General features: G+C 36.0%; 3 protein-coding genes across 8 annotated transcripts in view; 1 reads left to right on the forward strand and 2 right to left on the reverse strand.

Moving 5' to 3' along the window:
* The window catches only part of LOC120067271 (glyoxysomal fatty acid beta-oxidation multifunctional protein MFP-a), a 5,470-nt gene extending 3,145 nt beyond the window's left edge, over window positions 1-2,325 (reverse strand). Inside the window, exons 1-9 of one of the 2 annotated variants that reach the window (XM_039018803.1) lie at window positions 2,149-2,325; window positions 1,981-2,052; window positions 1,746-1,811; window positions 1,537-1,593; window positions 1,363-1,430; window positions 1,197-1,278; window positions 868-923; window positions 458-760; window positions 264-350 (exon numbers count right to left, since the gene is read on the reverse strand). In XM_039018803.1, coding sequence (XP_038874731.1) covers window positions 264-350; window positions 458-760; window positions 868-923; window positions 1,197-1,278; window positions 1,363-1,430; window positions 1,537-1,593; window positions 1,746-1,811; window positions 1,981-2,052; window positions 2,149-2,251 — 894 coding nt within the window. In that variant the 5' untranslated portion in view covers window positions 2,252-2,325. Of the gene's footprint in view, window positions 1-263; window positions 351-457; window positions 761-867; window positions 924-1,196; window positions 1,279-1,362; window positions 1,431-1,536; window positions 1,594-1,745; window positions 1,812-1,980 lie in introns of both variants that reach the window. The other variant, XM_039018802.1, reaches the window with a different exon arrangement.
* Window positions 2,326-18,918: 16,593 nt separating this feature from the next.
* On the forward strand, window positions 18,919-25,579 carry LOC120067358 (kinesin-like protein KIN-13A). 3 transcript variants are annotated; one of them, XM_039018931.1, is made up of 14 exons: window positions 18,919-19,152; window positions 19,243-19,319; window positions 19,456-19,700; window positions 20,166-20,387; window positions 20,889-21,080; window positions 21,209-21,313; window positions 21,428-21,505; window positions 21,605-21,686; window positions 21,840-22,002; window positions 22,659-22,988; window positions 23,353-23,571; window positions 23,657-24,260; window positions 24,427-24,492; window positions 25,226-25,579. In XM_039018931.1, the coding sequence occupies exons 3-14, from the start codon at window positions 19,509-19,511 to the stop codon at window positions 25,406-25,408; spliced, it is 2,436 nt and encodes an 811-aa protein (XP_038874859.1). In that variant the 5' UTR covers window positions 18,919-19,152; window positions 19,243-19,319; window positions 19,456-19,508; the 3' UTR covers window positions 25,409-25,579. The 3 variants fall into 3 exon arrangements, with proteins under 3 accessions (XP_038874859.1, XP_038874860.1, XP_038874861.1); XM_039018932.1 differs by having other exon boundaries at window positions 19,469-19,700; XM_039018933.1 differs by lacking the exons at window positions 18,919-19,152; window positions 19,243-19,319; window positions 19,456-19,700 and having other exon boundaries at window positions 20,167-20,387; window positions 20,873-21,080.
* Window positions 25,580-26,877: 1,298 nt separating this feature from the next.
* LOC120067359 (ubiquitin-like-specific protease ESD4) lies at window positions 26,878-33,719 on the reverse strand. 3 transcript variants are annotated; one of them, XM_039018934.1, is made up of 9 exons: window positions 32,396-33,717; window positions 32,223-32,299; window positions 32,046-32,139; window positions 31,841-31,939; window positions 30,783-30,872; window positions 30,559-30,678; window positions 27,812-27,915; window positions 27,615-27,687; window positions 26,878-27,391 (listed from the first exon to the last, which is right to left on the reverse strand). In XM_039018934.1, exons 1-9 carry the CDS (start codon window positions 33,179-33,181, stop codon window positions 27,329-27,331), a joined length of 1,506 nt encoding a protein of 501 aa, XP_038874862.1. In that variant the 5' UTR covers window positions 33,182-33,717; the 3' UTR covers window positions 26,878-27,328. The 3 variants fall into 3 exon arrangements, with proteins under 3 accessions (XP_038874862.1, XP_038874863.1, XP_038874864.1); XM_039018935.1 differs by lacking the exon at window positions 27,615-27,687 and having other exon boundaries at window positions 32,396-33,719; XM_039018936.1 differs by lacking the exons at window positions 26,878-27,391; window positions 27,615-27,687; window positions 27,812-27,915 and adding an exon at window positions 27,922-30,473 and having other exon boundaries at window positions 32,396-33,719.
* Window positions 33,720-72,089: the final 38,370 nt, after the last annotated feature.

Raw genomic sequence — 72,089 nt, forward strand, 5'->3', positions numbered from 1 at the left:
CAGTTGTCAAGACCCTTTGTATAGTATTGTGGTCAAATATATTGAGCTATTGAATTGCTCAAGTTTACTATCAAGCCCCCATAAAAAGCTAGACATGACGAAAAATATTTATATAATAAAAACAAATTAATACAACCATGAACATCCAAAGATCAAGAGGACAAGAGAATATCTTCTCAAGTAGCTAGCAGAAAACTCATTATTGTACAACCACTTCTATAAAACCAACACAACATTCATGTCTCGATCCTTCATCATCTGACCTTAGTTGTTGAACGCTGGGCAAAGAAGATATGAATTAAGCTTTTGCAAGTATCAGAATGTAGGAGTCCCTGAAATTCTTCAGCCTCCTGCAATATCCAGAACAAGATATATATTGAGAGTGAAGTGACTACAACTTAAAGGTGAAAGGGGATAAAATGGGGGGAAAGAAAACTATCGAGAAGATAAAAAGGACCTTCCAAAGTCCAGCACGGGGGCCAGAGACGACACCCATTTCAACGGCATCAATGCAGGCAAATGGATGCTCGAGATTCAGGGACTGTTTTTTTGCCTGAGCTCTAGCAAACTTAAATATTTTCCTAGCCTCAACAAGGGACTCTAACTTGTCGGTCCTGTGAAGACTGAGAACCCATGGTCGTCTCCGCTCTAGGATTTCGAGAGCCCATCTACGTGCTGTGTCGATCAACTCTTCAGGAGGGACAATGGCATCCACAAGCCCCAAAGAATGAGCTTCTTGTCCTTTAATTGGCTTTGATGTCTGTTTACACGTGTAACAGACAACAAGAATCAGAGAAGTTAATATATTTATAAGTAGGATGTGTATTTTACATCATGTTCCATTTATATAAATCCATCTAAGCTTACCAACATCATTTCAAGGGCCTTTGAGAGACCAACAAGACGTGGAAGCCGTTGTGTTCCTGAGTAGTTAAGAGTCTAGAGATCAATATAGGCAAAATAAAACACCCCAACCATTTTAGGAATGTATAGATTTTATTGTCTTCATGTTTTACAGACAGGATAATCCAAACAACAGAAACAGTTAAGATGTGCCCATTTCTTCTTCATATGAACTAACACAATCACTCGAATCAACACGATTATTCGTTTATTTTCATAAGACGAATAGCTAGGAGGATGCAGAACATTTGAAGTCTTAAAAGAACCAACCACACGTAAAACTAGAACCGTACCTCCAAAACCAGGAATTATTCCAAGCTGAAGCTCGGGCAACCCTAATTGAGCGGTAGGAGTTGATATTCGAGCATGACAGGCCTGAGAAATATTGAATGCAAAGAAGAGATTGTAACAGGATTCATCCTGATAAAAGCCAATCTATATGAAATAGTTGACACATACCATTGCAACCTCTAACCCTCCACCCAGAGCAAGTCCATCTATCGCTGCAACCGCAGGTTTCCAGGCAGCTGACAGATGAGATTAAGGAATTAACACCCAGTATGCCATCACAGAATCGAACCTCTGACAAGTAATATAACTAAACTATAATAAATAATAATAGTAATTCATTACCTTCAAAAACATCAGTGATCATTTCAATTGATATGTTCCTAACATTTGGTTGCTCCCCTGAGACACATTTTACATGAGATCAATAATGCGTCCTTATTCATTAGAAAATTTTCATATTTACCAGTGAAGTATATGAATTTTCCATTTTCTTAGAGATTGTTTCTTGTAACATCCTTCTACAGATATAATGAGCAGTTAATCAGACCTACCCTTTCCTCCTTGGAGCGAACCAAAAGCAGTTATATCAAAGCCACCAGAAAACTTTCCCTTTGCACCTACACTCCAAATAACACAAAAAATCAATTCCTTTCTTCCATTTTCCATCTCCCTCTCTGGATCCGAATCCAGATAAAATGCATCATCTCAAAAAGTCAATGGTTCGATCCCACCGTAGACAGAATTCGTGAAACCCATAAACAAAATTCATTTGACATATTTACTAACCTGTAATAACAATTGCCTTCACATCATCTCTTCTCAAGGCTTGTTCATAACTATCTCTTAGGCTGAATAACACTGTATTTGTGTGTAAACATGCAGAAAACTTAGTAAAAACTCTGAAACTGAACCTCTCAGTAGAAATGGAGATTTGATAGAAGAATGAAACTTTACCATCAAAAGACAAGGAGTTAACTGGAGGGTTCATGATGGTGATTATAGCTACTCCATCAGCTCCCACCTCCATTACTGTTCTTCCTTTTGCATTGCTTCCCATTTTACCTCTCTCTCTGTTTCTTTTGTTTTGTTTTGTTTTGTTTCTCTAAGATGAAACAATGGGAGGAGAAATTTTTGTAGGAGGAAATGGAGAGAAATGGAGGAAGAGGTTCATAGATGCGTCCATTTCAATTGTGAAGGGTGTTGTGACGTCCTTACAAGCATGGCACGTAGGACTTTGGATTTCGGCACAGTTTTCAATGAAGAGATAAATATGTTTCAAGATTATCGTTATGTGTCACTTTGATATAAAACGTCCCAACCCATACTTTGCACACCACAGTCAAAACGGGTATTTTTCAAGTGGTTTGATAAGGTTTTTATTTATAGAATTATGAGAAATATTTCAAGTGGTTGGCCTTGTAATAGGGTTTATCTATCCAACAACTCCGTCTTTCCATCTTTATCTATGTTAAACATTTATCAAATAACTTTATTTTATAATTCCATCTCAAATACAAACTTCATAATTCAACTCAACATTCCAAACATTCCTTAAATTTTAGGTTAAATTATTATTTTGGTTTCTATCTTTTTAAGTTAGTTTAATTTTAGTATTTGTATTTTTAATTATCCAATTTTAATTGTATTTTTAATTGTCCAATTTTAGTTTTCATATTTTCAAAAAATCTTAAGTTTAATTCCTCAAAGTTAATTTTATTGAATTTGGTTAAACAATAATAATAACTTTCGTGTGAAGAAATATAATATGTAATATGTTTTCAAAATTTATAGTGAAGATGTTAATAAATAACAAAAAAGAAATGTTTTAGAAAATCAACAATAAACTTGCATTAGAGACTAAATTTAAGATTATTGAATGTACAAAAACTAAATTGGACAATTAAAAATGCATGAGCGCATTCAGATCTTTTCAATTTCATCGTGATCAAAATACACCATATATATTCGAACATACAGTTATGTAAACAAATGGTAATTAACGGCATGCTTCGAACAATAAAATACAATGGAAGAGTTCTCATACCAGTTGAAGACGCTCTTCAAGTTTTGGAACTCAAATGCAGTGGAAGACCTTTACGCGATCTACTATCGCCCAGCAAATACGTCATCTGCAACAGCACCACGAACTATCACGAACGAGTAAATGCAGTGGGGACGACACCACCAAAATGGAGCCCTTGGTATTCTCGGAGTGAGAACCCAAAGTGTGGTCTTTGGTGAGTTTCATAGAGGTTGGAGAAAGTACTGATCGTGTAGACGATAAGTAAGTGGGAGAGAAAAGAAAGTTATCGTATAGCTAAATGCTTATCGTTTAGAAGAAGCTACACGATCATGTAGGTTTTACTAAACGATCGTTTAGGAAAAGGTAGATGATCGTTTTGAAAACACCACACACTATACGATCGTTCAGGAAAGCTATCCGATCGTTTAGGAACTAGCGGGCAATTGTTTAGGCGCGAGGTGTGCGATCGTTTAGGCACTGAGCGACTATCGTATAGGTTCTCGACTTATGCGATCGTTTACGTTTCCACACTGACGCCAAGAATTTTCGAACCTTTGGAACTTCTTCAAACTTTGCAAAATGAAACAAATTTTCATTTTATTCTTCGGTTTTTCCCACTAACGCACGTCCAAGAGAAATTTTAGGCCAATTATCATATAATTAACCAATTAAATAATTAATAAATATAATCATATTATATTTTACCGTATAATTTGATATCACATATCTATTATAGTAATTTCTCCTCTATTTGATATAAATCATATTTATATTTTATTTCCTCTACAATAATATATCTCATACATTTAGTCACTTATATCATATATAATTAATCAGACCAATTATATCATATATAATTGAATTTCCTCTTTTCAATTTGAACATTTCAAATTAACTCAAACACTGATTCTCGACTTTATCCAAGCTACCCAAGGGACCCAATGGACCTGTGGCTCGAAGCTCCAACGGTCCGTGAATAGTTGACTAAACTCTTTAGCCACCAGATCCACTATCCGTTAACTGTCAGGCATTCCACTAAAGACCAACAGCTGAACTCTTCTTACCACAAATATATTTCTGTGTCCATCGGATATAACCAATCATGAGTACGATGTCTTTCATAGATGCTTGTAAGTACAGCTGGGCCAAATTACCGTTTTGCCTCTGTAGTTACATCTCACTCCTAAGTACCACTAATTTCTCTAATGAACAATACAACATAGTCCAACTATGCGTGAACACCTCTCGGGCCAAGAGAAGGTGTGTGGCGCCACATCGTTCAAGCTCTGGAATCAGCCCTTAAGGGAGCTATCTATTTACTTGCCCCTGCCTCGGGGAAGAAGTGAATTTCATCTTGTGTAGCTGAGTTCCCAGCTCCCAAATTAGATGAATTCTCAAAATGGTAGGTTTGAATCGGCGACCTGGCCACTCGTACCCATACAAATCAAAGGATCGCCTTCAATAACAGAAGTTCCCATCTCACTCAAGATTAAGGTCATGTTACCTATGGTTATCCTAGTGAAATGAAGTCTCTATCATGAACGATGTTATATAACGAGACGTTAACACTTCGTGGTCAAGTCTTATACAAACTCTTTGTATAGGATGCCTCCGCTCGCATGTCCCTACACGAACGATCAGGATCAGACCATTTGTGACAAGTTACAATACTTTGACTATTCCACAAAGCGAGTCGCATCCGTAGCGTTGTCAGGATAAAGTTTCCCTCCTATATCCATATACTACAGACCATTTTAGTTATCACTCAAGACATGATTCACTTGTATGTCACTACATACATGCTTAAGTTACATACTGATAACCAAGGATTTTATGTTTATTGGTTTATGGTAAAGCAAATAAAACATACAAGTGAGCAAAAACCAAGATGTGAAGTAAATATCATATATTATACAACAAAATTGTTCGTACAAACTGTTTACAAACTATAGGACACGAGACTTTAGGGCATCAACCCCAACACCATTGTCGTCCCTATTTACAAGTAACCAACTCAACATTTTAGGCTTTGGAACAAGTTCCCACATGTTATTCTTGCTAAGAGCCAAGATTTCCTCCTTCATTGCTTATTCTCATTCAAGAATACTTTTATCTTCATTATAAGACCCGGGATCATCTTCACAAATATCACCCATTAAAAAATAATATACAAATGAATAATTATTTAACTGTACCTCATAATCAAATGAATAACTAAGTTGTGTTCTTGGTCTAGAAGACCTACGAGCAATAATTTTGGTATCTTCATTTGCCTCAACATTTTCTCCAAGATTAACATTAATACCATTCTCATTTGATACATCATTAGTAACGATAGGTGACACATCAACAATTTCTTCTTTCTTTGAATTTGCATCCATTTGATATGGCGAAACTTCATCAAACACCACATCTCGAGAAACAAAAACTTATCTCATCTATGGATCCATACATCTCCATCCTTTCCTTTGAGTATCATATCCAACAAAAATACAACGTTTTGCCTTTGGGTTTAATTTATTACATTTACTCTTTGAAACATGGAACATAATAAATTAACCTAAAAACTCGAAGATAACTCACATTAGGTTTATGATGATATAATGCCTCAAAAGAAGATAGATCCAACACCACCTATGGAGGTAAGTGATTTATGACGTGATAAGCTGATTGAATAGCTTCTGCCCATAGCTTCCTTGGAAGATTCTTTGCATGTAGCCAAGACAAGCACATGGAGATAAGATGTGCTAACGTTCAACAACTACATTATGTTGTGGAATGTCAGGACATGTTATTTGGCGTTGAATCTCATGCTCTTTGCAGTAATTCTGAAACTAATTAGACATATATTCTCTCTCATTATCTGTGCAAAGACACTTTATAGGCAACATAAATTTTTTCTCCACTTGCTCTATGAACTGGATAAACTTGGAAAAAGTCTCACTTTTAGCTTTCAAAAAATACACCCAAATGAAACGAGAAAAACCATCCACAATAACCATAATATAACGACAACCAGAATAGTTGGGTGTTTTAATTGGTCCCATCAAATCTGAATGAACTAACTGCAATGTACCAGTAGATCTGTTATTTGAATTTGGGAAAGGAAGATGATGTGGCTTACTAAATTGACAACTAGGGCAAACCATATCATAGCGTATTTCTTCAAAGAGAGGAACACCATCAAGAAATTTCTTCATAGAAACTCTTTCCAACAACTAGTAACCAACATGGCCTAGTCGAGCATGCCAAAATGTTGCACCATCATTCAACTTGTCTTTTCTTCATACACATCACTTGAGACAAAACATAGAGAGAATTTTTCCTCTTTCTAGTGAACAAAATACCACCTTCAAATTTCTTAACATCATAAATAATTTTCACATCATTTGGTCCAAAAAGAACATACCTCCCAAAGTCGAAAATTTGAGAGACTGAAACTATATTCTTCTTTAAACTTGGAACATGATAAATATTTGTAAGAGAAATACCACTGTTCTCAACATTAACATGCCCTTCTTCAATAACAACATGTAAGGAATTGCCAATTGTCACATTTACTCTCCCTCCTTGATGATCACATATATCAGAGATAAGAGAAACATTTCCAATTACATTGTGAAAGCAATCGGAATCAACAATTTAATCTATATTGTCATCTATAGGAATATTAACATGCAAATTAATGGGTTGATCGATAGATTCAATTGATAAGCATTGTTCCCATTTAATTTGCTCAGATTTATTACTTTCATGTACAACATTTGCTTCTACTTCTTTGAGATCCACACGTCAATTTGGTCTAATATTATTTGATTTTTCACAATGATGACATACCACCTTCACATGACAATTATGTTTTATGTGTCTTGGCTTGTTGCACCTAAAACATTCCTTCAATTTTTCTTTGAATTGCCCTTGAATCTTGGAATCATTGTTGTCACATGAAGAACATTTGGAATAATCGACTCGTCCCTTGTCTTTTTCATGAAGAATAGCTTCCACCTTAGGATGAGATTGCTTGTTGTTGTCAAGCATTTGTTTCATCAATGCTTCTTGATTTGGGAGCAAATTCTCCAACTCAATGATAGAAGGTTGATTTACCCAACCTTGTATCAAAGAAATGAATGGCATAAACTCCTCTCGCAGTCTACAAATAAGATAATGATGTAAACAAGCATCGCTAATAGGCTCCTCTTTGTTCAATTCTGAAATTTCAATACGCAAAGTCTTAATTTTCAGAAAATATTCTAAAACTAAAAAACTACCTTGAGTTGTTCCATGAAATTCGTTCTCCAAATACTACAATCTCGTTGTGTTCTTCTGAGTGAACAACCTTTTAAGTGTGTCCCACACTTTCTTTAGAGAATTCTCATCACGAACATACTCTATATACTATTTGCTGATAAAAGTCCACAAAGAAAATAAGGCTTTGCCACACTTGACCTTCCACTTCCTTCGTGCCTTAGCATTCTCCAGAGTATCTTCCAAAATTGAATCATCATCGAAAATAAGGTCCCACAAATCTTGTCCTTGAAGAAAAGCTTTCATACATAGCCTCTAAAAACTATAATTATCACCAATAAGCTTGTCTACACAAATGTTGTTTCCACGATTCATCTTCACCGAGTATTTAAACTCAAACACAAAACAAAGAACCTGAACGCTTTGATACCATGCAACGAAAAATAATAAAAACAAAGAGAACGAAAGTTGGAAACAAGAGAGAAAAATTGCATGAAAGATCAAGTGATTTATTGGGTTCTGCATTCATTTAAGTGGAAACAAGACAAGTATATGTAGTAAAAATAAGAAACTACCTACTAATGCATTATCGATAAATTTCTACCACTAACCTAAAAAAGCTCTCTTAATCAATCAACTAATCCGTTATGCACTATCCTCCAATTTAGGAGGCACTACCCTAAATAAACACCATTAACTTCAATTAAAGAAAAAACTCATTTAAGTAATAATTTGCCAAATATGTTTGCACTAATTTATCCTAGTTTTGAAACCATTTATTTTATATTTTATGTTACATAGAAAAACATGAATATTATACACTTTTTTAGACTTAAAAAACAAATTTATTTTATATTTTTCAAATTTGTTTCTATTTTTTAATATTCATTTGGTGAACATCATGGTTACCTATATTTTATGATTAAGTTATATTTGATTTAAATATAATTATTGACTTTGTTTAAACGCATGGGGTATTTTGGTCATTTAATTTAGTAAAAGTTCCTTTCCCGTTTGTATTTATCTATCTTTACAAACATAAAGCCGTTTAAGTTTTATTTTTAAAAAAAGAAAACTGCCATTTAAATTTAGTGGTTACCAGACAAATAGCCAAAACAAGATGACCTTTTATAAAATTTGTCAAACAAGTTTTTTTTTTTTTTTGTCAAAATGACCAAATTACTAGTTATGATACTATTTAAAATTTAATAATAATGGACAAAAATACTCCTACAACCAAATCCTTATGAAAATTGTATATTTCAAAATTGGTCATTTATCCAAACGGAGTCTCCTTCGAGCCATTCTGTACAATTTCCCTTAAACATTCCCATCCCATGGCCTATGTATTTGGGCCAATTAAGCCAGCTCGATCCACTCACATTGGGCTTTGATTTGGGCCTGCAATCTTCCTCATTCATCGTCATTCATTACATAGGCTCGGCCCATTTTGATCCAATCAAAATCTCCTTTATATTCCCTTAATTGAACCCATTTTCTTCAGCATCCCATTTAAAAATTTGACCATAAATAACAATGTCTATGATTTAAATAATATAAACTATACTATTTCAATTTGGATTTTCTCTAATAATCAAAATTTGCAATGTCACCATCATGAAAAACAATACACCTATCAATCAACCAATGGAGTAAGACTCAGCTCCCAAAGACTTTTAGAGGCACATAAATAGAATTAGAAAAGGAAAGATAACAAATTCTGGAAATTCAAATTGTTTTTTTTTTTAATTTGTTTTTAAAGGGATCCCCCACACCCTCACATGCTTTAAGGTAAAGCAAGGCTATTGTGTTTAAAAAGAAGTGCATTTGAAGCTATGAAAGGGAGGGGGTGTTTGTAAATATCAGAAAGAAAAGGGGCTTTTTTCCAAGGGCCCACTTTGAGATCCACCAGCCTCATTCTTTCTCACGTGGCTCCTCCACGTGACATAAACAATTAACATCTTTGCCCAAAAAGTTGGTTGATATTCGTGTTTAATTTATAAATTCGAAGTATTTAATAACCACTCAAAATATAAAAGTATTTTAAATCATTTTTATTGAAATAATTTAAATAAAAATGATTTTTTAAAAATATTTTTTCTCAAGTTAATTCAAATAGACCTTTGGTAAAAGTTGATATTTGGTTTTCATCTCATGAAAAATTTGCATTTGCCCTCTTTATCTTAACGCTTTGAATGTTCGAACCTCTGACATCTTGATTTTTATAGCAATTGAATTATGTTCGTATTGACTATGTTTTTATATATTAAATTCATTTTTTTTCGATTCATCCCTAAACCTTAATATACAATTAACTAATAACTTATCCAAATATAAAAATTGTAGGTAAAAAATGTTAATAAGACAATGACATGATTGATTTGTAGAATTTGACTAAAATGTATAAACCAAATTGAAGACTTTTGAAGCTTTATGGGTTAGATTAAAATGAAATCCAAACATAGGGAACAAAGTAAAATGAAGTTCGTCTTAAATTTATTCATTTTTGTTAGTACAATAATTACATGAATGAATGGTCAAACCTCTGATTCCGTAGAAGAGAATGCATGTTAATTATTATTGAGTTAAGTTTGCTTTGACATCTAAATTGAAAGCTTTTAAAACATAAATATCAACCTAAAGCTTTCGCTAAAGTATAGAGACCAAATATTTAATTTAACTAAATATTAAATAATATTTCTATTATTTTTTACTATGCGGGGGAGAAATTTGAACCTTTAACTTAAAAGAACAAAATAGATATTTTAATTGTTGAAATATACTCATGTTCTATACTCTCTCATATAAAGAAAGAAAGAAAAGAAAAAAAAATATTAAATTACTTTTGTGATATTCACAATTACTCTCATATATATATATTTAGAAATTCAAAATTAATTTTAATATGTTATTTACAATTTAAACTCGCCTTTTATATTATTAATAATTTTTATTATTAAAAAAATCATATATTTAAAAAAAATGCATACGTTCTAAATTACTCTCAAACACGTCCCATTCATTAGGGTGTTTTCTTTTAGCAATGAATCAGAAGTCTCAAAGTCCAAAGGAGATAGGGGCTTATGCGTATCTCTATTTATGATTTTTTTTTATAAAAAAATATTATTATTATTATCATATTTTAATTTCCATTTGCTTTGGAGTATCGGTGCCATCAAATATCCATCGAATTTTCCTTTCCACTTTTACCCCTGCGCGGTGGTAATATTACATTTCGCCCATTTTATATGCTACAGCCGCTCCCCGCTGAAATGAGACGTTGTTTGAATTTCGAACCAACTTCCGCTGTCCATACTGTGGAGAAAAGTATATAGTAAACTATTATTAATAATAATATTGCTAAATTACAAAATAAATAAATCAAATATAATATCCCCAAAATTTGCATTTATTTTTAAATTTTCATATTATTTTTAAAAGTTACCATCTCACCCTTAATTTTTAAAATTTCAAAACTCCATTTAGAGTAAAAAATTTTGGGAAGAAAGTGATGTTGAAATAAATAGTAGTGACCATTAGTGTAGAGTATATCTCTATTGTTTCATAAATGAACACGTTTTTTCGTAATTAACTTGAAGAATAAACATGACTATTCAAATAGTCACGAATTATCTATAAATATGTCTCTTTTCAAATTGTAAAAGAGAATTTTTCACCATTACTTTTCTTTCATAAAAATCTTTTTTTTTTTTTTTTGATAAATTGGTTCAAGTTCAGGTTATTTCCACAAAGTATAATTCGTTAGATTTTGTAGACGAGGTGTTACTTCCATAAAAAAGATAATTTGTTCCATCTTGAGAGACAATTACTCAAGAAATTCAAGCACTAAAGTGGATAAAATTGTCTTAAAGAGAATGTGAAATCGTTAAACTCAGATTCTCCCCATGTTTACAATGTTATATATTTTTTCAATTTTTTTTTTTTTTTTTGTAAAATTATTCATATAACAATCTGAAGTTGTATTTCATTTTGTGTTATTATACATGATGCAAGTCTTAAAGAGGAGTGACATTGCTGTGTAAAAGAAAAATGTCTATTTTCTAGCATGCATTTTGCTTCTCATGCTTTCCAAACTCACATTTGAGTATAGTTTCCATTATCAGTGAAGTATCAAAATACTTGAAGATGGTTTTATGATTTTATGTTTTTTACATGTTTGTCACCCTTTGGTATAAATATAATTTTATGCATTGATACCTTACATATTTTGTTTTAGAAATTAATTTCATAGATTATTTTCTTTTTTATATTCTATTTTAGAGACGTTTAATAGATATGTATTGATTTTATTGTACAAATGATTTCATTGTTTTAAAAGATATTGAAATTGTTGAACTATATATATGATTTTTTTTGTTATTCGTTCATATTGAAAATTGTGGAAATTTGTTTGCACTTTTTTTTTTTTATTATTTTTTTTTTTTTTAGTTTCATCAAAATTTCAATACCTATAACCACTCTTTATGAGAGACAAATGTTTTTGTGTATTTGAATTTTGTTAGGTAATCAAAGGTGATTTTCCATAGTATTGGATTTAAATTGTGTTGGGTAAAAAAATGAATTGTGTTGTGTGTAAACAAAATTGATTAAAAGCTAATATTTATGACAATAGTGATTTAAGTCGTGAACTATTGCAGTATTTAAGTAGTTTTTTTTTTTATTGCCTTGTTTTCATGGTGTTTTATGCTTCAAACCTAAGGAATAATGTCCCAAATTTATTTGATGCCTTATTATTATTATTATTATTATTTGTGAGAACTTGTTTGGTTAAGTTATTACTTTATTTCACAAATATTTGGTGATCGATTTCACATAAATGTCATGAACGATATCAAATTGTTGTACCATACACTGTTGGTGGAAATCTTGGAGAAATTTAATGGCAACTATTCTAAATAATGACAAGAAGAACTTTGACTTTGTCAAGATTTTTGAAAGTACACATTGTCGTAATGTTGAAAGAGAAGCCAACAAAGAAAGGTTGCTTGCACTTGAGGCATAGAAATATGTGCAAAATATTTATGTAAGAGCCAATTTTGAGTGGACTAGATAACACACTATATAAAATGTATAGTGGTGGATTTGGCAAAAAACTATAGAAATAAAATATATATAAAGACAGAATATGTAATAGCAATGAAATTTATAGTCATAAAATTTCTGATTTATAAAATGATTGATTCCAAAAATGGAATAAGACACATTTCATGAATATGTTCTCCTTGGTTGAAGGTTAATTATATTTTATATGGAATTCTATATATGAAAACATATGAAATTCCTTGTGAATTATGGACAGATTGAAACCTACTTAAAATTTTGTATTATTGTGGAGTATCTGAGAAAAATGGTTATTCTAATATGATACTCCAAGTTTTAGAATATTTGATAACAATTGTGGAATATGTTTGAGTTGTATACAAAATTTTTGTATACATCTTTAGTGAATAATAACAAGTCTCGACATAATGATGAAAACTTAATACAATCAGACAACTATTTTCTAGTGAAATTATCACAATTGACTTCGTAAGATTATAAGATAATATTGTGGATCTGCTTGTAAAAGTCTAACTAGGGAGTTAGTTGAAAGTTCATCAAGGAGAATAGGATTAAAGCCTTTAATTTTAAAAAGTTAATCAAAGAGGCAAGATCCCAAGATATAGGTTCAATGGGCAAACCGATTTCTGAATAACTTAATGAGCACTATATTAAAATTTTGATCTTTTACCCATTCTAAGAATAATGAGACAATGCAAGTGTGGGCTAGGGTAGGCATTGTGTTTTTAATAATTTCTATAAGTTGTTGAATAATTATTTATAAAAAGAGCATATACGATTTTCTTTATAGGAATCACCTATGTGAATGTAAAGGGACTGCTTCTATGATAATTTTAAGGCGAAATTTCTAAAACACTCGTGAGACCAGGCAGTGTTCAATACCAAAATGAACACAATTATGAGAATAAGCTTTGTTATAATGAAAAATTGTATGACTTCAATTGTCCTAGTTTACTCTAAAATGGCTGGCAGTTTAAGACATCAAGTCCATTGATTAGCTAAGTAAACTCGATTGATGTTCACTAGGTTGTTCAAAGTGTTTACTACTTATCTCGATGTAGACTCTTCATTAGGAAATACTTAACGTTTTCTTTTTTCTTTTATCTTAAATTGTCAATTTACCATTTATGGGAGAGATTGTTGGAATAAATGGTAGAGATCATTCGTATAGAGTGATATCATTTCATAAACGAACATGTCCTTTCGTAATTAACCAACTTGAAGAAAAGACATGACTATTCGAATAGGCACAAATAGTCTATAAATATGCATCTTCTTCAAATTGCAAAAGAGAATTTTTCCCCATTATTTTTTTGTCATAAAAATATTTCTTCCTTTTTATAAATTGGTTCATGTTGAGTTTATTTCCACGAAGTATAGTTCGTTAGATCTTGTGAACGATGTGTTGCCTCTCCATAAGTTATCATGAGAGATACTCAAGAAACTCATGTACTAGAGTAAGTAAAATTGTAAGGAGACAAAATGAAGTCATTGGACTCGGATTCTCTCATGTTTACAAGGTTATATATTTTCTTATATTTTTGGCAAAATTGTTCATATAACAAGTGGTATACAAAATGAGTGTGACGGTGACTAGAAACCTAGAATAGTATGGTGATGCTAAGGTCTCCACCTTTGTTCGAAATCATTGTTATATCATTTTAGGCTTTTGTTTTCTTCCAACATTTTAACAAATTTTTAGTTTTGAAACGTTTTTTATAGATTAAATGCACTAGTGTATCTTTTGAAAACTTGCGAGTATTTTTTTAAATAAATAACAAAGTCCATGAATGCTTTATGTAATTTAGCTATATGATATTTCAAATATAATATGTTTCCATTTCTTTTTCGAATGTCTTAGCTTTATTCTCAATGTCAACATCTTTTCAAACATGGAAAGGTTCCTAAATTATGCTTGCTGAATATGGATACACTACAATAAATTTGAGTTTCAATGTCAATAACATAAGACTATCGTCAAATTGAGTGTTGAGAGAGAAAATTCTGTCATAAATGCTAAAACTGTCTTATATTAATCAATAATGCTAATCTCAACCAGTCTCTTTTTCTTGACATCGACTATATAATGGTTTATATTATAAATATTTAAGTGTAATATAAATGTCTATTATTAATGTCTATTGGCGTCACTTATCCATTATCATGCGTTGTTCATATACCTCAAGATTATACATTATTAATCTATGTAATTTACCCTTAATTATCAAATTGTATATAAATAGTGACATTTTGTTGGTTTTGAAAGACACACATATTGGTGATCAATTCAAAAAGATTGGAAAAAGTAGAGAAATTATTATTTGTTATTTTACTTACTTTTTGTTATTTATTTATTTTATATATTTATATATTATATTATATTATTTTAATATTTATTTGTTTTATTATATATATTATATTTTTTCCATATTTGTGTTCTCATGCATCGTTGTACTCCTTAAATTCACAATACATTATTAGCATAATCTTTTACTATTTTTCTCGCTAAAGATATGTGCTAAATGTATGTCAGTTTTTCCTGTTAATTATAATTAATAAATTTAACGTTATTTTTCATATTTATTATCTATTAAATTTCTAATATAAATGTAATATTTTATGATAGTGCTACCATGAAAAATCTCACAAAATTAGAATTTGATAACATTGATATTAACAATAGTAATTATTTTTCGTAGGTATTTGATGCCAAAATCCATCTAAATGTTATGAATCTTAGAGAGATTATTAAAGAAAGAATACGATATTCAGTCAGGACAAAGCAAAAACCACGATTTTCCTTCGTCATCATCTCCATGAGGGATTGAAAATGGAGTATCTTAAAATAAAATATCATTGTATCTTGTGGAAAAATTTGAAAGAGAGGTAGGATCGTTAAAAAACAATTATTCTTCCTAAAGCTCGTTATGAGTAGATGCACTTAAGGCTACAAGATTTCAAATCAGTAAGTGATTATAACTCCACATTATTTAAAATTAGTTGGAAATTGTTGTTATGTGGAGAAAAAATTACTGATGCCGGTATGTTAAAGAAGACATTTTATATGTTTCATGTCTCGAATGAGCTCCTATAGCAACAATATTGAGAGAAAGATTTTAAAAATATTATGAACTAATTTTATATCTTCTCGTGACAAAACAAAATAACAAGTTATTCCTGAATTTTAATAATAATCGTGATCATAGTTGAAGTCGTGATCGTGGCATAGGAAGAAATAATTATTATTTTCATGGTGGTCGTTCGAATCATTCAAAATTTAAAAGAATCAGACAAAATGATGATCACAAAAGAAAAGCTCCAAAAGATAAGAGTTCAAAAAGTGTTGAAAACAAATGCTTCCGATGCGGAATGACTGGACATTAGTCATGTACCTGTCCTACGTCAAAATACTTAGTTGATCTCTATTAATCATCCCCGAAGGAAAAAGAGAACAATGTGGAAGCAAATTTTGTATGACAGGATAATGACATATTTGACCCATCCCATATGACAAATTTGGATGTGGCGGACTTCTTTGAATTTCTTAAAGAGAAAATTGGCAGAATTGATGAAACATCAAGTGTTTCTCTTTAACGTTGAAAATATTTAGACTTAATGTTGTTTTTTTATTCATCTCCATGTTTTTTTTTCCCTTTTAGTAGATATTAACCTTTATATATTCCAAATATTGTTTTTTCTTATTTTTAGAAAATAATTAAATAAAATTTATATATACTAATATTTTACTTATTTTTAGAACAAAAGTCTAAACGAATGATCAAAGTAACCCAAACCAACTCGATCAAAATGTTTTATGGTTGGGTTGGGTTCATTATTTTATGATGGTTGTTTGGGGTGAACAAATTTGTAATCCGAACAAATGGGTTAGGTCTAAAAGTGCTTTAGCCCAATCTATCTCAACCAATGAACACACTTATTTATTTCCTATCAAATTCTACAATTATTTTCATCTTTCTTAAGTAAAAGAGTTTGAATTTTTTAGCGACAATCTAAAAATTAAAAACAACTATTTTTAGTTTTTCAAAATTTGGCTTGGTGTTTAGAAATATTGTAAAAAATAGATAACAATACCAAAAATTTAAAGGTGAAATGAGTGTTAATAGGCTTAATTTTAAAAAAACTAAAAATAAAAAATAAAATAGTTATCAAACCAAAATTTAACACTTTGAGTTATATTCATATTGCTCTTACATATATTAATGGATAAAAACATGTTTGATCCCATAAACAACAATACGTGTTACTCTATTTTAAAAGTTCAATATGATTGAAAAATTAAATGTATATTCTTTTAACTAAATATACATGTCTTAATCAATTGAGTAGTAGTTAACTTAGTTGTTAGACTAAAATTAAAAGGGTTGGAAGTTTAAATTTTGAATAACGTTAAATAATTTTGATGTGAACAAAAATGATCATATATAAGAAATATTATTCAGCAAAAGCGCTACAATTTATTTTATTCATAATATTCATTGGAATACCTTTTAATAATCATGAGATACAAATTCGAGATAATTTTGTAATTATTGTTTTTTTTCAAATATCTATAAATTAAAATTTAACAGTTATATTGGGGTGGCTTTTTCGAATAAATAGGTTAGAAAGGGGACAAAACGAGTTAAATGAGAATGCAGAGAGGAGGTGGAGTTTCTGAGCTGTAGCAGCAGAAAAAGTGTCATAAATGCGTGCGTGTCTATGTATGCCATTGGGCCCTTTCTTCGTTTCAAACCCCATTTTCCAATCAATTCTTCTAAATCACGTGCCCATTGCTCTCCCAAATTATCGTCGTATTAAATTTTCATTGACATGTTGATGTTAATCGTGAAAATATGATATGAATAATAATTTTATATGATAATTATTTTAAATAAAAAAACTATTAGAAATATTTTCAAATGTAATAAAGTGTCATTGTCTATCAATGATAGACATTAGATACTGATATATGCCTATCAATGTCTACTACTATCTATCACAGATAAACTGTGACATTTTGGAATATTTGTAAATAAGTTAGCCTATTTTTCTAGATTTAAAAATAGCTCATTTTTTCATGTTATTTGGAAAGGGTAGAGTATTTATTTATTGACTTTTTTTTTTCTTTTTAAATTTTTATAATATTTTCAAAGATATATGGGACATTGACATTTTAAACTCTTTTATGTGTCCAATTTTTATTCAAATTATTGTGTAAGTTTCTTTTAAGTTTAGAGAGATTCATATGTACCACCATTAACAAACCATTTTAATCGAAAACTCTCCACTAGAAATTTTGATTGAGAGTTCCATTGATACCTCATCAAAATTAAAATTTATCTCAAACCAATCAATGATGCATATTGAATTCAGCCTATCAAATTACTCAAAATTCAAATTAACACACATCGAAATTTAAAATGTCGATGTTGATAAAAATGTTGAGGTCACAATTTCATGAAAATGTCAGAAATATTAATATAATATCATCGATAAATATTTTAGGAGACAACAAATTATTAAAGAAATTATTTAAACAAGCAAATAAACTTAAACAAGTTAAATTTTCTATTGTTTATATTATATTTACATTAATGATATTTGGTAGTTATTTTTTTTTTTGTTAATGAATTTTTTAGGATATAATAAAAAATGTTGATTCACCCTTTATATTGATATTAGACACATAAAAATATAGAAATATTAGTACGTCGACAAAAATTCAATACCACATCACACGCGTATCTCTGCAAAAGTCAACTAGGAAAAAAGGGTGTGAAACGCAACCATAAAATGGCAAACAAATAGCTAAAGAGCATTAAAAAAAAACCCTACGAGATATATAGCCACAAAGTTATCATAGCCCTTTACAAATATTTTGTTTATTTTCATTACTTTTCAATTTGAATTCGATCATTTATAGAATAAGAAAATAAAACAATCCAACTATGTTCAAGTTGTCACATATAAAAATTTAAAAGAAAAAAGAAAAAAGAAATCAAATACAATAAAAAAACAAGGGGAAGAAAAAACTTGATTCAAATTAAGAGTGTCATTTGTCAACCAAATGTGCTCTAAAGACTAAGGGCATTTCCGTCATTCGACAAATTTGAAGCCCTCTGCCGGGGTCCGCCCGGGCAGCCCGCTCCCCGTTCCTTCATTGACGACAATGAGACGCGTTGAAATTAGTGATAATCATAAGGGTATTTAAGTCATTTAATATATAACTTAAAATAGCGGTTTAATCCATTTGAATATATATGATGAGATAATTAGAAATTATATTGATAATTTGATATAAATATAAAATTTGCCTTTTTTCGCTAATTTAATCATATAATTTCCTTAATCTTATAACAAAAGGCGTACGCTGTGGCGTTGAAGTCTTTACAATTTTCGCCAACTCATTTCTCTCGGGTTTCATTTAATCACGAAGATAAAAGAAAAGGTTGGGCAAATTTGTATATTTTCCCCCTTTCTTCCTCTCGATGAGATTAGGGTTTTGTATCATTTCTTCGATTCAGATCTGATCTCTGATTCCGATCTTTAGATTCTTCGGTTCTACAGATCTCCACCTTCAAAACCTATTCATTTCTCGGTCAATTTTGGTATGTTTTGAATGTTGGAAATGACTTGGAATTCTTCGTATAACTTTTTTTTTTTTTTTTTTTGAGTTGAATCTGGTGATTTTGTTGCAGATTCTGTGTTGGATTTGAATTTCGTATTTGAGTAATTCCTTTCATGTCCTGCTTCGAATTCAAACTTTCTTCTCACTGTGAGTATTATTTTTGTTATCGTCACTTACTTTTTGTTTGGTTAAACATGGGGGGATCGGCTGGTTGTTTTCATGTTGTTGTAGATTTTTTTTAGTGATTTTGTATACTTGATTGAATTTGTTTGTTTGGATGAAGCGTTGTTAAACAGATCTTGAAAATTGGCTCCGCAAAGACGTTCGCAGCGCCACATGGGCGGCCAGATGCAGCAGAGCAATGCTGCGGCGGCGACTGCCTTTTACGACCACGCCGGCGGTGGGACCCTGCATAATGCAGGCCCCACTAACGACGCTGGTGATGCGGTCATGGCTCGGTGGCTCCAGTCCGCTGGCTTGCAGCATCTGGCCTCTCCCTTGGCTGATCAGCGCTCCCTCCTCATGCAGGTACGCCGCTTATTATCTCCGAGGGTTTCCGTATGTTTATTTGGAATGCGACTACAAATTTGTCGCGAGAGTAATGGATCGGCCTTTTTTTCTGAGTTCTACGATATGCTGGGCGGGGGTTTCGAATATGTCTTGGTCGAAAGTACGTATTTTATGCTAGATGAGATAATGCTTATTTGGCATGAATCTGTCTTGAGTATTTACTGTAGAGGGTCATTTCTTTCTTCTTTCTTTTTCCAGCACATGCAATCTTCAACTGTTGGGGATCAAATGTGAAATTATTAATGTTTAAATGGTCCTATCGAATTTGTATTCACGTAATTTTATAGGAAGCTCAGTTTGATTTGTGGCATAGTTCTGCGTTTTTATTTTTTTGTTGTTGTTGTTCAGTTGATGTTGTACCTGGTTTTAGTTGTTGTTTATGCCATGGCAATTGAATTTCCTCTTCCATTCCAATTGGCTTAGAGTTATGGAGCACAATCTGCCGAAGAGAAACAGAGGCTTTTAAAACTGATGAGAAACCTGAATTTTGGTGGGGAATCTGGATCTGAACCACATACACCTACTGCCCAAGCTTCCGGAGTACTGGGTGCAATGGATGGCTATTACTCTCCAGAATTTAAGGGAGATTTTGGTGCTGGACTTTTGGATCTCCATGCTATGGATGATACCGAGCTTTTATCTGAGGTATGCTGGGTTTTCACTTTTTATGGGCGAGAGATTCTTAAAGTTTGATTATATATCTAAAAGTTGTAGTAATTCCTGGAGGCAGATGTTAGATGGTTTCCTATTAGGCATTGGGACGTAACAATCTATCTAGTTGCCTGATATTTTGGGAAAAGAACCATGGGTTGTTGACATGATTGCATTTTTTATTTTCTTTGGGGATTTTCTATTGATGCGGTTGATTCAGGGAGGAGGGAGAGGGTGGGGGTCTAGGGAGATTTAAAATAAAAAGAGATGTTTCTTTACCAACTTAAGAACTACTCATCTTTCCTTTCATTTGAACATTTTAATTTCATGTTTTTTAGCATTATGGTATCTGCTTAAAATTTATCTACCAGTCCATTGCCCTATGAATATTGCATGAAAAGTCACATAGTTATCCTTTTTTGTGCTTGTTAATTCTTTTTCCATCCTTATTTTTTATTTTCGGATTTCCTTTTTAATAGATTTTTTTCCCACCAGCACGTTATCTCAGAACCGTTCGAGCCGTCACCATTCATTCCTAGTGGTACTAGAGCATTTGAGGATGAATTTAATATAGCTAGTAACAGGCAGCAAAGAAGCCAAGCTGACGAAGATCCCGTGGCTGTGTTACCTGTGATTGAAAAAGAGAACGTTGCTAGAGAAAATAATGTGGCTAAAATCAAAGTTGTGGTAAGCTTCTTATGGGATCATCTAATTGATCACTTGTTTCTTTGATTGACATTGGTATTCTAGTATCAACTGGCATATATTTTCATATATTGTTCTTTTTTCTTAATACATGTAATGTACCATCTTAGGTGCGAAAGAGACCATTAAACAAGAAGGAGCTTGCTCGTAAGGAGGATGATATTGTATCAGTATGCGACAACGCTTCTTTGACCGTTCATGAACCAAAACTAAAGGTTCCTTTACTTTTATCTCAGAACTTTGATGTATGATGTTAGCTTAATTGTTTGATGTGGCTGTTGTTTGACTTGATCATTGTTTCTTTTCTCGCATACTTTAAATTGAGATAGGTGGACTTAACTGCATATGTGGAGAAGCATGAATTCTGCTTTGATGCAGTTCTTGATGAGTATGTTACCAATGATGAGGTAACCGTTGTATATTCCTTTTTCCACTGGTGTAAAATAATTAGAGTCGTTAAATGGTTTCATAGAATCTAGTTTGATTGACGTGCATTCTTTTTGTAGGTTTATAGGGTTACCGTGCAACCAATTATTCCCATCATCTTTGAACGGACAAAGGCTACATGTTTTGCTTATGGCCAAACAGGTATGCAATAAATCTGATCAAGTTCTTGCTCGCTTGCCTTCATGGATATTGTGGCTTCTCCTATTGCTAATGATATTGTATCTACTCTTTTTTTCTCCTTATAAGATGCCATTAGTATCGTGAAGTTGATATAAGTTTTTGGTATTTGAATAGGCAGTGGCAAGACGTTTACAATGCAGCCATTACCTCTTAGAGCTGCTGAAGACCTTGTTAGATTGTTACATCAGCCGGTTTATCGTAATCAGAGATTCAAGTTGTGGCTTAGCTTTTTTGAGATATATGGTGGAAAATTGTTTGATCTACTCAGTGACAGAAAGTAAGTTTTTAATTTTATTCTCTCTCTCTCTCTGGAATTGTCTAGAGGAAAAAAGAGTTACTATTGTTATAGGGACAGCAAATTCCATTCATCCACAGTGAGATTGTATTATGTATATCATATTTATATTCATGGGCATCTAGGTTAGTTTATGCAGACCTCAACAATCTTAGGATATATGGGTTTTATTAACTTTTTGTTGGTTTGATTATAAATTTAATCCTGATTTTTTGTTAATTTAATATTTTGGTCCTGGTAGTTTTTGTCCTTGTACTTACGTCATCGATTATCCAATTTAACTATAATTGAACTTGGGATGATGTCAGGACGAAGCAAACATAGTTTTACTGCGAGTTCATATTGACATGCAGTTGCATAATAAATCGAAGGCTCTACACATAACTTGCATGTGATGTGATATTAACTTTTGGGCACAGTTTGGTTGTATATATAATGTTTGTGACCAAATTGGTACGTTGACCAACCAAAATGAAGTAGATGAAAATACAGATAATAACATTGAAAGTAGTAACGTGCATTTTCTTCCCCTTTCAAGAGTCCAATTCCTTAATTGAACGATATTTTTGTATATTTCATGCATTTCTTCTTTTTCCATGCATGCACATCCTCAAGATGACTTTATTTTTCTGTAATAGGAAGCTTTGCATGAGAGAAGATGGGCGGCAGCAGGTTTGTATTGTTGGACTTCAAGAATTTGAAGTGTCCGATGTACAAATTGTCAAAGAATATATCGAGAAGGGAAATGCTGCTAGGAGTACAGGTTCCACTGGTGCCAATGAGGAGTCTTCAAGGTCACATGCTATATTGCAACTTGCTGTTAAGAAACATCCTGAAGTAAAGGAATCCAGAAGGAACAATGACGGAAATGAGTTGAAAAGTGGGAAGCTTGTTGGGAAAATCTCTTTTATTGATTTGGCTGGTAGCGAAAGAGGTGCTGATACGACTGATAATGACCGTCAGACAAGGTATGCCAGATGTTTTAGATCTTTGGTCTTATGTTTCTTGTTAAGGTTCTTTATTCACAGTTGTAAAATATGTCACCCATCAATGAGTTTGGCGAGCCTGTCACTGTCTGCCTGATCGTATTGAGTGTACGATCTTGGTTAATTATTTTAGTTTTTAATGCATCTACTAAGAATTTTATTTGGTAGCTTGTCACTTGTAGCCAGTCTTAAGTTCTTGTGTTTCTGTCCAAAATGCTGCTCGATATATTTTCTGATACTTATTTACATATTCTGTCATAAAAATTTTTATTCCTGTCAACTAAATTTGTACCCTGATTTAATTTTGCTGCAATTTGTCTATTTTGTTTTGCTGGAACCTTTGCAGGATTGAAGGAGCAGAAATCAACAAAAGTCTTCTGGCTTTGAAGGAATGCATTCGGGCCTTGGACAATGATCAGATTCATATACCCTTCCGTGGAAGCAAACTCACAGAAGTGCTCCGTGATTCTTTTGTTGGCAACTCGAGAACTGTTATGATATCCTGCATTTCTCCGAATGCTGGTTCATGTGAACATACTCTCAACACTTTGAGATATGCTGACCGGTATGTTTTTTGACATCTTAGGCTTTACATCACCCAGAAATTTAGCAACATATTCAACTTATTAGTTGCTATCAAATAACATCAGGGTCAAAAGTTTGTCCAAAAGTGGAAATGCAAAAAAGGATCCGGCTGTTAGTTCCAGTGTACCAACAGCTAGAGATGTTTCTTCAGCCCCTTCTATTCCAATTCCAACTGAAGCAGAAGATATGAATATGCTGCGCCAAGAGGTGAAATTAGGGGAATTGGGCAGAAGAGTTGCAGAGAAAGAGAGTTTCTCCTCTTCCAACTTTGACATGCCAACTACTGCTTTGCCATTAAGCAATAGCTTTCATGCACGAGAAGAGAAAAGTGCAGGCATAACTGTAACTTCTGCATCATTTGACAAGGAGCCACCTGAAGTGAGGAACGCTCATAGTGATCCGACGGGTCGAAAGATTCCTATGTATTCCCACAACTTAAATGATATGGAGGAGAAGGTGCAAAAGGTATCACCACCCCGAAGAAAATCAACCAGAGATGAAAAATCAGAAAAATTGGGGAGCTGGCAGAAGAAAGATGGTGCTGTGCCTGATGTCTCAACTGCAAGCTCGAGGCAGTATGGTTCAGGAATATCTAATGCAAATGATATTGGATCCAGAAAGTCTGAACCTGAGCCGTCTCCTGATGGGAATATTAATGCAATACTGGAGGTTCGCTACTTTTAACATCCAATTGCGTTATCTTTTATTTTCCCGGTTATGCAGTATATTCAGTTACCAGGGAAGCAGCTTAATTTTTCACCATATCAGAGAATAATTGCACTAATTCTCCCACCAGTTCAGTGGTTTTCTTGACGTGTCGTCAACCTTGTTGCAGGAAGAAGAGGCGTTAATTGCTGCTCATCGAAAAGAAATTGAGGACACCATGGAGATAGTGCGTGAAGTAAGCCAGAAGTTCCAATCTCTTATTACAAATACTTATAGTTAAAATTTGATTCATTATAGATTCTTTTTACTTCTGATTGTCCAAGTTGACTGTTACCCTTCTGATTCTTTTCCTAGAAAAACCTAAAAGCCCTAGAAAAAGCCAAAAGCCTTTGTTATCTATTTTCTTTTTCAACATGAAAGTAGGGAACTTTCAAATTTGTATAATAGTTGTTCTCGACTCATTTGAGTTTTAAGAGGCAAACATTTGATACAGAATTGAATTGTCTCCTCATAAGGCATGACCATTCAATTTTTTTGCCAAATGCTATCATTAAGCTATGGCAATGTCCAATATGCCCCTTGTTTCTTTTTATGCAAAAAGAGGTCTGATATGTTAGGGACTTAAACCCAAGAAGTAAAATTTAGGACCCTATTAGACCCTTTAAACTTTAGAAACCTAGCAGACACAATCGAAAGATGATGACCTTTTAAGACACGTTCTAACCTAATAGAAAATTTTGCTTCAGGATTTATTAAACACAATACTAAATATTCAGACAACTTAGGAAGTCGAAAGATTAAAAACTTGTACATTATGTATTCTATTATTCTTGAGAAAGTGAGCCAACTGAAAAACGTATTTGAAACCAACTGAACCACCAACTTGTTTAAATCAAGTTTGTTGGTCTTCTTTTTGTAGTTGGTGGGGTCAATGTTTAATTAATGGTGGAGTGGTTGTTGATTGTCAGGAAATGAAACTGTTGGCAGAAGTGGACCAACCTGGAAGCCACATTGAAAACTACGTGACTCAGTTGAGTTTTGTGCTGTCTCGGAAGGCCGCGGGTTTGGTTAGTCTTCAAGCACGCCTTGCAAGGTTCCAGCATAGACTTAAAGAACAAGAAATACTGAGCCGAAAAAGAGTACCGCGTTAGAAAGGGGGTGAGTTTGTTTTCATGTCTTCAACTCCTCCTCAGCTGTATCCTCCTTGCTTCCTTCTTCTCATCTCTTCCATATTACATAATATCATTAATCAATTGATTTGTACATTTCGAGCTTGAAAAATAGATTGGAATTGAATTTGCTTGTTTTCTCTCTTGCCCTGACCTGTGAACACTTTCACATTTATACTTCCAAGCTTCTAACAACCTTAAGCATGAGGTACATAATTATAATTATAATTATAATGTTATGTATAATTGTAATATGATAAACGATGGAATACCATTGTTTTCGTTGTTTGGTATCATTTGTGATCCATCCTAGTTTGGCAGGTGCGACCAGCCCGTCTAAAAAGTGAAGGCCCAAGTTTGACCTAGGCCTATGTCCAAGGGCTTTAAGCATCGACTGGATTTGGATTGGGTTGGCCCAACCTTTGAGTTTGGCTCTTTGGATCAAAGTTTGAGTTGAGTTTGGACTAGTCCATTGAATATTAATTTTTTAATTATTTTAAAATACATTATCTTTTAGACTTTTTAAATTAAAATTTATTAAATTTATATTATATTATATTTATTTTATGTTTTTATTATTTTTTTAGATAAAATTATTGATATTATAAGGTTTTATTTAGTGTTTAAGTATGGTCAAACCCTTATCCAATCTAAAGAATAAATTGGTTGGACTGGACCAGTCAAACGTTGATTTTGGATTGAATTTGGATCAAGTCTAGACTGAGCTTGGATCAGCCTTTGGGCTTTGGTCTCAAATTAAGGGGCTTTTGAACCAAGATTTTTCTTTTTCACAGACGATTTTTCCTTTTTGGAAAATTTTAGGGGGCTTTAGGAAGGAAGAAAATCTCATATTGACGAACCTATCCTTGAGAGCTCTGTTCATAGGGCCTTTCGAAAATTGAAAATGTTATGTTATAGATACAATCATATTTTGGAAAATGTAAAATACAAAGCAGCTAATAAAGGGGAGCGGTGTTATGTATAATTCTTCTTTTTGAAGACATTTTTTAAAGTAGCATAAAAGAGCAATCAAATATATCTATTCTTCTATCTATAAAAGCTCGGTTCACAGGCCTGCCTTTCTTCCCTTTCTTTTTTGAAACACATGTGACTTTAAACCTTGGTACACTCATTTTATACTTTTAATCTCTTTCAATGAAATGCAGTTATCCTCATAAGCATAGCTTGAGTTATTAAAAAAAAAAAAAAAACACAAGGCGTGGCGAGGCTACTCCTTTTGGATGGGAATTCAAATCTTTCATACCTTCATCATAAATAAATAAATAACAATAATAATAATTAATTAGAGTGATGACCTGTATATATTATTCATCTCTAGAAACCAGTATATTCATTTAGATTCTAAATCTTCCAAAAAAAAAAAAAAAAAAGAAAGAGAAAGAAAGGAAAAAAAAAAAAAAGGTACGATGTCTTAGTCTTACGACCAAGCATTGAAAAAAAAAGCCTTGCTTCAAGGAGCGGCCAGCCGTATCAATCTAAGGTTACTCTCTGATCTTTACAAAGTTACAAACATTCATCAAACTCAATACAAGGATAAAGAAAAAAACGGATAAATAATGATTAAAAAAAAGTTCGAAATAAATCACTAAACCATTTGTGTCGGGAAGGGTGTATTCAGATGACTTATCTTACGAAATATACATGGTTCAGCACATTATTGGGTCTTGAAAGTGGAAGTTCTGCCCGTATAATTACTGTAGAAGAAGTGCACTTTCTTCTGGAGTAATGTACTCAAAACCAATCCAAAACGTACAATTTTAGAGCCGCTGCCACTCGAAAAGTGCAAAAAAGAATCTCAGATCTATAATGCCAACATGAAGAAAATTTCGAGCAATTGCGTGTATGGTTGAGCAGGTTACTCAGCCGCTTTCGTGTGCGTAATCAGTTAGCTCTCAATTTCAAAATTTCCTTGGCTGTTCTAAGTCGGAAGTAAGGCATGTGTTCCTACAAAGAAAGGAAGTACAATCATGAAATATCAACTTTTACACTCATCAGAAGAAAACATTCCGTTATGATATTTTGTTGAAAAGGGTAAAAAAAAAAGTTTGATCAAATCCATGAAATAGACGCCAATGTGCTCATCATTGAAATAAAAGTCAATGAGGGGTTTCCTCAAAATAAACGGACTTTGAATGCATCAGAGACGTAAACTTTCAACAATCTTTACCTGCTTGAAACAGAGATTCAAACCTCTACTATAAAAATCAGCATACTTGATCATAAACATGCCACAATCAAACCTGTTTCATTAGCTTGAATTACTTTATTATCAATGGTTTCTACAGAACTGTTTTTCAGAATAATATGTAAATAAAAGATGAGAAAGAAATATAAGTTTAAAAGGTGCTTGTGTAAGCAACAAACCCATTTTCTTGCTCGGGAAGGTCTTCAACAAATTCTTGTGCCCAAGAACTTACATCAATATCTTTTCCACTCTTGTCCTTCACCTCATCTACAAAATATCTCGCCTGGGTACATAGGGATCAAAATTATAACATGGCTTGCATAGGATAATCAAAGAGATCTTATAGACCCCCTTCTTTTGTACTACCACGTCATAAGAATAAAATAAATGAAAGTCATTTTCTTAAGAAAAATAATAATTGTGAATGTAAGTCAGCTAGAGTTCAACAAAATTTCCGGTCTTCCTTTTTTTTTTAAAGAAACAATAAGTAAAATATCTTATAATGGAAAAACTTGACATTATAACATTTAAATATCAGCCAACTCTTATAACAAGAGTTAGTTCAACAATCACAGAAATCGAACAAAGCTTAGATCATGGGAAGGTAAAATCAAACCTAGACCAATTATGTAAACATTAGATTCTGTCATGTATATCGGATTACAACAGGATGAAATAGTACATCCAGTGTTTTATAAGGTGCAAGGTACCTTAATCATTTAAAAGCTTCTTCCAGTCTAAGCAATAGATGCAAAGAAAGGCATTAGCCCAAGTAATGACGCACATAACTTATGTAATAATAATAATAATAATAAAATAATCATCAGTAGAAAATGATTACAAGAAAAAAGAAACGTTCTCAGGGATATGCAAAATAAATGCAAGAGCTATAGTCCCAAATAATAGTTAAAAAAGATGTTAGAAAGTGAGGAGGGTATTAGAAAGCTAAAACTATAGTCCCCATCAGGACAAACTAAAATACATCTGTCTGTCACATGCCTGCCTCCCTAGCAATAGGCAGGGTGCCAAATGTACATCTAATGGGGTGTTTAGACATTGAGTTGAGATGTGGAGTCTAGGGTTAATATATTGGAGTTTGTAAGTTTGTGTTTGGAGTGCAGAGTTTTAAGATAGAATTCCTCCATATATGTACAAAATAGAGAAAGAGAACATGAAGTTCTCGATAAATGTGCAAACTTTACTAGTCAACACTATTGAAGCTAGGTTGTTTAACATGAACTTATGAAGTTGCTAGGCCAAACACCACCCTAAATGTTTATCATAATTGCAGCAGTGCTCAAAGCAATGAAGATAGAGATGTGTCATGAGTGCAAAGAAATAAGATTTGTGGCAACGACAACAGAAATGGTAAATTGGAGTGCAGGGATGGATGGTATGACTTGAAATGAAATTACAGAAAAGTTGGAGAGAAAAACTTTAGAGAGAGAGATGTAAGATAGGAAAAGAAAAGTTATAGATAGAGAAGTTGCAAAGTAAGAAGAATTTTATAAAGAGATACACCGCGGGGGGAGGTATGTTTGAGAGAGAGAATGTGTTAAAGAGACAAATACAAGTTAGAGAGAGAGAGAGAGAGAAAAAAAATAGAGAAGATGACTATGGTAGAGTGTCAAGAAGTCAAAAGGTAAGCAATTTTTAAAAACAGTAGCCTATCTTTAAAATTTGTCTTTTTTAGATTTCAAATTTTATTTTAAATCCCAATATTTAGAAACTGAAAACTACATAGATCATCAAATACCCTTCTTTTAAAATGAAAAGGCAAAACTTAAAATCTGAAAATGAAATAGTTACTAACCAACATCCACTTACCAAAACTTTTAAATCCCATGACTTCAAGCCATTCAAATCCCATGGCAATTAACATATATCTCATATCAAAGGTTGAAATTGCGACCAAACTAAGAAATAGGAATATATGCTTGTTAAGAACCAAATAAAAAACCGAACTAAACTAGTTAACGTTGGTCAAATCTTCTCTCACCAATCCAGAAATCAACTATGTCTAAATTCACTACGGAAAAATGTGGCACTGGAATGCAGAATCATATTCTGGAGGCCCTGTACCTAATTGTTCTCTCTGATGCCAATATCTCCTGACAACATCAAAACCACATGCAAGTTCCCCGTAATCAACTGTATCGAAACTGAATTAATTTGATCGTTGTTCAGCGACCACTGTCTTATTGATTCCCTCCATACTGGCCATTCCAATTTTACTATCACTTTCTGAAAAATGTAATAAATCCTCCTCACTACATATCACACAACCACTATCAACCTTATGATATGAATTGTCAAGGAGTTCAACTTATTATTCATATTTAATTTAATAATTTTGATCCAATCTTATTGTAGTCAATATTTCCTTTTTAAAGCTTATTAAGCAGAGTTCTTTTTTCTCTACTATGATTGATGATGTGGTATTTAGGTTTAGTTGGGAGGCTATCTAAAGCCTTGTCAATGGGTTGTACATATTAGATTATGATAAGTTGAATAGTTTTTTTCTTTCAAGTTGGGTTGAAAGCTTCATGACCCTTTTGCAATTCATGTCTCGAATTGCATGCTAGCTACTTCATCTGGTGGAGTGTTCAACTCTTAGATCAAGAAACTTATTCTTCATCTCAAGAGCTTAGGTCTTAAGACACTCTGACTAACTTAAACCTTAGGATTGAGATTGAATCAATTTGAAAGTTTTAGTATTAGTGTTTGAGAATTAGGGAATCCTATATCCAAAGAGTTCCTAATACTAAGTCACTAGGATTTTCATATCATAAATCCTTAATACATGACCAATCCATATAGCAAGTGTGCTCTAGATGTGAACTGCAATGAAACAACTACCATAGTAAGAAGTTCAGAAATCATACAAATGAAACAATGAATTGCAAAGAGAGAAGACAAAGCATACCAGTGTTTTCAAAACATGAGAATCCATTCCCTTGAGAGAATCAAGATACTGAAACTTCTTCTCTTTCTTGTTGATTACTGCTAGGCACCAGTGTATTTCTCTATGGATGGGGACAAATATCTATAAAAGTAATTAAATTGGATCAGCGAAAATTGAACTAATATTGTACCATCGATGGTAATTGATTAGATGAATAATAGAATTTAGAGGAGGCAGAGTATTACTTTATCACAATCTATGAGTTCATATTTCAACTTTCTTTGACTGGTCCATCTTCGAACAGATCTGTAATCGTAGCCATTCCTTCCATTTAACTGTTAGAAATGTTAAAAGAAAGAAAAAACCAAGCTCAAGTCAGATCATCACTAGTGACACATATAAAAATCTTCTTTTATAAGACCACACTTCAACTAAGTTGGAAAAAAAAAATTGCTCATGTGGATGAACAGAAATGTATGAGGGAGAAATATAAAAAGGACGATAACACATGTGGAGGAGGCATCGACTACTATTTATTGCATCCAGAAAACATTCTCATAAAAGCATACTTGTTTCCATACCAATATTCACTCAAAATCAGTTTTAGGCATGAACTGACACTGACTAAACTTTCATAGAGAAATAATGATAGAATACAAGAGTGAACAAATATAGAGCCCACAAACGAGGTAAACTAAAGAAAAGGTCTCCAATCAAGAAAAAAGGAAGATACCGACAAAGTTATACATACAGAGGAAAGTCAAACAGCTTAATTTTACTATCATCCACTATTATAAAATTCAGAAATGTACCTAACTAAAACCCCACCATCTCAAGGTAAATTAGTACTTGGTGCAAAAAGTGGTGAGTGGACATAGCAAATGTATGGATGGTATTGATAGACCCCAAGTCACGAAAGCTTATTCATGTAAGAAAGGGTAGAAGGTGGGACCAAGCGATGCAATCCGTTAGGAATGAGGATTGTTATGCAACCAGGTGGGTGTATGCTGTGACTTTGTGGGGTCCATGATGATTTGTTCAGTTAGAAGTTTTTTGTGAAGGCCTCTTACAGAGGCCTTATAAGGTGGCTTTCGAAGAGAGGAGAGAGATCTTTTTGGATATTATCTACATTTTAGCTCTTGAGGGCGGGAGAGCTCTACAAACTCCCTTGGCATTGCCAAAATAATGACAAACAAACAGAGGCTTATCTTATAACAAACATTATTAACTGTCGAATAAATTACCTATTTTTTATTTTTTATTTTTTTAAAATGAAGTGGAAAATGGAGTAAGGCTAACCAACCTTTTTATAGAAGAAGGTATTAAAGAAATGACATTTCAGATACTTCTCTGGCTCCCTTCTTTCTCTTTCTTTCAGCAACTCAAGATACAAATTAATCACCTACAAACAATAAATACAACAATTATGAAGATCCGTTTAAAGAATAGAAAATTTCAGTGAAAATTGTCAACCACCGGACACTATTTCTTCTAATCTTCAAATATACCTCATCATTTAACCAAGCAGCTGGTCTCAGACACTGGAAAGTTTCCCCAGTAATCTCAATATTTGAATTCTCATGAGCAACCAAAACCCTTCTCCTGGATAAATATATCGGAAAAGTAAATGTCAAACTAAGAACAAAATGCAGTTCATGAAAGATTGCGAGTATATCATACAGTACCGGTTAGAAGAGAGCGCCTGTTCGACCTCGGCTTCCTCCTCCTTAGTAAGAGGCGTAAAAAGTTCCCGCGGAATCACCTGGAAACAATGAATACGTTCTCATAAGCATAAAAATGGTGAAATTTCATCCTCCAGAACATAATTAATCTATCTCTGCAAGGATGAGGAACTTACATCAAGAGGCTTCTTCTTTGGAGTTAGCGATTGAAGAATTGACCGACGCTTCTCATTCAACTCGATTTCAAAATCCAAGCTTTTCAATCTTGATGTTCGCTTCTCCACACTCTGAAGCAACTTTTTGTAAGCAGAAACACTGGACAAATCCCGGTCCAGTGACAAAGCACCAAGCATTTTCTCAGCGTTTTCAACTTTTGAATTGTCATTTGTTAAATCTACAATTACCAAAGACGACGATGGCTGATGAACATTCATCACCTTCTCATCCAATTCCTCCACTGTATCAACCTCACGAGGCCTCTGGTCCTGCTTATCATCTTCAACCACCTCAACATCGTCTTCGCTCTTCGAATCTCCAGAAGCGTTTCTTTCAGTTTGCGAGTCTGAATCCAATTCAATGACATCCTTCGGAAAGGACCGCAATGAACCAATTGCACGACTCTTCGCAATCTGGTAATTGTGCGACAAGATATTCCCCACCTCGTCTTGTTCGGACAACTCACTATTTTTAGACTCCCAAAACCTATGGAAGCTCCTCGAGAGCCCAAATTTGAACAATCTGCAAGGACCATGGACTTCTCGACGCAATTGCGAAGTTTCTTCAGGGTACCGGGAGAGCCTAGCCACTGTAGAGTTCGATGAAACAACTGGCCGATCCGAAGACATAGTAGAAAATTTAGGTTTCTTGGAGACGTGAAAATCCGGTGATCTCAAAGATGAATACGAACGATTAAGACTCAAACACTCGTCGTCGCGCTTCCGGTTGCTAGTTCGGGCGCCCATTAGTAAGCAACGGAAATTGAAACGAAACCCCTACAACATCTCATCGCATCAAACGAAACCCATTTCAAATAAAATTCAGAAAAAAAAAAAGTTTAGAAAAACTAGGGTTTTAGCGAAGACGGCAAAACCCTAAACGTCAAGGATTGAAAACGAACTGAAATGAAGCCATGGAAGCAAATTGAGGTTGAAACGCCGGAACTTTACGAAAGGGATCGAAGAAAAGGAGAAATGAGAAAGGGAAAGCAGCAGAGAAGAGAGTGAAAGGAAAAGCAGCTGAGAAGAGAGTGAAATCGGAAGAAAAAAGGGAATTGGAAGGAAATTGAGAGAGATGGCAGAAATTGGAATCGGAATCTGTAGTTCGGAAGAGGAGATTACAGAGTTGGATTTGGAGAAGAAGAGAATGACGTTTGAAGAATCTGCAAAACTGAGAATGGAAAATCGCGTTTCTGATGTAGTTTTTGTTTCTGTTTGTGTGTTTCGGAGATAGTTTTAGACGGTCACTTCGGTTCTTGCTGTTGGCCAAGTGTCCCTTTGAATTAAAGCGGGGTTTTTTCCTTCCACTTTTAAAATTTTGTTATCTTCCATCAATTTTTTCTTTTTTTACAAACTAAACTTTAAAAAAAAATTATGAATGCAAGGATTGAAGTTTCTTGTGGACGAAGAGGATGAAGGAGTGCATGTCAATTAACCTAAAGCTATTTTGGTGGATTTTTTTTTTTTTTTATTTAAAAGAGTTTTGGAAATGACTAGATGAATATCAAACAATCGACTTATGGAATGTTTGAATGATCAATTTAGTTACCTCGAAACTAAATTGATTTTGAGATTTTTCTTCCGATTAAAAAAAAATTATGAATGCAAGGATTGAAGTTTCCTCACGATCGCATAATAAACTTTTTGCACCAAACAAAGTATGATTTTTATAACTTTTTTTATTATTTTTATTTTTTAAAAAAGACAAACTTTGTGTAATGTCCCAAAGTTATTTTGTTAAAAAAAAAAAAAAACAGAGAAAACAAAAAGTGGGGGAGATATTGGTTATTTTTAGGAAGAGAAGTAGGGTTTTTAAAATGGCATCGGGATGCATGCAAAAGGACAAAAAAAAAAAGAGTTATATTTTTCCCTTTTCTTTCTTTCTTTCTTTCTTTCTTTCTTCTTCTTCTTCCTCCAGCCGCCCCCTCCTTGCTATAGTTGCCTTCACCGGTCGTCTCTCCGCGCCAGCCTTTCGCCGTTCGACCCGACGCAGGCCATTCATCCCAGCCGCGTCGTCTGTTTTCGTTCTTCGCGAGGCCCAGCCGCGCCATCTGCTGTTTCTTTTTCGCGCCGCAGGCTTCCATTCCGCGTCGATCTACTCGTCCGTGCGAGTTCCAGCCACGTCGAGCTTCTTTTCTGCGCTACTGTTTGTCTGCCGTTTGTCGTCAGCGCTGGTAGCAGTCGGTTTACGGCAGTCCGACCGAGCGGTTTGTTGGGGGTAAGTTGTTTTCTTGGTAGCCCATTGTCATTTGGGGATTCCTGGGCTTAAGCTAACGTTCACCTATGGATTTTGTAATTGGTTTCAGGAACGTGTGTCGGTAAAGGAAGTCCTCGAGCGGAGTAGGGTCTTGTTTTGAAAAGTGAGTTATCCTGAGGTAAGTGGTTTACTGCTGGTTGCCCTAGGATGTTGTTAGGCCTGCTGTGAAATATTTTTATTTCATATGTGAAACTGTGATGAAATCTGCTATAGGTTTTGTGCCGATTTTGATGTGTTGAATTTGAAGTATTCTTGTTGTGATGAATTTGGATGTAAGGATTAAAGGATACTGTGATAAGGTTGAAGCATGGATATAATGTATTAAGGCCTGGTGTTGAGTACTGATGTATGAGTTAGTATTGATGTATGAGTTATGAGTAGACTGAAATAGTTGATGGAAACATGGGGAACGATGTTAAAGTTTAATGTTGAGTCATGACCTTGATTGCATGTTTATGTTTAATTATGTACTGGATGTTTGTAAGCTTATGTCTATATGAGATTTTAGCGACTGTTAGTGTACCATTGGACCATGCAATTGCATGTGTGAGCCCTCGTGTTGCACCCTATGTTTATGTGCGGTGTCCTTTTTGGGATCACCACTTATAATTATGCTGTGACCTTTGAGTCACTACTTATGAAAGCATGCCTTCGGGTTCGCCCCTTATGCCTATGCCTATGCCTATATTTATGATGCCTTTGTGCATTTTTGATCCAATGGATAAACTAATAGGTCACTGAATGGGCCACTTACTGAGTATATTTTTTATACTCACTATTTTCTCTCCCTATTTTTCAGGTAAGAGTAATGACAGAGTGGCGCATGACAAGAGAGATCCATGACCTGGCCGTTAGGACGTTTCACTGCTTCCGCATATAGCATTATGTTTTGAATTATGGTTTAGGAGTTAGGTGTCTTTCACTATTATGCAAAATATATAAATTTTATTATTTGACTATTTAATTTCAAACATTTGTTTTAGTAGAAATTAGAGGCACCCCGACTGGTAATTATCTCATTTTATTTTGCTTTAGTTTATTTAATATTATTTAATTATGTTTTTCCATCCTTGCTCGTTTGAGCATTATTAAATAAAATTTTTTGGCTCTTTAACTTGATGATTTAAAAGACATTGTAGGATTGAGTCTATGCATGCATGAAGTAGCATCTCAGAATATTGTAGGAAATTAGGGTCGTTACAGTTGGTATCAAAGCCTAAGTTTTAGATTCTGTAGATTGACTTACATCGTGAGTCTAATTTGTTCCTTATGGCCGCAAATGGATCTTTCATCATCGCCAGGTATGTCGTTTTAAAACCTTTAGGGAATTATATATATACATGGAATCCTACTTGTGTGCTGTCGTTTGATGGTTTATCCTGCTAGTGTGTATTAAAGTGTTACGTGTGGTCACCAGGTATGGCACCACAAACTAGAGGAAGGGGCATCGAGGCAGGAAAGTAGTTGGGGAGCGGGACCCCAACTTGCAAGAACCTGAGGTGTAGAGTCGAGAGGTGCGGGACTCGCTGCCGCGCGACCCCTTTGGGTCAACCTGGCAGAGAGTTAGACCAAGAAGCGGCCTTGAACTTCGATTGTACCCCTACCAGGACCTTCGTCCTCATAAATCCCAGTAGAATGTACAGTTATGGCTGCAGCTATTGAGAACGTCGTCACGCAGGCCGTGGTGGGATAGTTAAGGGGCGTGGTGGACGAGCAGATCGCCCAGCAAGTATAGTCACAGCAGGCGCCATCCTCGTCATACCCGATACCACAAGTTCAGAATCAGGATAGGACCACGAGTCAGACCGTGGCAGACCCCTCGTTGGAAGCTGGATACCTGCGAGATTTCAAGAAGTACGATCCCTCGACGTTAAACGGATCCTTGAAAGACCCACAAATGTAGAATTGTGGTTATCCCACTGTTGAGGGGATTTTCCAATACATGAGTGTCCAGAGGAGCAGAAGCTGCAGTGTGCCGCTTTTGTTCTCATCGACAATGCCAAGCGTTGGGGTGCTCGACTAGAGAATATGATAAAGCCGGTGGAGGCCAAAGCCCACGTGTGCGATCAGTTCAAGGACGGTTTTATGAGAAGTATTTCTCTGCTCATGTGAGGTACAACAAGCAGGCTGAGTTCATGAACTTGAAGCAAGGAACCATGACAGTGGAAGAGTATGAAGAGGAGTTTGATAAATTGTCTTCTTTTGTCCCTAACCTGGTGTCTACCGAAGCAAAGAGGGTTGAGAGGTTTGTACAAGGACTTCGAGACGGGGAGCGAGGCATCGTGCAAGCCCTGAAGCCTCCCACCTACGCCGCAGCCTTCCAAGCTGCAGCACGTATGGGTTGTCCTTCAGGGATAGAGTTCCTGAAGTCCTTGACGGAGGAACCTGCCCTCGCCCAGAAGAGGAAGGTTGAGTAAAAAGCTCCGAGACCTCCGCAGAAGGTCCAGAGTACAAGCAAGCCAGTAAGGCATGCTCAACGACAGGCTACGACTTCAGGAGGAGTTTGGAGAGAAAGGTCGGTATGCAAGTCTTGTGGAAAGCGTCATATGCTGTCTGATTTGCACCGGGACATATTTCAGATGTAAACAGGTAGGGCATACGGTAGACCAATGCCCTAGTAATGGTTCTGAAAGTGCGGGGGGTCAGCCCCCGAGTTTACATCAGGGTAGTTCAAGTCGACACCAGGAGTAGGGTCGGGTCTACGCTACATGTCGTCGGGAGGCTGAGCACTCGGGAATAGTGGTGACAGGTACACTCTCAATCTTGAGGCACTATGCCTTAACATTGTTTGACTCGGGCTCGTCCCACTCTTTCATTTCATCATTGTTTGTAAAGCATGCCATGTTAGTTTTGTAGCCTTTGGGCTATGTTTTGTCAGTGTTCACTCCGTCGGGAGAAATTATGATAGCCAGTGAAAAGATAAAAGCATGTCAGTTAGAAATAGCAAACCACACCCTCGATGTGACTCTGATAGTATTAGACAGCGCGATTTCGATGTAATTCTGGGCATGGATTGGTTGGCTGCCAACCATGCCAGTATAGATTATTCTCGTAAAGAGGTGAATTTTAACCCCCCTAGAGAAGCCAGCTTTAAGTTCAAAGGGGCCGGGACAGTAGTTTTGCCTAAGGTGATTTCAGTAGTTAAGGCTAAGAGGTTGATTAGCCAAGGTGTTTGGAGCATATTGGCTAGCGTAGTTGACACAAGGGAAACTGAGGTTGCACTAACCTCTGAACCAGTTGTGAGAGATTATCCTGATAAATTTCCAGAGGAACTTCTAGGATTGCCTCTGCCAAGGGAGATTGATTTTACGATTGAACTGGAGCCAGACAATATTCTCATATCCAAAGCTCCGTACAGAATGGCTCCGGCAGAATTGAAAGAATTAAAGGTTCAATTGCAGGAACTGCTTGATAAAGGGTTTATACGACCCAGTGTTTCCCCGTGGGGTGCACCAGTATTGTTTGTGAAGAAAAAGGATGGGTCATTATGTTTATGCATAGATTACAGGGAGTTGAATAAGGTGACCATTAAGAATAAGTACCCATTTCCTAGAATCGATGACCTATTTGACCAACTACAGGGTGCTACTGTATTCTCCAAGATTGACCTATGGTCAGGTTACATCAGTTGAGGATCAGGGCGAACATGATATTCCCGAAGTTGCTTTTCGAATCCAATATGGGCATGTACGAAGTTCAATTGTATTGTCTTCATTGGACTGACCTAATGCTCCAGCGGTATTCATAGGATTTGAATGAACCAGGTGTTCAAGGACTTCTAACGCGCTTTGTAAGTCTGTTTTTATTGATGACAGTTCTTGGTATATGACTCCAAAGACAGAGGCGGAGCATGAGGAACATCTTGGAAGGTCTAGGAACAGCTACGGGAAAGATAAAGTTGTATGCAAAGTTTTTCCAAGTGCGAGTTTTGGCTACGGTAGTGTCCTTCCCTTGGGCATGTGTGTGTTGACAAGGGACGGGGTTTCAGTGGATCCAGACTAAAGTATTGAAGCCATTACCTAATTGGCCTCGCTAAAGTTTAAATGTTGAGTCCATTGCCATTGTTGCAATGTTTTATGCTTTAATTATGTACTCGGATGTTTGTAAGCTTATGTCCATATGAGATTTTTACGTAACTGTTAGTGTACATTGGGCCAGCACATTACGCATGTGTGAGGCCATTGGCAGGGCCCACACACTATGTTTATGTACGGTGTCCTTTTTGGGATCACCACTTGTAATTATGCTGTGACTTTTGAGCCACTATTTATTAAAGCGTGCCTTTAGGTTCGCCCCTTATGCCTATGTTTATGATGCCTTTGTGCATTTTTGGTCCAATGGATAAACTAATAGGTCACTGAATAGGCCCAGTAGTGGGCCACTTACTAAGTATATTTTTTATACTCACTCTTTTCTCTCCCTATTTTTCAAGTAAGAGTAATGACAGAGTGGCGCATGACAAGAGAGATCCGTGACCTGCCCGTTAGGATGTTTCGCTGCTTCCGCATATAGCATTATGTTCTGAATTATGGTTTAGGAGTTAGGCGTCTTTCACTATTATGCAAAATATATAAATTTTATTATTTGACTATTTAATTTCAAACATTTGTTTTAGTAGAAATTAGGGGTACAAGTGGAGAGCGCCAACTCAAACCTACCACTTTGGGGATTCGTCTGATTTGGGAGCTGGGAACTCAGCTTCAGAAGATGAGGTTCACTCCTTCCCTGAAGCAGGGATAAGTAGATAGATTACTCCCTTAAGGGCTGATCCCGGGGCTTGAACGATGTGGCGCCACACACATTCTGATGGCCCGAGAGGTGTTCACACATAGTAGGACTATGTTGTGTTGTTCATTAGAGGGATCAGTGATACTTAAGGAATAAGATGTAACTCTAGGGGCAAAACGGTAAATTAGCCCAGCTGTATTTATGAGCATCTGTGAAGGGTTATCGTACTGATGATTGGTTATATCCAATGGACATAGAAATATATCTATAGTAAGAAAAGTTCAGTTGTCGGTCTTTAGTGAAATGCCTAGCAGTTAACGGATGGTGGATATCATGGCTAAAAAGTTTAGTCAGTTATTCATGTATCATCGGAGCTTTGGGCCATAAGTCCATAAGGTCCCCTTGGTAGCTTGGATACAAGTTGTGAATCAGTTTTTGGGTTAGATTGAAATGTTCAAATTGACAAGAGGGAGTTCGATTATATATGATATAATTGAACTAGTTAATTATATATGATATAATGGACTTTATGTATGAGATACATTAATTTGGAGAAAATTGGATATAAATATGATTTATATCTAATGGAGGAAAAATTCTATGGTTAATATATGATATTAAGCCATAGGTTATGAATATAATGTGATTATATTTATTAATTATAGGATAATTGATTGGCGTCTCTTCTGTTTACGTAATGGATGAGTAAGATGTAGAATCGCTTTGAGACACGTAAATAACTCACAGTGTGTTAAGCATTTAAGAGATAGCGTTTATGTGTGTCATCGCTTAGTAAAATCAGAGCCTATACGATAGTGCTGAACAATCGCTTAACGCTTACACTCGCACACGCCTTGTACTAAACGATAGTTTATCTTTTACTACACGATTGTTTAGTGTCCGAGCTTTACTAAACGATCGTATAGACGATCGCTTAGCTTTTCCTACATGATCGTTTAGACGATTGCTTACCTTTTCCTACACAATCGTATACTTCACCTAAACGATCAAGCATTTTGTTTATACGATAGACGAATCTTTCTTCCACTTCCTTGATCGTTGTATACGATCTCTTTACCTCCTCCTCTCTACCAAATCCGAACAAAGCCCAACCTTTGGATTCTTACTCCGAGAATACTGAGGGCTCCAAGTAGGCTGTGTGTCCCATTCCCTTCTGTTCGGTGGAGATTTTCTGGTAGACGATTGGTGTTGTTAACAATTGCTTGCTGTTCAGCAAAAACTAATTTTTTGTGAAAAGAAGTTTTCAACTGGTATGATCTCTCGGTCTTATTTATTAGTCCTTAAGATGCCAGTTATTAGCTTTACAATGCATATCTGTATGTTTGATGTATATATGGAATTCGTCACAATGAATTGGAAAGAATCCACTTTTACTCATAGATACTCTTGTATAAGATTTCTTTTAATTGGTATCAGAGCAGGTTTTGATATCATCAATTAATTGCAAAAGAATGCATTTATATTCGTGGGGCGTAGCATTCTTAACCTCTGTTTTAAATTGTTAAATATGTTTGCTGGATGTGTGGATTAATGAAATTTTCTGGGATGTAACCTCGGTTTGTTAAATTCTCCAGTTATTGTAAAGCCCCTGCGTTTTTGGCACAATTAATTGCTATCGAGTCTGTAATTTCAAAGTTAGTTTGAGTCTTGGTCGTTCATGATGAAATCTGGAGCAAGAGTTGCTGTTCTTCAGAGGAAAGACGATCAAGTGTGGTCGAATCGAGTAGACGATGGGTAGATGATCGTTGAGTATCGGATGCTCGAGTATCGTTTAATGCGCGCGCGCACTGATGTGTATAGCTCAACAAGCCTCATCGCTCAGTTAAGACTATAGACGTGGAGTAAATGCGTAAATCGCTTACCTTTTGCGTGTTAAGCGACTTCATCTAGACAATCAGGCTTCGCGGCCTCGTATTCGTCTAAGCGATCGTTTAGCTTTTGCGCTATCGTCTAGTGTGCGCTACATGATCGTTTACCTGGAGACGTTTACTAAACGATGGAGCTTCACCCGACGGTTCAATACCCGGTTCGCTTGTGAACCCGTTTTCTTGGTGGAATAATCTAATAGATAGAATTTTCATTTCGGTTTTGTGTTGGTTCATCCTAGCCCATTAATCTATGGTGTTATACATGTGACGTATAATTTTTTTTTATGTCATATGGTATGTACATATAGAAAAATCCCACCTTAGGTTATGCATTGGTCATGCATATTTTTTTTATTATAAGTGTTATGATTTAGAGAAGCATGATTTAAATTATGTAAGTACATGCTCATGCATCATATAATATAAGAGTTATATTTATGCATGCATTATTTATTAAGCGTTATAAATACCCAGGGCACCAAACGAGCTCCGTTCCCAAAACCGTCTAAGTTCCGCACTAAAATTGGGCCCCACAATGGTACAAAACTACTTTCCAGGGTTCAAAAGATAAGAGTCAGTGGGAAATTTAATTAATTTAAGTTGATTATTAATTACTGTTTTAGTTGTTTCTTTTATAAATGTTATAAAATGAAATTAGAATTAAAATAGATAATAAAAGGTTAAAGTGTAGCAAATCTATCTATAAGGGACCTTTTGTCTAAGGCAGGTTCTGTCTAGGTTAGGGTATTTAAGGTGACGAAAACGGAACACCCCTACCTGGGAACCTACCTGGAAAGATGAATTATATAGATTTGATGCATGCATGCAAGTTAAGGAAGTTCATTAAAGAGTTTAATGTGACTACTTGAACTTATTTTATTTCAAAGACAAAAGTTATTTTTGAGCAGACTTAATAAATGACTTAGATTATAATCAGTAGCCAGATTGTCTAGGTCAATAAACCTCTAGGTGGAACATTTAGTGGGAGGTACTTGGGGAATTTGATGCTTCATTTAAACCTTTCACGTTTCTCCATCATAGTCCACACCGTGAGATCTATCCTTGACCTCGTGACACCCTTGGAATGTCCCCCTAAAGGATGGTGTTGGGTAGGTCAATATCAAGGTGGATGGAGAGAATGTTCATAGTAAATGGGAGCGGGAGGTGCGACAGCATATCCCACGGTCTCTTTCGTCGGATTAAATAAAGTTTTTGCGCTTTGCCTCGAGACACCCTGGGAGTGTCGCCCTATAGGATGGTTGTTTTGCACGTTTCTTTATTTGATCTCCTATAAGAGGATATGGTTACTTAGTCTCTTGTCCTAATATGCTTTTTTCCTACGGTGGGCGCATCAGGGTGGGACTCTAGGGCAAAAAACAAAGGGTTATACTTACGCGGAATTGTTAAGGGTTAACAGTTCTGGACCGAACAAATGGTGGCTATTAGGTTTAGTTCCAAAAGTTGGTTATGCCTAATGGTTGAGAATGTCTCATCCGAACATCTGATCACCCTACCGGTGACGTTTGTCCTGCCTCGCTAGGGCATCATTGCAAAATAGAAGTCTTATCACTTAAGGTACCTGGAAACAGTTTCGTTAAAACTAATTGGTTAAAAATGTGGTTTTACAAAGTCTTATAAAAGTTTATTCATTTTTCAACAACAGTTTTAAATGGCTACAACCACTATCAGTTTACTTAGCACCGAAAAACTGAATAGCCAAAACTATTTGAGTTGGAAACATATGATCACGACGATACTCATCATTGAGGATTTGAAGTTTGTCCTTATGAAGGACTGTCCTCCTATTCCACCTCAGAACGCTACTCGAAGTGTTTGGGGGGCGTATGAGTGTTGGACACGGGCAAACGAGAAGGCCCAAGCCTATATCTTGGCCAGTCTTAGTGACGTATTGGCCAAGAACCATGAGCCCATGATCTCAGAATGTGAGATCATGGAGTCCCTGCGGGGAATGTTCAGACAGCCGTTTAGACAGCTCAAGCACGAGGCTCTGAAACACATCTTGAGCTCCAAAATGGAGGAAGGCACCTCTGTTCGTGAACACGTGCTGAATATGATGGTCCACTTTGACGTGGTGGAGATGAATGAGTCTAAAATAGATGCGGGCAGTCAGGTTAGCATTATCCTGCATTCATTGCCGGAGAGTTTCCTCCACTTTGTTAGCAATACCATTCTTAACAAAGTAGATTATACCCTTACTACTTTCTCCTCAACGAGTTGCAGACTTGCCAATCCTTGCTGAAAAGTAAGGAGAAGATGGGAGGTGAGGCAAATGTTGTCTCGTCTTTTAAAAAGGTCCATCGAGGTTCGACCTCAGAGACAAAGTCTGCACCTTCAACTTCTAACTCTGGAAAGGGGAAGAAGAAGAAGGATGGTAAAGGGAAAGGGAAAGCGCTTGCTAACCCGCCACTTATTGCCTAGAAGAAGCGTCCACCACCGGTTGAAAAAGGAACATATTTCCACTGCAACCAAGACGGACACTGGAAGAGGAAATGTCCTCGCTATCTGAAGGAAAGGAAGGCAGCCAAGGCAGACAAAGGTAAATGTGATTTACTTGTGTTAGAAACTTGTTTAGTGGAGAATGATGATTCTGCCTGGATAATGATTTGGGCACCACTAATCATGTTTGTTCTTATTTTCAGGGGATTAGATCTTGGCGACAACTAGAGCCTCTTGAAATAACGTTGCGAGTAGGCACCGAACATGTCATCTTAACTGTGGCAATGGGAGGCATCTAGTTAACTTTACAGAATAGGTTTCTTATATTAAAAGATGTCTTTGTAGTTTCTGAATTAAAAATAAACCTTATTTTTGTAAAGTATTTGTTACAATGCAATTACACTCTTTCTTTTAAATTGAATAAAGTGTTTATTCATAAGGATGGTGTTGAAATTTGTACGGCTAAATTAGAAAATAACTTGTATGTGCTAAGACCGTTAGCCTTAAGTTCCCTCCATAACATAGAGATGTTTAAATCTGTCGTAACTCAATCTAAACGTCAACGAGTTTCTCCAAAGAAAATGCCCAACTTTGACACCTTCGATTAGAGCATATCAATCTCAATAAGATTGAGAGATTGGTGAAGAATGACCTTTTAAGCGAGTTTAAAGAAAATTATTTACCAGTGTGCGAATCTTGCCATAAGGGTAAGATGACTAAAAGACCTTTTACTGGAAAAGGTTATCGAGCTAAAGAGCCTCTAAAATTAGTACATTCTGACCTTTGCGGTTCTATGAATGTGCGAGCTCGAGGAGGCCATGAGTACTTTATCAATTTTACTAATGATTACTCAAGATATGGGTATGTTTATCTGATGTAACGAAAGTCTGAATCTTTTGAAAATTTCAAAGTATTCAAGGCTGAAGTTGAGAATGCTTTGGATAGACGGATTAAAACACTTCGATCAGATCGAGGTGGAGAGTTTTTGGATTCTGAGTTCCAAGACTATTTATTAGATCATGGAATCGCTTTCCAACTCTTAGCACCGGGTACACCTTAGTAGAAGGGTGTAGCTGTAAGAGTTAAACAACATGCAACAGAAGTATCAAGGATCCATAAGCATTATAATTCACTAATTTTGGCAAAAATAAAGCATGCTCTTCATAAAAATGGGTTTTTAGAACATACCTTTGATGAACTCTCCAAGAAAAACGTTTGTTCAACTGCTGTCTTCACTTGACATCAATGTGAACCACCTTAAAGCTTTCCCTACTATGCTCTTGGAGCTTTAAGCAGAGTTGTGAGACTCAAGAACAGCTTGAAGATGTGAAGAAACAAGAAAAGCTCACAACAACAAGTTAAAGAACACAGTTTCTTCTTCACCGTAATTTTTCTCTCAAAATTTTGTATGCTTCTTCTTCTCCAACAACTCCAATTTCCTTTATATATTTAGATGAACATGCAAAGTGATGGAGTGCATGGCTTGCAGCTCATGCTTGGAGAATCAAAGTAGAGAAGATAATGGTTTTTATGTGAGCATAAAAATGATGGTAATGGAGAAAATCCACTTTCCATTTTGTGCAACCATGCAAATTATTTTTCCATTTTCTTTTTAAAACAAAAAAATGATTTTAAATCATTTTTATTCAAAATTTATTTTCTTAAATTAATTTCATAAATTAATTTAAAAAAAATTAACTAATTTAATATCAAATATTAAATTAATTTTTGCACAATAATCATCTTTATATATTTAAATCATATTTAAATATTTATTCTCTTGTTCCGTTTAATTTGAACATTTCAAATTAATTTCTCAAGCTACCCTAAAGCTTACCCATTTACGAGCTAGTAAGGGAATCTCATGAACCTACAGATCATGGACTCCAACGATTCGAGATTAATCGACTAAACTCATTAGATCGAACTAACCCCCATTCCTTAACTAATGGGTGATTCCACTAAAGCCCATAGCTGAACTCCCTTCACTGTAGATATATTATGTCCACTCGATATAACCATGATTAGTAAGTTAATCCTTCACAGGTTACTCGTAATAATGACTGGGTCGAATTTTTGTTTTACCCCCGAAATTACCTTTTGTTCCTTAAGTTCCACTGATCCCTTAATGAACAATTTATTTGTGATCCAATCAATAAATCGAATCCCTCTCAGGCCAATGAGAGGGTGGGGCCTCCTGTTCAAGACCCATAATCAGCATTTGAAGGGAAAAAACTCTCTACTAACCCTAATTGGGGAGGAGTGAATTCCCTCTTGCACCCTATGTTCCCAGCTATTCATCCGGTCTTATCCCCAAAATGGTAAGCTTATTGGGCAGAGGAAATTGGTCTATTCTCACTGTTTGCAGATCAAAGGATAATCCCAAACAAACAGGAGTTCATAGTTAGCTCAGGATTAAGGTTAAGATACCTAGGTCATCGCTTTAAATAGTCAATCTTAAATAGTAAACACCGTTATAAAGTAAGAGTGACAGGTTTTGTGGTCCGATCTTGCACAAAACTCATTTGCACAGGACACCCCCACTCCCCATGTCTCAACATGCACGAATTAGGATCACTTCTTATGTAGCACTTTATAACACTTTGTAACAACTACAGAGTAGGTCGCATCCAATAGTGTTACCAGAATAAGGTACCCAACCTTATTCATATACTATAGATCATTTTGACTATTTACTCGAACCTGATCCACTTGTATGTCTCCACATAGGGTTCAAGTACTCTTATAATAGTCAAGGGACTTAGGTTTATTAGATTTCTAAAAAATAATATATTCAACAACAACTTTATCGAATTCTCAAAATAAGTTCTAATGTTTACAAACCATGAGTTTTAGGACATAAAATCGAACAGTAGTGGAGAGGAGAAATAGAACCTTGTTGGACATGGTTCGTTCGATGATGAGTTACGCTTCCTTACTAAACTCATTTTGGGGTTTCGTAGTGGAAACTGCGGTATACATACTCAACTGTGTTCCTTCTAAGAGTGTTGTGAGAACCCCTCTGGAGTTGTGGAACAGGTGTAAAGCTAGTTTACATCACTTTCGCATATGAGGTTGCCCAGTACATGTGCTTAAGGCAAATCCCAAGAAGTTGGAATCATGGTCAAGGTTGTGCCTCTTTGTAGGCTACCCCAGAGGTACACGAGGGGGTTACTTTTATGATCCATCCAAAAACTAGGTGTTTGTTTCCACGAACGCCACTTTCCTAGAGGAGGATCATATCAGGGAGCACAGTCCACGTAATAAAGTCGTGTTACGTGAGCTTTCCAATGAAACTACTGAAACTTCAACAAGAGTTGTTGAAGGACCTGCTTCATCACCCAGAGTTGTTGATGATAGTTCATCTAGTAGGTTGGTTCCACCTCAAGAGTTGAGGGAACCTCGACGTAGTGGGAGGATTACGAACCCGCTTGATCACTATCTGGGTTTCATGAAAATCCTAGCTATGGTCGCAGATGGAAACATTGAGGATCCATTGTTTTATCAAAATGCAATGGAGGACGTTGACCGGGATGAATGGGTAAAAGTCATGAATCTCGAGATGGAGTTGATGTACTTCAATTCAGTATGGGATCTTGTAGATCAGCATGATGGGGTAAGACCTATAAGTTGTAAATAGATCTACAAGTGTAAACGAGGTGATGATGGGAAAGTGCAAACCTTCAAGGCTCGAGTTGTGGCAAAGGGTTATACCCAGGTAGAAGGAGTCGACTATGAGGAAACTTTCTCACCTGTTGCCATGTTAAAGTCGATTCGCATCCTTCTGTCCATTGCCGCTTATTATAATTATGAGATCTGACAAATGGACGTCAAGGCGACTTTTCTGAATGACTATCTTGACGAGATCATTTACATGGTGCAACCTGAAGGATTCATTGCACAAGGTCAAGAGCAAAAAGATTGCAAACTGAATCAAACCATTTATGGCTGAAACAGGCATCTCGATCTCGGAATATATGACATTTAATCTAAATCATATTTTTATTATTTAACAATTATGAATCCCATTCATAGAAAATATATTTGAATCTCATTCAAATATTTATTTCCTCCCATTAAGCTATAATGTATCAAATACATTATGATAATTATATCACATATAATTGAAACAACTTAATTATATCATATATAATTAAGACCCTTGACTATTGGATGAGTACTTGAACTTTATGTGGAGACATAAAGGTGGATCAGGTTTAAATAGTCAAAATGATCTGTAGTATATGAATAAGGTTGGGTACCTTATTCTAGTAACACTATAGGATACGACCTGCTCTGTAGTTGTTCAAGGAGTTGTAAAGTGCTACAAACGAAGTGATCCTAATTCGTTCATGTTGGAACATGAGAAGTGGGGGTGTCATTGTGCAAAAGGGTTTGTACAAGATTGGACCACGAAATTAGTCACTCTTACTTTATAACACTGTTTACTGTTTAAGACTGACTATTTCAAAGCGTTGACCTAGGTAACTTGACCTTAATCCTGAGCTAACTATGAACTCCTATTTATTTGGAATTATCCTTAGATTTGCATAGGTGAGGGTTGGCTCAACAGCGTCGGCTCAATAAACCTCCCATTTCAGGGGTAAGACTGGATAAATAGTTGGGGACATAGGGTGCAAGATGGAAATCACTCGTACCCACTTTTAGGGATAGTAGAGAGGTTGTTCCCTTAAGTACTGATTCTGGGTCTTGAATAAGAGGCCTCGCCCTCTCACTGGCCCGAGAGGGACTCGATTTTGTTGATTGGATCACAAAACAATTGTTCATTAGGGGATTAGTGGGGATTTAAGAAACAAGAGGTAATTTTGGGGTAAAACAGAGATTTGACCCAACCGTTATTATGAACAACCTATGAAAGGTTGACTTACTAATCATGGTTATATCGAGTGGACATAATATATCTATAGTGAGGGGAGTTCAACTATGGGCTTTAGTGAAGTGACCCATTAGTTAACGAATGGGGTTAGATTGGTCTAATGAGTTTAGCCGATTAATCTCGGATCGTTGGAGCCCATGATCTGTAGGTCCACGAGGTCCCCCTACTAGCTCGAAAATGGATTAGCTCTAGAGTAGCGTGATAAGTTAATTTGAAACGTTCAAATTAGGATCAAACGGAACTGGAGAATATATATTTAAATATGATTTTAATATATAAAGATGAATTTGTGTAAAAATTAATTTAATATTGGATATTAAATTAGTTAGAATTATTTAAATTGTTTAAATAATTATTTATTAATTTTATTAGAAAACTAATTTATGAAATTAATTTTTAGAATTAATAAATTTTGATTTTAGAATTAAAATATGATTTTGAAATCAAAATTAGATTTTGAAAATAGAAAATTACACAAAAAGGAAAAATGAGATTTTTCATCTTCATCTTCAAAGTAGCTCACAAAGAACCCATTATCTTCAACCTTCAATTACTCCAAGCATGAGTTGCATCCCATGCAACAAATCTCTTTGCATGATGGTCTGTAATATATTGAAGAGATTGGAGTGATTTTGGATTGATGCAACTGAATGAATTTTTCTGTTCAGGTAGAAGAAAGTGTTCTTCATTTTGGGTTGTTGCAATGAGCATTCTCCAAGTTCCCTTTGATTCCAGCTTATTTTGAGTCCCACAACTCAATCTAGAGCACCAAGAGAATAGTAGGGAAGATCTTGTGGTGGTCTACATAAAGATCTGGAGGAATTTGCAGCTGGAAATCAAGATTTCAACGGTTCTTCAAAGTTATGTTCTTGAAACCCATTAAATTCTGTTTAAGTGTGTTTTCTTTTCTGCCAAAATTAATGAATTAGAGTGCTTATTGATCCTCGTCTATTCTGCTGCGTGCTGGTATTATCCCAACAATTGGTATCAGAGCTCATATAAGCATTCAATTCGGTTTAATTTTGTTTGGTGGGTGTTTTATATGTAAATATTAAACTACTGTACTGATATGGTTTTCTGAGTTTTGGCTTTTAATTTCTCTTTAATTTCTCATTTAAATTTGTAATTGGCTCTTGTTTGATGAGTTTATATGTCTTCCCAAGAGTCTGTAATTTATTTGGAGTCATTAGAGTTGAAATTAAGCTGTAATTTGAAGAAATAAGCGAAAAGGCCGAGTTGTAGATTTCTAAAATCAGCCTCTATTCATATCATCGTTGAGCTTCAGTAGTTAAACGACCGTTTAGCTTCATGTGTTAGACGATGTGAAGAAAAGCTAAACGATCATGTAGCTTTGGGCGTTGATCGTTTAGGTGTTGTGCGCTAGACGATCATGTACCTTTGGACTTAAGGAGAAAAATGTGAATGTTTAGGTGTTAAAATGAGTTCAAGTGGTTACATTGAAGCACTATGGGCTGTTTAGGGTTAATTTAACCTCTTGTGAGTGTCTAGTAACCTTGGGACTTTATTTTAGGCCAAATTGAGGTTGGAAAGGCTTACAACCCAAGGAGCTCGCGCCAGTGATAGTGAGTGGTTTACTTTTGAATGTTTTGATATAGAAACTAATTATCTATTATAGTATGTTATGATTTATGAAATGTGATGGCATGATCTGTTTTACTTGACTGGTATTTCAAAAATGTTTAAAGCATGATTTCTAAACTCTCGATGGTTTTATACAATCTTGATTTATCAAAATGTACTTTGAAATCAGAGTTTACATACTTGTGATTTGTTTGGTTTTTTATGAAAACCTCTTGATGGTGGAATCAAGGTTGTTGAACGGTTATGGAAATGGTTTCAAACTACTGATTCTTGTACCCGAGAGATGGTTATGTTCCCGTGCTACTTGAATGTGTTTCAATAGTACTGCTCAGGCGACCAGGGGGCTACCCGGGTCAGATGTGGCCAGAGTATACTGGAAAGTCCAGAGGAACTTGCGCCTGTAGCGCCACCCAGGCTATCAGGGGGCTACCACCAGGGTCAGATGTGGCCAGAGTATAGCGGGGAGTCCAGAGTAACCTGGGCCCTGTCTCTTATACACATCTAGATGTGTATAAGAGACAGGCTACATTGTAGGCCTTGCACTGTTGTAAATAGATTTCATATCATGAACCTTACGTGTCATGGTTTTGGGAGTATGGGACAAGAGGAGTTATTTTGTTGTGTAATGTCTGAAAGTGTTTCTGTTGTGTCTAAACTTGTTTCATGGTTTGTATATAACAGGAGATAGAAAGTTTATGAAACTTGTTTGTGGATATCGTAATATGGAATATGTTGAATAGAAATTAAATGTACTAAAGGATTATTGTGTAACTGTTCAGATTTAAGCACAGGTTAAGATGGTTAGTAAGATGCTAAATGTCATCGAGGGAGGTGATGTTCAGCATCTTCACACCTCTTTCTAGATTAGGTGGATAATCTAGGAGGGGGTGTGACACCTCTGCAGCAAGAGGATTAATGGACAGATCATATACGGAAGCTAAGAGCATATTAGATTACATCTCGCGACATTCTGATGAGTGGATTGATATTGGGTTTGAGGAAAGTGGTCTAGAGCAAGAAAGAGTAGAAAGTGTTGATGTGTCAACTGATACAATGAGCACACTGATAGATCAAATGACCACGATGACCACACTCCTTCAGATGATGGCTAATCAACAGAGAAATCTCTCTCAGGGTTCAGCGCAAGTTAATTCGTTGACACACGTGGCCGTAATGAATTGCGTTCAATGTGGGGAGGGACATCCAGCAGAAGTCTGCCTGTGGAATCAACAGGCTGTATATTCTGTCTATAATGAGCCATTTGACAACATCTACAACTCTGGTTGGTGGGATCACCCAACTTTAAGTTGGGATGGGAATCACAACCAGATGAGCCAGGATTTCTATCAGAATAGTTATCAAGGGGATCGAGGCAACCCTTCGGTCTTCACTAATCCGGATTGTAGTCCAGGAAACTCTCAAAGTATACCACCTTATGACCAACCATTCTTATATGATACCTCTTGCAGTACCTCATCTCTGGAGACTTCACTGAAGCATTATATTGAAACGAGCGAGGCAATTAGACAATCACAAGCTGATTCCCTTAGAGATTTGGAAGAGCAGATGGAACAGCTTGTAATTGAATTGAAAAATAAAGCGCCTGGTATACTGCCTAGCAGTTCAGGAGCATCAGGGCCACGAGGTAAAGAGCAATGTCATGCAGTGACATTGAGGAGTGGTAAAATAACAGCCCCTGCGCTACCAGTACCAAATCAAACAACAAGGCTAGTAGATCTAACTGTCGAGGATGACCAATCAACCAGTAGTGGAAAAATTATCAGTTCAGGAGTAAGTACACCCACAAAGATGAAGCTCCTCAAGACTTGAATTCTGAATCAACATAACCTCCAGCTAACGAAACACAGCAAGAACAGAACCTCAACAAACAACCAACTAAACAAGAGGTAAGGCGGGATCCTCCACCTTTCTCGTCCAGGCTAAAGAAAAAAGATGATAACAATCAATTCCAGAGGTTCCTGGATGTTCTCCGACAAATACACATCAATATTCCCTTAATAGAAGCTCTAGAACAGATGCCGAGCTATGTAAAATTTCTCAAGGATATACTTGCTAATAAAAGAAAGATCGAGGAGAATGAAACAGTTGTGTTAACGTATGAATGTAGTGCACTGTTTCAAAACAATATCCCCACCAAAATGAAGGACCCTAAGAGTTTTACATTGCCCTGCTCAATAGGAGGGAAGAAGGTCGGGAACGCGCTATGCGATTTAGGGGCGAGCATAAATTCAATGCCCTTATCGATCTTTAAGAAGCTAGATATCAACAACTCAAGACCTACCACGATCACACTACAATTGGCCGATAGATCGATAACGCATCTTGAGGGCAAGATAGAGGATGTACTCGTGCAAGTGGACAAGTTTATCTTCCCGGTGGATTTTATCATATTGGATTATGAAGTTGATAGAAAAGTACGTATCATCTTGGGTCGCCCATTTTTCGCAACAGGGCGAGCGCTGATCGATGTGCAAAAAGGAGAACTCACCATCAGAGTTGATAATCAGGAAGTGAAGTTCAACGTTTTTAATGCGTTGAAGTACCCAAGTGATGTGGAGAACTGCCAATATATTGAGGAACTGTGGGAAGAACCTTGGCACGAACTCCTAGAGGAGCTGAAGGAAGAAGATTTTGGAATCGGCACAATGTTGGAGGAGGATTGCACTGCAATGTACGTTGAATCAAACCTTGAACCACTCAAGTTATCTGAACGAACTTCACAACGCACTAAGCCATCTTTGGAAGAACCACCTGTGCTAGAGTTAAAGCCATTGCCTGTGCATCTCAAGTATGCTTAGTTAGGAGGTAACAACACGTTACTGGTTATCATATCTGCCTCGTTGAGTAAGGAGAAAGAAGATGCACTTATACAGATCCTGAGAAATAACGCAAAGGCTTTAGGATGGACCTTGGCAGACATTCGAGGAATCAGTCCCTCGTACTACATGCACAAGATTCTTCTGGAAGAAGGAAAGACAGGATCGATAGAAAGGCAATTACGCTTGAACCCTGTTATGAGGGAAGTACTGAAGAAGGAAATAGTGAAATGGCTGGACGCAAGTGTCATCTACCCAATATGTGATAGCAGCTGGGTGAGCCCAGTGCAGTGCGTTCCAAAAAAAGGGGGGATGGCAGTCGTCACTAATGACAAGAATGAATTAATTCCCATAAGAACGACTACAGGGTGGAGAATTGGCATGGATTATCGCAAGTTAAATTTGGCCACTAAAAAGGACCACTTCCCACTCTCGTTCATTGATCAGATGTTAGACAGACTTGTTAGGAATGAATTCTTCTATTTTCTTGACGGATATTCAGGGTACAACCAAATAGCAATTGCGCCGGAGGATCAAGACAAGACAACCTTCACGTGCCCATTTGGTATGTTTGCATTCTGACACATGCCATTCGGACTCTGCAATGAGGCACTTTCCAACGTTGTATGATGGCAATCTTTTTAAATTACTAGGAGGAGTCATTCGAGATATTCATGGATGATTTTTCACTTTTCGGCAATAATTATGACTCCTGTTTAGCTAACCTCGAGAAAGTCTTGAAGAGGTGTATGACAACGAACCTTGTTCTGAACTGGGAAAAATGCCACTTTATGGTTAAAGAAGGAATTGTTATGGGTCATAAAATCTCGAAGGCAGGATTGGAAGTCGATCAGGCGAAAATCGACGCAATTTCCAAGCTACCCTCACCAGTGAATGTGAAAACACTTAAGAGCTTTCTGGGACATGCTGGGTTCTATCGAGGATTTATTCGCAACTTTTTCCAGATCGCAAGGCCCCTAAGTGCACTCCTTGAAGCTGACCGAGAATATAATTTTGATGATGGGTGCATTGAAGTATTCAACACATTGAAAGATGCGCTTATCACTGCACCTATTTTGATTGCGCCGGATTAGACGCAACCCTTTGTGTTGATGTGTGATGCGAGCGGGTATGCAGTGGGTGCAATGTTGAGTCAGCGCAAGGACAAGGTATTGCTTCCTATCTATTATGCGAGCAAAACATTGAATGATGTGCAGGAGAACTAAACAACCACAAAGAAGGAAATGCTCGCAGTGGTATTTGCACTGGAGAAATTCTGTCAGTACTTAATCGAAACAAACGTTGTGGTGTATATCGACCACTCTACGATCAAATATCTGATGACAAATAAGGATGCAAAACCAAGGCTTATACGGTGGGTGTTGCTTCTGTAAGAGTTTGACCTAGAGATCAAAGACCGGAAGGGCACCGAGAACCAAGTTGCTGATCATTTGTCAAGAATAGAGAATTGCGAGGTTCAAGGGAAAGAAAAAGATATTGAGGAAAGATTCCCTGCTAATGTCAATCGACATTAATGTTCCCTGGTATGCGGACATTGTGAACTTCATTGTTTGCGGTCAAATACCAAATGACTATACTTACCTACAGAAGAAGAAGCTAAGACACGACGTAAAATTTCATTTCTGGGATGACCCATTCCTATATCGACTTGGACTCGATCACATTATACATCGATGCGTTCCTAAGCATGAAGTCAATCACATTCTAGAGCTTTGTCATGAGTCCCATTATGGAGGATATTTTGGGGGGCAACGGACTGCCGTAAAGGTTTTACAGTGTGGCTATTTCTGGCCAACACTGTTTAAGGATGCCCATACCCACGTTGTGCAATGCGACAGATGTCAGAGAATGGGGAATATGTCTAAAAGGAATGAAATGCCGTTGACGTCAATCTTAGAGGTTGAATTATTTGATATTTGGGGAATTGACTTCATGGGCCCATTTCCACCATCAGAAGGTCATCATTATATCCTGGTCACGCTTGATTACATATCAAAATGGGTTGAGGCCATCGCATTTGCCAAGAATGATGCGGCCACAGTGGCGAAGTTTCTTAAGAAGAATATTTTTGCTTGACATGGGATGCCACGGGCCTTAATCAGTGATGAGGATATCACTTTATCAACCACATAATCACTAACCTGTTGACTAAATTTAACGTCAGCCATTGAGTTGCAACTGCTTATCACCCACAGACTAATGGGCAGGCAGAGATTTCTAACTGAGAGATCAAAACTATCTTGAAGAAGGTAGTCAATACTTCCAGGAAGGATTGGTCACCCAAGCTTGATGAAGCATTGTGGGCATACAGGACTGCCTATAAAACACTAATTGGCATGTCCCCTTATGCCCTGGTCTTTGGGAAAGCTTGTCATTTGCCGCTCGAGTTGGAACATAAGGCAATATGGGCATGCAAGAAGCTGAAGTTTGATTTAGCAAGTGTGGGGAAAGTCCGAAAGCTGAAATTGAACCAGCTGGTCGAATGGCGAAGGGATGCTTATGAAGATGCCAAAATCTATAAGGAGAAAACCAAGAAGTGGCACGATGACCGCATAAATGATCGGACATTTGTCGAAGGTCAACAGGTATTACTCTTTAATGCACGTTTGCGATTGTTTCCAGGGAAATTGAAGTCTCGCTGGTCTGGGCCATTCAAAATCAAGACTATCTTTCCCCACGACGCAGTGGAACTAGCAACTTTAGATGGGAACAACGCATTTAAAGTCAATGGTCAATGGATTAAGCCTTACTATGGAGGCGATATAGATCGACGCATGGATACCATTGACTTGGGCAAGCAGAATTAACCGCTTGCAAGAGGATGAGATTGTAGTAATTCTGAAAACTTCTTTCAATCAGCATCCCTATCTATGTTTACTTGCTTTCATTACAGCTTTCTTTTACTGCTTCCTAAATTACGTTATTTACTGCTTCATAGAATTAGCTTTTAATGCTTTCTGTATTTACCTTCAATTTAATTCAGTTGAGTATTTCCATGTCATATTTAATTGCTTTAATTTGTATCATTATTAGCGCTGTTTTTAAATTTTGTGAATGACTGGATGAAACATTGAATACTGCAAAGTCTTTTTGACTTGTGTTTTTGATGAATGAAAGGAAGAAAAAAAATTGGTATGTAACGCAACGAGGGGTGTATTGTGGGACAACAAGAGACACCTTGCGTCCATTACACTCAACTGCATTGCATTGAGGGGTGTGTTGCGCGCGTGTGTGTCCTTTGCCCGTCCTTAGCAAAATGCTCTATGTCGAGGTAGTGTCTGTCTCTTATACACATCTAGATGTGTATAAGAGACACGCAACGAGGGGTGTATTGTGGGACAACAAGAGACACCTTGCGTCCATTACACTCAACTGCATTGCATTGAGGGGTGTGTTGCGCGCGTGTGTGTCCTTTGCCCGTCCTTAGCAAAATGCTCTATGTCGAGGTAGTGTTGCACTTGTAGCAATACCGTGCGCCCGTTCCTCCAGAAATGTGTTTATTTAAGGGGTGTGTTGCGAGGATGTATGCGTTGCCCGTCCTCAGTAAAAATGTATTTGTGTTAATGGATGCGCAGTGTTAACTTTAATCGTGCACCCGTCTGAATTAGATTCAAAAGATAATTTCAATTCATTATTTTTCATTAGTTAACGAAATTCTTTGATTCTTTGTATAGACAATAATTTTTGTAATGCGTTAATTTTTAATTCTTTGTATACTTAGTGAATTTTCAATATAACTAAGTAGCCATTCTCTTCTTTTTGCCTGTGCCTTTTTCTTTATCATCCTTTGTCAATATTTGCGATGTTCTTGACCTTTACTTTTGCGTTATTCATTGTGCTGCCATGATGTATAAGATGCATGCACTTAGAAACATTTCCCTCACTTTGTAATTTCTAACACACACTTAGTTAATTCATAGCTTAGCAATACTTTACCTTTTTCCTTTCAAAGTTCTGCTCAAACCTTCTTTTTGAATTTTTTTTCTAAGTGTTTTTCTATTCTATCCAAACAACGCAATGAGAACCTTGCGCATCTCTAAATTTGGGGGTGGGGAAGGTCTAAGCAGATGAGATCAAGATAATGCGGTCATTAAGAAAAATGCGTTCATTTTTCATTTCAAAAAAACAAAATAATAATAATAATAATATATTTTCAATAAATTTTCATACAAAACTCCAATGTCATCGCAAGGGAAAACTAAAAAACATTCCCAACCTGATAAGAGTTAGTTGTGAAAGGAACCTGCTCGTAGTTGGATGTTCGCATGACACCCGTTGGAGCAAGTCAAAACGAAGGTGGGTTTCCAAGAACAACACAATATGAAAAGAGAAAAATGCAAAAGAAAATAAAAGAATGCAAGAGACAACTCCTCTGAATATCATGAGTTACAGTTGAATTGGCACACAACCGTAGTTGGATGTTCGCATGACACCTATAGGAACAAGCCAAAATGAAGGGTGTAACCATGGTCAACGGTCTCTAATAAATGACGCAAAGTTTGATCATTGCATATAGATGCATCAAGTTGTTTTTACAAAGAAGAGGTAAACATTCTATTTATAAAAACTAGAAAAGCATTTTTTAGCAGAAATTTATAGGATAGAAGAATAAAGTAGAGCTTTGATATGAATTAGCAAGGATATAAGAAAATTGCGTTGTTAAGTAATGTGCCTAAGTGGAGCATTCAGAGCAACCAATCGACGCAAAATTTAGGATAGGAACTGAGCATTTTTTCCTTAGTAGAAGATATGCTTGAGGACAAGCATATATCTAAATTTGGGAGTGTGATAACTTGTAGAAATACAAGTTATTTATACTGTTTTATTTAGATATTGTAGTTAAAAGAGAGGAAAGTTGCGTCAATTGTATGGAAATCGGCTAAGTAATACAATAATTATAAATTGTCATTAATACACCCACTAACACCATTGTGATGGTAGAAAAGAATATTTCAAGTCTGTTTTGTAGGAAATCCAGTCACTGTATACGCTCATGGCTCAAGAGAGAAAGATTAACGCATCTACATCACATTGTGCCCATCATTCAGGAATGAATAGATGATCAACGCAATGACATCACATGCAACAATCGATCCAGAGCTGAACTTCAACCACATGCGGTAATAAAAACAACACCGCATGCGGGCACACGATCGAAGATGAAAATGAGCAGCGCAATCACAGAGGATTTTGACACATGTACAACTAACCATTGTGCATTTTCGATGGACTGATTGCATAACAGAAGGAATATTTGTTCCACCATTCTTGAAATTTCCATAACAATATAGTGGGGACCACAAGTCAAAGAGTCAAGCTTTCATTTATAAATACTCTCAAAGAATTCACTAAAAAATATACTTGATATGGGGGATAATTGATACGAGGCTATTAAAAGAGAGTTGATCTGAGTGCTGATCGGAGGAAATCTTGGAAGAGAAGAGACAAGGTCGAGAGGTGAGTCTTAGTGTAATTCAACCAAATCCCCGCTGAGAAACTCTGTATTTAGATCCCTTCTACCGGTTGAGCAAGCCTGAGAGGGAAACTCATCCTTCCATTCACTCCATCAACACTGGCAAGTGATTCTCCATTCCAGATCTGTGCCAAGACGTTGGCGCTTCTTTGTATTTGTTTCTAACTCTCATTCATCAATTTAATTTCATCTTCTTAATCTCTTCATTCACAACCATGTATCAGACGCTAAATAGTATTATTGAATGTCTTGATCATTTCCATTTCCACTTCTCTGTCTATTTTTATTCCTCCATAAATCATTTTTTCCATGACTTTTTCTTAATCCCTTGGTGATTAATATGAATTAAACAAGTAACTTAATCTGTGCTAAAGAAATAAAGATGTTTAGCTAAAGTATGCTAGATAGCATCTTCACCTGTGAGAGCAGAAGTGAAGATGCCATTCTGATGTGTCGCGAGAAGGTTAGAAGAATGCATTAACTAAAGCAAGAAGTACTTCCAGAGATGGAAGCAACCTTGCGTTCATTATGTTTGTCCCTGTTTCACCATAGAGATGTGGGAACGCGGTCGATCACCGAGAGGTGTATGCCAAGGGAAAAGCGGAACTGTACTTATGCCTTTAACGCAATTAAGGAACTTGCGATGTTTGTACTAATCATCTTTTATCTTTCTGTTCCACACATAAGACTTGCCACCGCATAACACGATCTTTGTATAATCTTCACAGTTAGTCTCAACCTCGGTATCTTGTATCTTGGATCATGTAACCTGTATCTTGTATCATCATAGCTTAGGTTTATTTTATTGCACTTTACTTTTATCGCAATTTACTTTATTACCGCATTTTTATCGCTTATCTTTACTTTACTGCACAATTTACTTTATCGCATGTACAAATAACACCTTTATTAATTTGAAAAACCCCCGATCGCATATATCACAAATATAACGCAATTAACCTAAAACAATTCCTGTGTTCGACCTCGGATCACACCGAGAAACTTGCGGTGAAATTATACTTAGTTTCAACGTAAGGAAAATTGTGACAACGCATAACATACTACAAGAACATTCATTAATAACACATATCTAGAAGTAGTATCGCATATCATCGCATAAAATCTATGTCATCAAGTTTATGGCATGGACTTGTAGCTTAGAAACAATTTTTGCATGACAAGTTTATTTGTGCCGTTGCTGGGGAACTGGTAACGGGGACATGGACTTATAGTTTATAGATTCAAATATCAGTTGTCAATGATGAATGACACACACATATACAACGCGACCACATACTATCATAACCTAACTCTAGAGTGCATGAAAAATGCATGTTGGCAAACAGGGCTTATTTCTAAGTCCCTATCTTTTGCTTATGCAGATCTAATCTTGCTCTCTCGAGTCTAGATTCTAACCTAGATCTCTCAAGTATTAGGTTCTTTCTTTAGACTTTCTCTCTTGAGTAGCTCTAAAGGGTGTTGGGCGCAACATAAGACAAGATGATCGCATGCAATGAAGATCCTAGGTCATGTTAGCTAAGTACTTCTCAACCCATTCGATAGATTTAACTACTCATGCATGTTTTAAAGAGAGTGAATAGATGTAGATAAACAAGTTCCATTTTATAAATATATAATCGAAGTATAGAATGACAATGCGGAATAAGAATAAAGAGCCTGGTAGCAATTTCTTGCTTCCCAAGGCTTTTACTCTGTTCTTCTCTACTCTGCTCAAAAGATATTCTTGCTCTCACAAGAGTCGACCCTCTCTTTGTTTTTCCATGCTCCCTGGTACTCTCTTGAGCTGACCAGGACGATCTTCCATTGTCTTTTCTCTTCTCTCGCTATTGCCTTCTAAGTATAAGAAAACTAAGAACAAGGCTAACTATCGTTTATATGGTGAACTCTCAAAACTGGGCGAACTTCTTCACTGAAGGTGGCCTCTGGTATTTATAGAGCTTCAGGGTGAAAAGCTTCTTCTCTCTTATGATTGCATTGATGAGATGACATTAATTTGACATTAATTCTCTGTCTGATACGCCGAATAATTGTCACCGAAAAGTTGAGTGTACTTGCTGCAGTATGTCGTTAACGGCTTGTCAACTTAATTCGGAATCAACTGTCATCAGCTTTTTGTCCCATCATGATTTATTAAGCTTTCACCCAATTGTACCCACCTTGATGTGCCAGCTCTATGTGGCCACCTTCTCGAGTAGATTTTTGCAAGCGCAAATGATCATAGCCTTGCGGTCGCAATCTCTTAATGTGCTCGGACATTAATTTCTTCGGATCGCATTTCCGCCTTGCGTCAACGTATTTTCCTGCATAAAATACATAAGTTAGCTGTTTTAATGCTGCGATCGTAGTGTTATGAACTTAATGCTTTTGGACGCAATATTGTCTATTTTTACCATCGTAATCCTGCATTGTTTTATGACTTTGCACTGTAATAACGTACATTTCTGCCCGTTATCATGGGCTCTGTATGATTTTGGATTGAGGAAATCAGGAGGTAGACGATCGAGTAAGTGAGAGATAAATTTTGTCTATCGTATAGATGAAATACTCGATCATTTAGTAAACAGAAGCCTATGTATAGACTTTACTACTCAATCATTTAGCAACGAGTAAACGAGTAATTATCGTATAGTCAACTTGATCGTGTATGCTCTCTATGCTATCGCTTAGCAAAACCCTTTTACACGATAGCCTTTTGTGAGATTAATCCGAGTGAATCAACATCTAAATTTTGGAAAACAATTTTTTTTATCTCACAGTTACAATAAAACTCTCAATAACCTCCCACTCAATTCGGTTATTAAAGAATAATAATAATTAATTATCATATAATTAATATGTTATAAATAAATATAATAACCAACTTATCATATTAAATTTATAAGCTATAGTTTTAATATTTCATTAAATAAAACATATAAACCATAGTTCTTTTTCTATTTTATGGTATTTAATATAAATCATATTTATATTAATTCCTCCAATTAATGTATCTAATACATCATATCAATTATATCACATATAATTAATTTCCTCTTGTTAATTTGAACACTTCAAATTAACCCAGAATCTTATTCTCAACTTGAACCCATTGAGCTACCAAGGGGACCTCATAGACCTATAGTTTGAAGCTCCAACGGTACATGAATAACTGATTAAACTCTTTAATCACGAGATCCACCATCCCCTAACTGTTGGTCACTCCACTAAAAACCGATAGTTGCACTCTTCGCACTACATATATATTTTTGTGTCCACATGACCAATCAATAGTGCGATGACCCTTCACAAATCGCTTGTAAGTACAACTAGGCCAATTCATCATTTTACCCTGTGTAGTTACATCTAACTCCTTAAGTAGCATTGATTCCTCTAATGAACAATAAGTTATAGTCCTACTATGACTAAGTCCTCTTGGGCTAGGAGAAGGTGTGACCATTGTGTTCAAGACCCAGAATTAGCCCTTAAGGGAGAAATTTATCTACTTACCCCTGCTTCGGGGAAGGAGTGAATTCCGTCTTGTGTAGTTGAGTTCCCAGCTCCCCAATTAGACGAATCCCCAAAAGTAGCTTGTTAAGTTGGAAATCTGGCCACTCTCACCCATACAAATCAAAGGACCACCCTCATAGGCAGGAGTTCCCAACTCACTCAGGATTAAGGTCATGTCACCTATGGTCATTCTAGTGAAATGTAAGTTTCAATTATCAACGGCATTATATAAATAGACTAGTCATCTCGTGGTCCGGTCTTATACAAACTCTTTGTATAGGATACCCGCTTGCATATTATCCATATGAATGGTCAAAATCAAACCATTTGTTGTACTTTACAACACTTGTACATCTATAAAGCGGTCGTATCCTTAGTGTCATCAGGATAAGGTATCCCTCATTTATCCATCTACTACAGACCATTTAGGTTATTACTTAAGGCATGATCCACTTGTATGTCTTCACATACATGCTTAAGTTACATGAAATAACCATGGATCTTAGTTTTATTGGATTGAGTAAATGCTTATAAAATAACACTTATTTTATTAATAACAATATGTTTACAAAATATTTACAAACTACAATACCACCGGGAGAATAGGACACCAATCCCAATAGTTTTATATTTATAGTAAATGGAGTTTTTTAGAATAAAATAAAATATTTATTTTATTTCCTTGTGAGATATTACCATATTATTATATTATTTTAAACACCAAAATCCTCCCCCTCTCTTTCACGTGCAAGCAGCCTCCCCCTCCCCTCCCCCTCGATTTTCACTTTCACCAGCAAAACCCTCTACCCTCACCAAACCACCAGTTAATTGTCCAGCCCTCCAACCGCTCATTGTCCTCTGCTGCTGCCATCGATCATCAACCCCGCACTGTCAGTTTCATTGATGGCATATTCCATCATGCGAAGGGACACCTCGGTTCCATCATCGTCAGTTTTATCGCCACGTCCCTCCAGCGCTCACGCCCGATGGTCGTCTGGCACCTTCTTCATCGGTTAAATCAGTACTATAAGTAAGTCCGTCGAGCTGTCTTCAGTTAGTTCCACCACCAAGTCCGTTCACGTCAGTCGTCGTTATTCGTCTCAAACCCACCAGATCTAACATCCAGCCATCGTTTCTACTTGGTTTCACCAGTCACCGCCGTCGAGAACTCCACAACCAGTGGGGATCTAATGGGTAAAGAGATTCATGAATTTTTTGTGGTTTTCTTTGGTTAATTTTGGTTACCTACTTGATTTTGGTTTGGACTTTTAATTTACCCATTATGGTTGGATGCTAAATTTGGAGGTTTGAAGGTTTTGAGATACTGTCCAGTGGGGTCGAAGGTTGTTTTGGTGTGTCAAAAGTCATCTTCTAACAGATTTGAAGTTATTTCGAAGGATTTTAGAGAGTACAAAGATTTTGAAACGCATTTTGGTTGATTGTTATTGCTGGAAATTGGTTATATGATCTTTAATTGTGACTTATGCATAGGTTGGAGTCCATTGGTGAAGTAATAAAGCGGATTTGGATTTAGCCTAATTTCTGGGTAAGTTGTATTGATAGGTTTGGAATGATTGGTTGGTTGGATTTGGGCTTAAAAGTTAAAAGTGATTTTTTATTCGTGTTCTATGTTTTAATTTAAGGTTTGTGGGGAGCTAGACAAGAGTTTGTTCGCTTAGACTAATTTTGACCTTAATTAGAGGTAAGTAATCTTACTACTAGAAACTGCCCACATGCCAGGCACTAGATGTATGCTAGCATGACAAATTGATATTATGACAGAACGATAGCATGATAGACTGATAGTATAGTATAATCGATGTATGTTTTCGTATGAGGATTTGAAAGATTAAATGTGCATATAGATACTTGAATGCTAGCATGAGATGATATTTGATTCCATGAGATTGTATTTGATCTGAGGATGTTGAGATGTATATGTATGTTATATAGCCATGATGTTGAGATGTATATGTATGTTGTAGAACTATAATGTTGAGATGTATTTATATATTATAGAACCATGTTATGATACTTGTGATGTTGACATTGTGATAGTGTTCTCACTGATTAGTTAGATGCCCACTAGATGTTGTGTTTTCTTCGAGATTCACTAAAGGTGGTGGTTTCCTTCGAGATCCATCAAAGGTTGTGTTTCCTTTGAGATTCATTAGAGGTGGTGTTTTCCTTCGGAATTCACCAAAGGTTGTGTTTCCTTCGGGATTCACCAGAGGTTGTGGGTCCTATGGGACTTACTAGAGGTAGTGGGTATACTTAACTACAGTAGGATCAAAATCAGTTATTCATGTATGAGTTGTTGGGGTTGATGCCCTAAAGTCTCATGTCCCGTAGTTTGTAAACACATTATGACCTCAATCTTGTGTGAGTTGGGAACTCCTGCCATTGAGGGCGGTTCTTTGATTTGCATGGGTGCGAGTGGCCAGAGCACCGACTCTAACCTACCACTTTGGGGATTCGTCTGATTTGGGAGCTGGGAACTCAGCTACACAAGATGGAGTTCACTCCTTCCCCGAAGCAGGGGTAAGTAGATAGATTGTTCCCTTAAGGGTTGATCACGGGGCTTGAACAATGTGGTGCCACACACCTTTTCATGGCCCAAGAGGTGTTCACACATAGTAGGACTATGTTGTATTGTTCATTAGAGGGATCAATGGTACTTAAGGAGTAAGATGTAACTACATGGGCAAAATGATATCCCAGCTGTACTTACGAACATCTGTGAAGGGTCATCATACTGATGATTGGTTATATCTGATGGACATAGAAATATATCTGTAGCAAGAAGAGTTCAGTTGTCGATCTTTAGTGGAATGGCTGGCAGTTAATGGATGGTGGATATCGTGGCTGAAGAGTTTAGTTAGTTATTCACGTACCGTTGGAGCTTCGAGCCATAGGTCCATAAAGTCCCCTTAGTAGCTTGGATACAAATTGAAAATCAATTTTTGGGTCAGTTTGAAATGTTCAAATTGACAAGAGGGAGTTCGATCATATATGATATAATTGAACTAGTTAACTATATATGATATAATTGACTTTATGTATGAAATACATTAATTTGGAGGAAATTGGATATAAATATGATTTATATCTAGTGAAGGAAAAAAAAACTATGATTAATATATGATATTAATGCATAGGTTATGAATATAATATGATTATATTTATTAATTGGATAACTATGGGATAATTGGCCGGTGTCTTTTCTGTTTTTGTAACTGATGTGTAAGATGAAGAATCGTTTTGAGATGCTTAAATAGCTCACGGTGTGCTAAGCATTTGATCGCATAGTGTTTGAGAAGGTCATTGCTTAGTAAATCAGAACCTATATGATAGTGCTACTTACTAAACGATCGCTTACACCCACGCACGCAACTTACTAAACGATCGCTTAGTGCCTGAGCTTTACTAAAAGATCGTATAGACGATCACTTAGCTTTTCCTACATGATCGTATACTTCACCTAAACGATCAAGCATTTTGTCTATACGATGGACGAGTCTTTCTCCCACTTGCTTGATCTTTGTATACAATCTCTTTTTCTCCTCCCCTCTACCAAATTCGAACAAAGCCCACCTTTTGGATTCTCACTCTGAGAATACTGAGGGCTCCGAGTGGCGGTGTCGTTTCTGTTTCCTTATGTTCGTGCGAAGCTGTTCGTGTAGACGACGGGTGTTGTTGGATGATTACTTGCTAGTCTAGAGAATTTGAGAGGTCGTTCGTGGAGAGAGCGAGATTTCAAGTGAAAGAAGTCTTCAACTGATATTTTTTCTCAGTCTCTTGTTTGTTTATCCTTTAAGCATGTGAGTAATTTAGCGTTGTGAATGCATATTTGTATGTTTGAATGTATATGTGGATTTCTGTCACAATAAATTGGAAAGATCCGCTTCCGCTTAGAGGTAGTCTTGTATAAGAGTTCCTTCATGAGTCCCATAAGGACTAGTGGAGTATATATGTTCCACCAGAGGTAGGCATCTAGAGGACATAGATGCCTAGCCCGACCCCAGTAGTGGGGTTATTTACTGAGTATTTTTATACTCATCCTTTCTCATGTTGTTGTTTTAGGTAAGAGTAGAAATGTACCGGTGACTAACAAGAGGAATCCTTGATCGAGCAATCGGAGACTAGTTTACATGCTTCCGCTCATATTTTAATATTTCTATTATTTTTTACATTTTCAACTTTGAGATTCAAGACTATCATTTACGTTTTGTTTTCAGACTTATTTATTTCTTTTTATGATTTATGAGTACCCTATCCTTTGACTTTCAATATTTGAATTTAATGTAAATCCTTTTAGTTATCTCATTTATTTAGCATTTATTTCATTATAAAAAGAATTTCGTTTTAACTTACATGCATGCATGCGTTAGTAACGGCCTAGCTTGAGTCCTATGGGGTCGGGTCGTTACACATGATCTAGTTCACAACCTAAGGATTCCGTCGGATTTGGCTTCAATTTTTGACTCGAGCACTCTGTTGGTTTTAAGCTCAATGCTCTATCGACTTTGATCTCAGCGTTTTGTTGGCCTCGATCTTAGTGCACGACCTAAGGATTTCATCGGTTTTGGCTTCAGTCTTTGACACGAGCATTCTGTTGTCTTCAAGCTCAATGCTCTACTGGTTTTGATCTTAGTGCACAACCTGAGGATTCCATCGATTTTGGCTTCAACCTTTCACTTGAGCATTCAGTTCGTTTCAAACTCAGTGCTCTACCAGCTTTAATCTTAGTGTTCCACACATATTCTAGCCTAGAATACGTCAAAGATAGAATTCATCCATTTTTTTAATCTTTCATCCCTCCTTTTTTTTAAAAAATTCATGCAGCTGAGACTCACCTATTTTTTTTTTTTTTTTTTTTTTTGCAGCACTATCGTTTACTTTACCAAGTGCATTTTGTCTGGAAAGAGATATCTTGTGATTCTTGTGAATAGGGGCCAACCTACTAGAGATGAACTTAGCCTTCTCGTAGAGGAGTCACTGGATGGTCCTTTCTCAGATGCTTGGCCAGATTTAGACCATGGCGTGATTGTTCCTAAATTATCAATAGAAGTATCCCTGACTATGGATAAAAATATGTGGACTTTAAAGTCTACCATTCACAACGAGGCCTCTAACTTTGATAAAGTATTAACTCTCAGGAATCATTTGATTGAAGATGAAACCCGCCGGAGTACCATAACAAAGATCCCTAGAGAGTTCACCTTTATTGATTTTTATTGAGAATACTTAAAGTACTTAGTTAGTCGAAACGAGGTGAATTCTTTATGACAAACGTTTGTTCGATGCGGTGATGGCCTCTTTATACACGTACGATCGCAATAACAATATTGTCCGAGCCTTTTGTGAAGCCTGGTGCCCTTTCACTAACACTTTTCATACTATGGTAGACGAACTATCAATCTCTTTTGTGGGATTTATGGTTCTTTGCGGGTCTTCCCATTAAAGGAAGATTTTATGAAGAAGTTATTCCTAGCTTCAAAGAGCTAACCGACTCAAGAAAGAGAGAAAGATATTTGTCAAAGACTTGCAAATATCTTTTCTGGGCATACTACTCGATAGTTTATTTGCAAAGAAAGGATCATGCGGTGTCTTCAAAGAAAGAACATGGAACATCCTCCAAAAGTGATTCTCAAGTAACCAATGCTCTTGGATTTCATTTTGGCTCCTTGGTACTCGAAAGTATGATAAACTTCCTAACAAAAAGAAAAAGAATGCTTCTCACTCTTGATCCACCTATAATCCGAGCGGTATAGAAATCATTTGTCGTGCATGGTTGACTAGAGAAACTTTGTTCTTCATGGAACTTGGGGTAGAAGACAACTTGTTGGATAAGACATACCTAACGACCTTTTTGTCTTGTTAGTTGTGCCTCTTCATATTTCCTAAAAATGAGCCTATCTTTATCTGGGTATCTTTAGGATTGCTAGCTTAATGGTCAGTGAAAATATCTTTAACCTTGTCGTCCTAGTCTTAGAAAACACATATCACAGTCTGGGAAATGATAGCTAAAGCTTCAAACCCAATTGGATGTATGCACTTTTGCTTTCTCATGCACTATGTCAAGGAGAGGCCTAGTCTTCTTCCTTTCCCTTTATCTTTTCAGCATCTTTAAGGTAGATTTTCAATTTTTCTTTTGGGTTGTAATCATGGATCGGATCTTCTTCTTGAATCTGTCTATGAATTTATGAGGTAATTTATATCTAATTTCTTTGAGTAAGAGGTTCCATGTTTAATGTCTTGAGATTTCTTTAATTGGATTTAATGTGCTTCAATTCTATGCTTTCTTTGAATCTTGATCTAATTTAGATTTGCGTTTATGTGTTAGATTGTCAAGCTTATCATAATTGCTTATCTTTGCAAGTTATTTTTGAGCTAGCACATTTCCTTATGTTCCTTTATGCTTGAATTTACTTTGGTAGCATTGGATTGAATGTGAATTCTTTGATTTATAGGATGGATTAGAATCTTAGTAATGCATGTTCAACTTAGGTTCAAAGAACAATTTGATTAATAGAATAAGGTTGTCAAATCAATTAGTCAATAAAATTGAATCCTCATCTTCATGCATATGAACTTCATTTCTATATGGAAGTTATGAAACCCAATAGAATTAAAAGCATATAGTTTAATTAAGGAATGACTTTCCAACCTTAATTAATGCTTAGGATGCTTTACTGATTTGGTTTTAATTGGTGTTCGACCTCATGCTTGCCACTTGTGCTACCTAGTAGTATAAGTAGTGGTTCAGTGATTTATAAATATATATATATATATATATATATATTTGTTGAGAGTAGGAGTTTAAGAAACAATATTAAATTTATGACTGAACAAAATGGCGCCATTGTCGGGGAGGCAAGCCAATTAATCTCTTTCAGTTAAATTTGACTTGTAAAATTTTAAAACCCCAAAAGTATTCTTTTTCTTTGTCTACTTGTTTTATCATGGCAGACAATTTGAACATCAACTATGCACTTCTTACGAGGCAAGTGGCTCAGCGAAGAGAAGAAGAGGTAAGAGAATTTAGTGAGCTTAGAAATTAAATATATGAACTAACCTCTTTTATGCAAGTTTTGGCAACTAGGAAATTGTAGGAACTAGAGGCATGTAGAGTTTGTTCACTTCAAGGTCATTCATCCGAAGCATATCCCCTATTTTTGTGTGGTCTTGTGTGCAATACCTATTTCCCTTGGGATATGCCTAGCTCGAGATTGATGTCGATGCATTATACTTTTGTCGGTTCAGGTAAGTCATTAGAAGAATTGGTTATGGAGATTTCTGACAACTCTTATGAGTTTTCTCAGGAAATCCATAGGCAACAGGAATTCTCATTGCAACCATCCTCTGATCATACCGAGCTGAGTAGTGAGTTAACAGACATCGACTATCATATTGAGTAGCTAATTCCTCAAGCTTCTGGCCAAGGTAAGACGTTGGATTCTATAATGTGTGAACTTGCTAATAGTTCTTCTGAGTGTGAGTAGGAGTCTATTGAGTCTCACCTGAAGACTTAAACCCTCGTGATGGTTGAGGTCGATCCTCTCAACTTGCACATTCCATGCTGACATAGGAGAGTTATTTAGAGTTTCCCATCGTCTGTGGCACCTAGGTTGATCTTATTGAGGAATTCCCTTGGACTGATGATGATGAAGATGTTTATCCCCTGCCATGCCAAGAACAAGTCTGTGAGGTTAGTATGAGTCTGAACTTCATTTCAAGGAGCTTCAGGTAGAAGAGTTAGAGGCTACCAAGCCTCATCCTGTTCTTTCCTTTAGCTTTTCTTTAATTTTGAACATAGCTCATCTTTACCTTACAAGTCCGAGTCTTTATTTTTAGCCGAGTTAGTCGAGTCTGCATTTGCTTTTCTAAAAATAAAAAAATTCAAAAATATTTTTGTCTTTGGAGCCTTTGAATGCTTCAAAGCTCGCTTCCATTGAGCAGCTTCGTGGATTCAAAGAAAAAAGAGCTCGAGAAATATGAGAATTTTTTCATACCTTGACAGGAAAACGATGTCGAGCAACCGACGTTAAAAATTTGTCCTTCCTGAAGGGAGCCAAGTGAACAAATTTACTTGCTTTCTTTTATTGGTTTCCTAGCTTAGTTTTTATTTTTCTTTTGTAGGTTTCTCTCCTTGATCTTGAAGAAGAAAGAAGAATCAAATGAAGTTGCCCTTTTGCCTACCATCTCTTGCACGTCAACATTTTCAGGGGAGTTTTTTTGTTCCCTTATTTTATTTTTCATAGAGCATAGAGTAGAGATACATTGAGAATAATGTATCATTTTAAGTTAGGGTGGGGTACTCGTAGGGTAGTTTATATATTAGTTTGGGGTTCTTGAGCATTATGCTCAGACAATGCTTATGTGCTTAATTAATTTTTTTGCTTTGTTTGCTTAGTTTGTTATGATGATAGTTTATGACACACTTTTCCTGTGATAAAATTTGCATGAAATAATGTTAGGAGAGTATAATCAAGATTTTTAGCCTAATTAATTTTTTTTTTTGTTGTCTCTCAAGCATTTTTAAGTCATTTCTCTTACGACATTAAAGTCTTATGTGCTTAGAATTATATTATCTGGTTTGTATTTTTGTTGTCACCCGAAAAGCCGACCTTTGGCTTCGGAGTACCCTACTTGTTTTAGAGTAAAACTAGATAAAGTGGATAAAAAGGGTCTAGTGTGTGAATAAAAAAAAAGAGCAGATTAGTGATGGAAATAAAAAAAAAACTAATATAAAATAAAAATAAAATGAGGCAATTGCTAGCTTGCCTACAAAAAAGATATATATATATATAGTGTGTGTATGCATGGATAGAAGTGAAAAAAAGCTACCTATGCCGTGTCTAGTTAGGGCACTACAAGAAAAGAGTAGATAGGTTATCGGCAGTTGAGCGTGAAAGCTAGACCTTTGAAAACAAATGGCTTCTACGTTTTGTGTGCGTGAGTTTAGACACCTTTGTTTTAGTGTTGCCCTCTTTTTTTCAAGTTTGGTATGTCCAAGATCGACAACCGATCTAGGATAGGGGAAAATAGATTGAGAACCCTATAAAACCTTTTCCGGTCGTGCATGCTTAACTAGCAAAGCTTAACTTTTTAGGGATCTTCTATCGGCGACGAACGATGGGAGAGGCGAATGACGAGAGCGGTGAATGATCGGGAGCGGCGAATGATGGGAGCGGTGTGCTAGGGTTTTAGATTGAGGAAGAAGAAAAGCAGTCGTGGGAACTTCTACCCAATCTGGGTTTTATACTAGATCTCCCGACAGGTAATGTCCCACCACCAGGAGATTGGAACTATCTTCCAATGAATAGTATACGTCGTCGAGACCTTATCTCCCGAGGTGGATTTAAGCGTCAGGAGATCCTCTTTTTCTTGTAGTGGTGTTCATTGTGTTCGTGATTCACGGAGGAATTTCATTTTCCTATTTTATTTCTTTACATAAGTATGCTTAATAGATTTTGTACTTTTTCTGTCTTTTATGTTTTCTGTATGCTATGTAAAATTAAAATAGGGACGCGATCGCTTCTGCAATGGGTACTTGTGTATCCTTTCATTGGATGTGTTGGGGTTGATGTCCTAAACTCTCGTTGGGTCCTGTAGTTTGTAAACACTGTATTGAACAAACGCTTGTGATGAAATAATATATGGTATTTTCTTCACTATTGTCTATGAAACATGGGATGTTTTATTTGCTTTACCACAAACCAATAAACTAAGATCCCTGGTTGTCGTTGTAACTTAAGCATGTATGTGAAGGCATACAGGTGGATCATGCCTTAAGTGATAACCAAAATGGTCTGTAGTATATGGATATAAAAGGGAAACCTTATCCTGGTGACACTACGAATGCGGCCCGCTTTATAGATTATTACAAGTGTTGTGACGTGCTACATATGTTCTGATCCTGATCATTCATGTGAAGACATGCGAGTAAGAGTGTCCTATACAAGGGATTTTGTATAAGACCGG

This window comes from Benincasa hispida, chromosome 12, assembly GCF_009727055.1.
Source record: "Benincasa hispida cultivar B227 chromosome 12, ASM972705v1, whole genome shotgun sequence".
In the NCBI taxonomy this organism is placed as follows: domain Eukaryota; kingdom Viridiplantae; phylum Streptophyta; class Magnoliopsida; order Cucurbitales; family Cucurbitaceae; genus Benincasa; species Benincasa hispida.

Bases quoted from the DNA above. Each gene is read 5' to 3' on its own strand.
- LOC120067358 (XM_039018931.1), top strand. From the start codon at position 19,509: ATGGGCGGCCAGATGCAGCAGAGCAATGCTGCGGCGGCGACTGCCTTT. The intron at 21,314-21,427 runs GTTCCTTTACTT...AAATTGAGATAG, and splicing joins TTCATGAACCAAAACTAAAG to GTGGACTTAACTGCATATGT. The intron at 21,687-21,839 runs GTATGCAATAAA...GTATTTGAATAG, and splicing joins TTTTGCTTATGGCCAAACAG to GCAGTGGCAAGACGTTTACA.
- LOC120067359 (XM_039018934.1), bottom strand. From the start codon at position 33,181: ATGGGCGCCCGAACTAGCAACCGGAAGCGCGACGACGAGTGTTTGAGT. The intron at 32,140-32,222 runs GTACTGTATGAT...ATATTTATCCAG, and splicing joins CAGGCGCTCTCTTCTAACCG to GAGAAGGGTTTTGGTTGCTC. The intron at 27,392-27,614 runs GTAAAGATTGTT...CTTTCTTTGTAG, and splicing joins TGAATCTCTGTTTCAAGCAG to GAACACATGCCTTACTTCCG.